The sequence below is a fragment of the Portunus trituberculatus genome, chromosome 46 (genome assembly GCF_017591435.1).
Source record: "Portunus trituberculatus isolate SZX2019 chromosome 46, ASM1759143v1, whole genome shotgun sequence".
Classification (NCBI taxonomy): Eukaryota; Metazoa; Arthropoda; class Malacostraca; order Decapoda; family Portunidae; genus Portunus; species Portunus trituberculatus.
Genome location: NC_059300.1, coordinates 29,297,735 through 29,357,734, shown reverse-complemented (window position 1 = coordinate 29,357,734; position 60,000 = coordinate 29,297,735). Strand labels below are relative to the sequence as shown.

The following is a 60,000-nucleotide window of genomic DNA, read 5'->3' as shown; positions in this document are numbered from 1 at the left end:
TATACACAGGTGTGAAAAATCATTACCCTAGCACATTCTGGAGCAGTTCTGAGCAACTTCAGTTCAAATCAGGCAGAAAATTCTGTGTAATTTAGTAAGAACACCTGCACAAGTTGCGGCGGAAAATAACCACCCGCTATGATGACAATACTCACAGCGCACATCGTACCACCAGAAAGCCAACTTCCCATCATTAATGCACCACTTTCCAGTGAGAGTAGATACCTAAATTTTTTACAGTAGATGCGTAACACTATTATGCATGAGATTATTTTTTTTCATTTTTGCAAACCTTGATTTTTCAGCCGTATTTGCGGCTCACAGATATGACCCAAAAACCTATTTGCGTCCTGAAAGGGTTAACGAACGTTCACACAACAAAATGTCACTACAACGAATGTTTCCTTTTACTACCATCTGCTCGTATAACGAACACCAAACTCGCTTTAACCCCTTCCTTACCGCAGCCACCCCCCGATATAAACAAAGCGTTCCCCTCCTATACCGCAGCCCCCTGCCCGTGTGCACACGTGCCTCACGGCCAGATCTACACATTATATTTCTTTCTAACTCAGTGTTATGTACTTTTTTTTAAACATATTTTTGTCATTTTATTAATAAAAAAAAAAAAAACGTAAACATAATCATAAATTGTGCACTAATCATAAATTCAGCACTACACACTCTGCACCTGGTGAGGGTGGCCCTGAGGCAGTCATAACTAGGCTGCTCCCCCTCACTTGCCGAGAGGGTTTCAACACTGCTGTCACTATCACTCCTATTTCTTTTTCAGGATCATAGTCTGAATCATATTCATCTGGAGAGTCTTCCAGTATATCCTCACTATCTGTCTCATAATTATGATAATCCTCATCGCTGCTACACGAAGCAGATGCCATTATCTCTAACTAGAGGCAATAGAACAGTTTCACCACCGCCGATAATAGAGAACTGATGTTCTTGGAGGGACTGTGGGAATAATATATGTCAAAGAATAGTGATTGGCTTTATAGTTTATGCATGAAAAATTAACTCCGATATTGATTGGCTAGTGGGGGGGGTGGTTTTGTTACACTGGGGTGGCTAAAAATAACGCCTCCAGTGTTTGTTTGTTTATAATGAACCACGTGGAGCATGAAAAAGGCAAAATCCGCACTCAGGCCACGGTTATACACGGAAATGTACTGGTGTGGTACGCACGTACCACGAGGTCGCTTTTGCGCGTGGTACGCACATACCACAAAACAGTCTTGCGATAAGGAAGGGTTAATGAAATTTTATCCAGGTAATTTTTTCCAAGTTTGAAAGCCGCCCCGTATCGCACAAGCCGACAGGCTTTTGAATACACCAGCGACTCTCATGGACAAAATGCACACCACTTACTCCCCTACCCTTCCCCACTCTTAGTTCTAAACAATAACAGAGTCCAGCAGGAGCTCGTCTTCCCTTGCACAACATGCCACCAAAATGCACTGTAACCAGCCCTGCAATGTCGCCTAGCGTTGCTAAGAAGACCAGGAAGTCTCTTACTCTCGAAGTGAAATTGGATATTATTCACAGACACGAGAGAGGCAAGAAAACTAATAGCATTGCTCACTACCATGACTTGACTCCATCTACTGTCTCTACTATTTTCAAGTCAGCAGACTCTATTAAGAAGGCTGGTGAGAATGTATCTTCCTTGCAAGCTAAAAGAACCACCTGAACTCGTGACTCTGCAATGAAGAAAATGGAAAGCCTTATGGAAATGTGGTACATAAGTTTTGTATGCGGTACAATGATGCGCCCTTTGTTTACATTCCACAGGTTACCAGCTAGCGCTTTTTCCACTGCACTCTCCCTCCTTTCATTAATTTAAGATCATCAACATTATAAAGTTACATATATACATTAGTGTACATTATAATGATGTAGTCTTGAATTAAACTGCTTAAATGTTTAACTTCGTAATTTTTACTTTCATTAAATCTTTTACTGTACTATGATGCACTCTTGCTTTGTTTACTCTCAATGGAAGTTCAAGTCAGGGATCAAACTTGTTATAATTGGTTTGCTTAACGAAAATTTACGCAACGAATGGTTGTTTAGGAACATAACACTTTTGTTAAGCTGGGGTTGCCTGTATATATATGTGTGTGTGTGTATGTACAGTGTTGATGGTTGACCAATGCCAATCCAGATATTCACAACATACCTGGAAAATATGATGGATAATGAATAGAAAATTTACTACATTTATTCCTTTATTAACATCTAATGCTTAGTATGATTACCATGGACTTCAATATGATAGCTTGAATGCACAATTTGGGCTGGGGAACACCATCTTCACTCAGGTGGCGCATTCCTATACTGGTAGCAATGACATGGAGAATAGTTGCCATATGGCAACCAATACAAGCAAAAATTTAGTTGATTTTCACTTCTGCTTGCTTAACGGGGATGATGCCGGTCCTCTTTGTCTTGCTTATGATGGTTCTGGCTATATTTGTCTTTCAGAACAAAATTCGGACAGCTATTGTCTTCACACTGCGACAAATGTGAGGGCGGGAAACTGGACATCTAGCAACTAGATGTGACCTTGAAGTGCTGAAGTGGTGTTGCTACCACATGATCACACATTTATCCCAGGGATGCAGGCATTCACAATTTTTAGATAGGCAAGAGCATCTTGAATATGTAGTGTTTAGAGTTTAGATGTGTTCACCGTGCTTTTTAACAGAAGGTCGCAATTTCAATCACCGACACTGTGTGTGTGTATTTACCTAGTTGTAGTTTTACAGGGCCTGGGCTTTATGCTCATGTGGCCCCGTCTCCATATCTACACTTATCCAATCTTACTTTAAAAGTATGCACACTCGTTGCAGACACTACTTCTTCATCCAAACTGTTCCACGTCTCAATATATCTCTGCGGGAAACTATATTTTTTAATATCTCTCAGACATCTTCCTTTTCTCAGCTTTTTACTATGCGATCTTGTGCTTCGGATGTCATATTCTTCTCTCAGGATCAGTTTCTCATTATCCACTTGGTCCATTCCGTTGATCAATTTATAAACTTGTATCAGGTCTCCTCTCTCCTTCTTTGTTCCAGGTTGGTAGATCCATAGCCTTTAGTCTCTCCTCATATGTCATCCCTTCAAATTCTGGAACCATTCTTGTAGCCATTTTTTGTAGTCTCCAATTTCCTTATGTGTTTCTTTTTATGAGGGGTCCACACTACTCCTGCATATTCCAATCTGGGTCTTATTATAGTACTTATCAATTTCTTCATCATTTCTTTGTCCATGTAGTGAAATGCTACTCCAATATTCCTTAGCAAATTATATGTTTCTCTAAAAATTCTATCAATATGGCTTACTGGTTGATTGTTTTCTTCCATCGTCACTCCTAAGTCCTTTTCCTTTTTACTTTCTCCAGTTCTACTCCATCTCCCATCTTATAGATTCCCACAGGTCGTCTTTCACTCTTTCCCATTTCCATGACATGGCTTTTGTTCACATTGAATTCCATTTCCCACTTCTTACTCCATTCCCAGATCTTATTTAGGTCTTCTTGCAGTATTTCACAATCCTCCTTTTGCTTTATAACTCTGCACAGTTTCGTATCATCCAAAACAGATTTATGTAGCTGTTCACTCCTTCTGGCATGTCGTTAATATAAATGAGGAAAAGTATTGGTGCCAATACTGACCCCTGTGGCACTCCACTTTCTACTGTCCTTATTTATCTCCCCCTCAAATAATTTTCTATCCATCTCAATGTGCTTCCTTTTAAGCCACCCTTCTCCTCTAACTTCCACAGGAATCTTGCATGTAGCACTTTGTCAAATGCCTTTTTTAAATCCAAATAAATACAGTCAACCCATCCCTCTCTCTCTTGTACTCTATCAACTATTCTAGAATAGAAACTCAATAAATTAGTTACACAAGACCATCTTTTTCTAAAACCAAATTGGCTATTTGATATTAATTTGTTGTCTTCAAGGAATTCGATCCATTGTTTCTTTATTATTCTTTCACACATCTTGCATATTACACTAGTTAGTGATACCGGTCTGTAATTTAAAGGTTCTTCCTTCCTTCCGCTCTTATATATGGGAACCACCTCAGCTCTTTTCCATTCTACTGGTACTGTTCCATTTTCTATTGAGCATTTTATGATGTTGTATATAGGACTTGCTAGTTCTTCCCTACATTCTTTCAGTATTCTGCCTGAGACTTCATCTGGTCCCATTGCCTTCTCTTCATCCAGTTCCTTCATTAACTCTTTTATTTCAAGCTTGGTTACTTTAATCTCTTTCATATAGATTGTCTCTCTATTACCCTGTGGCCTCTCAAATTTGGATTCCTTAGTAAAGACCTCCTGGAATTTTTTATTTAATAGTTCTGCCATACTTTTGGGTCTTCCACCATCCCGTTCTCTCCTTTTAACCTTTCTATTGTTTCTTTTGCCTAATTTTTCCATTTATGAATCTATAGAACAATTTTGGTTGCTCCTTACATTTTTCGACAATGTCTTTTCAAGTTCTTTTCCTCTTCCTTCCTCACCTTAACATATTCATTTCTCGCTGCCTTGAAGTTTTCCTTATTTGCTGGATTCTATTTCTCCTCCACCTTTTCCATGCTCCATCTCTTTTCTCCTTTGCCCTAGCACACCTTGCATTAAACCAATCTTTCTTTCCTTCTTCTTTAGGTCTATATTTTGGGACATATTCCTGACTCCTGTTTTGTATATTTCCAAAAATAAGTTATATTTGTCTTGCATTGTCTCTGAGTTTTCCATCTCCTCCCAGTCTACGTTTTAAAATAGTTCTTGAGATTCTCAATATCAGCCTTTCTGTAATTTAATCGGTCTCCTTTGTATGAATCGTCTCTATCTTCCTTTCCTCTTCTATATCTATTTCTAATATTGCATGGTCACTCTTTCCCAATGGGCACTTATATCTTATATCATCATTCATTTGTATACCCCTTGTAAAAACTAGGTCCAATCTCGGCTCGTCGTTTCCTCTGAATCTTGTGTGTGTGTGTGTGTGTGATATATATATATATATATATATATATATATATATATATATATATATATATATATATATATATATATATATATATATATATATATATATATATATATATATATATATATATATATATATATATATATATATATATATATATATATATATATATATATATATATATATATATATATATATATATATATATATATATATATAATATATATATACACACACAAAGTAAACCCCCAATTATCCGAAAGCGGATTATCTGAAAAATGGGATTATCCGAAATTGATTTGGATAATGCAATTAAAATTAGTATTTTTTTTCTATACTAAAACTTTCTAAAACATTAAAAACATTAAACTAATTGAAAATAACTACATATGTACTATTAACACGTTATTAAAACTATCCCTTTGTTTTGTTTCTTCATATTTGGCGTTTGTAATTTGGCGAATATGCATTATGACTGATTGGCATCCTTAGTTAACTTTTTTTTTTTGCCTATTCATGGTAAAATGATTATTCGGTTCGTGTAATTCTGTCGCTTCTGTTTGGCTTCTGTAATTTTGTTTTGCATATTTGGGTGTGGTTGGTAATTTGTATTTGGTTTTCATTTGATTTAAGGTGTATCAGTACTGGTGCTGGTCATAGAAGTGAAAATTAGACTGATAATTTACAGAATACTTACTGTTATGTCCTCTTGAGATACCCAGTCTAATGTAATGATTGGTGAAAAGAAATATAGATGAAACAGTATTTTATATCAGTTATTGCCCCAAGCGTACATATTTATTGAAGACCACCGGAGGAAGAGACTTTTTTTTTACTTGGTCTGTCTGAACAACACACAGTAAGATAGGCAAGCATCAGTGTATTGTTCCATTGTGGCAACCAGATGAGAAGTGAGTAGATTTGCATCTGTGTGGTGACCTGACTCCCCCTCTTCCCCCAGGGAAGATCCTGCCTCGGGTCGATTGGCAACGTCGCCTGACCTGATATGCCACATTGTTGTACATGTACATGAAATACCTTCATTTGATTTGGTATATGACACTTATTTGTATCACCTGATATTTAATGAAATAGTCAGAATATTCCTAGAATGCTGTTTGTTGATAATTCAATGATTAGAGAACTGTGAGTTGTATAGGGTGAATGCTTTTGTTGGGGATCTGGCAGGATGGTTAAACAACACCCTACGGGTCAGTACAATTTAGTTTTACTATATGTAGCCACTTTTCCTTGTCTGAGAAGAGGAAGGGGATTGACCTGTAGCCATTATTATAGTTCACAGAACACTGAGGCTCAGAAATGGACATCATTGTGAGGGAAGGATGTTATGCAGCCCAAAGAAATCTCGCAAAATTTTGGAATTTAAGCTCACAAATGCAGAACTATAGGTGCCACCTACCCTTTAGGACAGTGGTTCCCAACCTGTATTACATACCACTAGTGGTATGCAGAGGCTTTGTAGGTGGTACCTGAGCACGTATGGGATCTTATGTGATTTTTAGTTAAATTTAATTAATTTCTCAGAATAATTTTTATTGCTTTGCACTAGATAATCTGTCATCGATCAGCTGGTGGAGAAGAAACAGATGCATCCCTTGCATTATAGAGTTGTGTTCCTTGCTGTTTGTTCATTTGTATGTTCTATGTGCAAATAAATTAGTATTTGCTGGAATTAAGTTTATCTGGAACAAGGTGGTACACAGACTGTACGGGACCTCCAAGTGATACTCACTCAGGAAAAGTTTGGGAACCACTGCTTTAGGGTGAAGATGTTAGGATCACCTTTATGGGAGTCCATCAGCTTCAGCAAAAATTTATGGAAAATTTGATTCTGTATATGGGAATGGAGTATCCATAATCATTATTCATATTAATATTGATATAAACACAGTAATTGGATGGAATTGCATTAAGCAGCTCATTTCTTGTGACTACAGTAATTTGTGAACATTAGATCCACAAGTCCTCAGGGTTAACAGGCCTGAGGTGTGCTAGTCATGTGCCTCCATAAGCTTCTCCCCCTTGTGATGACTGTCCTTGTTAGCCTATCTTTGTCACCCTTTTATACAAAATTTTCCACAAGTGGAAAGTGTACTCAAGTTTCTTGATTTCAAAGTGCAGTCTAGTGCTGTCTCTTGTGTTTGAAAATGTCATACACATCTTTGGTGGGATATTATACAAATAAACTAAATGTGCTTTTTTTCTTTATTGCTTACTATCAGCTTTGTATTGAAATTTTTTTATTTATTTTCTCTTTTTGGTATAATTATTATCCTTACATCATTTCTTTTATAATTTTAGCTTTTCCAGTCAACTTTTTAGTACTCATCACTGATCACTGCATAAACAACCAATTAAGTTTGATTTACAAGTGTAGATGGTCCTTCACTGTACCACTTGTGGAGGAACATTAAAATTAGTACATATTTGTAAAGGTGGTGATATCGTAGGTGTAGTACAAAAGTATTCAATGGTAAGGGTTGGGTTTTCTTCAATGATGGTCCCGGTGTATGCAATAGAGGTGGAGGTGACGGTTATGACTGTCAGGAGCCTTGCATCTACACCTGTATGAAGAATACAAGAATAAAAGATAATAATAGACAGTACATTATGCATGCCAAGATAACATAGGATTTCAGTGTTAATACTTGCATTTAGGTAAAACCTTAAAGATCCAGATCTCTCTCTCTCTCTCTCTCTCTCTCTCTCTCTCTCTCTCTCTCTCTCTCTCTCTCTCTCTCACCAACACTTAGTGAAATAAAAAAAAAAAAAAAAAAAAAGACCCCTTAGACCAAATGTTTTCAACTTAGGGTACACATGTCCCTGGTTGTTCAGGATATTCAGTGTAGAAGAGGGGGACAGTTAAGTGTTATCAAAGAGGAGATAATTGTCTGGAAGGTTGTGTTTAGTTGATAGATAGAGGAATAGAGTTTTTAAGGTGTTGAATAATGCTAAGGTTACTGTGCCCATCAGAATTTTTAGAGATTAAAAGTCAGATGTTCTGTGGCTTCCCTTTGTGATCTGCATACTTCCTGAGAGGTTGCTCTTTTATGAATTTAAGACATTAAAAAGTGCAGGGTGTTATCATCAGCATCGGAGTGGATAGGATAATAAGTTTGGTTTAGATCATTGATGAAGAATAGAAAGAGAGTGGGTGACAGGACAGAATCCTGAGGAACACCACTATTAACACATTTAGGAAATAAATATTAATTGTCTATCACAACAGCAATAGAATGTCTGAAGCAAATTTGAGATAAAATTGTAGAGAGAAGGATAGAAGCTGTAGGGTGGTAGTTAGGAGGTACATGCAGAGAGAGAGAGAGAGAGAGAGAGAGAGAGAGAACAAAGATTACATGCATGGGCAGGTGTAATCAAGGAAGTTCACAGAAACATTTATCATCATTGAGTACACAAACAAATGGCACTATATTGATAGTGCACCTAAGTTAGAGAGGCAGTGGCATAGTGGATAAGGTGGTGAGTGTGGGCCACGTGTAGGTTTGAATCTCACCACATATTGCTTTGAAGCTATGTCATTTGTGGAGTGGTTTAAAGTTACCTACCATGTCACCATGATACCCAAGTTCTTGGTGGTTCACCGAAGATGCGCTTGGGTGATGATATGGGCCCTGATATGGGTACCACTATAAATAAAATTGCCTGCGCCACTAATGGGCTGAAGCAGAACAGCGCTTCCCATATATACTCTTCAAGTATACCTACAGATGCTATAGACCATAACATTATAAAAAGAAAAAAAGAATTAATGGTCCTTACCTTCAAAACAGCGACGGCGTACACGATGCTCTCCCTTCTCACTGTATATCAAGAAAACTTGTCAGTATTATAATGTACAATTCTTTATATTATCATAATAATAATAATGATAATAATAATAATAATAAAAATATTATTATTGTTATTATTATTATTATTATTAATATATTATTATCATTATCTGTTCATAATAATAAAAATAATAATAATTGTGATTATTATTATTATTATTATTATTATTGCTGTTGTTGTTATCATCATTATCATTATATTGTTTGTTGCAGCTGAAAACAGTTTTATGTTATATTACATGAACAGAAAAAAAAAAATTCTTTTCCTAAGAGTTTTGTTTCCCACATGCCAAACCAAAGTTTGATGACTCACAGGGTGACTGCTGATGCTGGAATGATAAGATCTCCGTCTCGTGGAGATTCCTGAGGCGACTCGATAGCAATAGTGTGGGTGGGAGTCTCTGCTGCAGGTGGAGTTTGTATGTTGACTGTAGCAATGGGTTCCACACCAAAGTTCTGAGTAGTGTGTATTGTTTCATCAATAGATGAGTCGAGAATTTTCACTAGGGAATCCGCAGGCTCATCATTTGTATTGGAGGAAATAAATGCTGCGTCACTGGTGATAGTGCCAGGAAGAGTTGCGATGAGAACGGGAATTGTAGGTTCGATGGTTGGTGTTCCTCCCCGGCCCAAGGAGGAGCGTGGAATGCAGTAATCTACCATAAGGGCGCAGTCAGTTGTCACAGTTGTCTGCGCCGACACTGTCTCGACAACCTATCGAAATAATGTACGACGCGTTATTTAATTGACCTTGAGAAGGTTTCAAGAGATTAAATGGCTAGGTTTGAAGTATGTCAGGAAAAAAAAGAAAAAAACGCAATATGCAGCGTCATTTGCAATGGTGATTGGTGAGCAAGATGATGTTAAGTATTTGGTACATTCACCGTGAGTGTATACACGTGCTAAATTTTTGACGATGTCTACACTGATCTAACTTTGGAGGGAGGAAGATAATATTTCAAGAAGGGTGACACTGGAAATATTTAGAGGCACATGAGCTTCTCTATTAAAACTCTGGAAGTGTATGATATACTGTTGTTATTTATATGGACTACTGAAGAGTAAAAAAAAAAAAATCAACACACACACACACACACGTGTGTTGTGTGTTGATGTGGTCTTAGTCCTACCCGAAGATCGGTCTATGAACTCTGAGCTCTCTCCGTAATGGGGAAGACTGGCTGGATGACTAGCAGGCGACCGAGGTGAATTACACACACTTATTAAGTATTATGTAATAAAATTAACTCACGGTCACGGTGAAGGCCTGGCTGGGGAAGGTCGGTAATCCCACCACACCTATGCCCAGCAATTTGGCGACGCCGTCATCATTGGCTGGCTCTTCGGGGCGCGACACTGACAGGGCAGACACGGCCACCGCGCACACCACCACAACTGCCAAGTGCTGGCACTGTGCAAGAGACATTTAATACTAGTCATTCTCATTTACGGTATGATAGTTCTTAACCTTAAAATATCGAACATCATGTAGCAATTGAGGTGAAGTCAACGATACATTATGAGAAAGAAAATAGAGTAGAAAGTAGCCTTACCTTCATATCTTCAGGTGCTTGATAGAGTACACTGATTCCAAGGTGGTCACCTCCTCTCCTTTATACTAACTTCGCCCCTCTCCTCCCCCAATCAGCACCCGCTTTGTTAAAAGGTGGAGGTCAGAGTGGTAAGATAGAGACAGGCAACAAAGAATATAGAATGCTTCTTTCAGATTTACTATTACAGTCTTTTACTCATCGTATTGGGTGTTGTATGGGCAGACTTCACTTAAATCATTCTTTTATGATTCGCGTATGGCTGCAATAACCATTATTGAATAGATATATAATTTATGTAATTAAATAATGCCATTGTTGCATGCGATTTTTCATTTTTCATGAACAGAAGGAGCCCCCTATTTTTTAAATAGAAATCTTCTGCAGTACAGGTTATTAATTGGGATTGTCAAGCAGTTTTCATTTTCTGTCAGTTTAATATTAAAAGAAAAAAATCCTTGGGCACGTAACTAATCACCTCAGCGTCATGAAGAGATAACAAAACGCTTCATAACGTGGTTAATTAATATCCAATCGCGAGTGGTACAGGTGTTACTTACCAATGACGACTGCTATAATCAAATAGGAAATACTTCGGCACAGTCGGATGTTAAATATTTCATAGGTTTCAATATCTTGAGATGCGTGAATGGAAGGAAGGGGAAAAAAAAAAGGTCATTACCTTGGTAGAGGGGAAGGGAAAAGGAAGGAAGGAAAAAAAGGGGGGAGAGACAGTTACTCGGTGAGTGAGGGAAGGAAGAGCAGTTGCTGGAGAGAGAGAATTTGTTAACGTGGGTATGCAGCGAATTCCGGTTGATATTTTTCGTTGCCCTGCTTTTTAAAACTTCATAGGAACGATTTTTTTTTTCGCAACATAAGCTATTACTGTGTGTGTGTGTGTGTGTGTGTGTGTGTGTGTGTGTGTGTGTGTGTGTATTTACCTAGTTGTAGTTTTACAGGGCCTGGGCTTTATGCTCGTGTGGCCCCGTCTCCATATCTACATTTATCCAATCTTACTTTAAAAGTATGCACACTCGTTGAAGACACTACTTCTTCATTTAAACTGTTCCACGTCTCAATACATATTTGCGGGAAACTATATTTTTTAACATCTCTCAGACCTGTTCTCAGCTTTTTACTATGCGATCTTGTGCTTCGTATGTCATTCTTCTCTCAGGATCAGTTTCTCATTATCCACTTGGTCCATTCCATTGATCAATTTATAAACCTGTGTGTGTGTGTGTGTCCAGCTCGATCGTAATACGGAGTTAAACAATCAAGTGAATCAATGCATACATCAAGTAAACCCAATGGACAAGACGCAATATAGTAATTATACCTACTCGTACCGTGCCGTGTCCCTCGTTCGTGCCTTTCCTTCCACGGCTTTCACTTTGCCCGAGGCTGCATGTAAGCCTCACCATAGCTGTCAAGGCTACATAACTGTCTTCTGATTACCTTCTGTGATGCCTTAATTGTTATTACCATCTTCGCCCTCTCTCTCTCTCTCTCTCTCTCTCTCTCTCTCTCTCTCTCTCGTGCAGTGGTTTCCTAACTTTTTTTCTGTCATTTCCCCTGCACCCAGTTCAACCATCCAGATTTCCCCCTTCATGTGTATGAGAGAAAGAGCAGTTAAAACACACTGAGACTATTTACTAATTTATTTTTCAAATGTACAAATATACTGATAAACTTATAGTTACAGAGTAAAGTGGATAGAGAGCAGTTAGTAACAACTAAGCATAGCCATAGAGAGAGGTTAGTAACAAATAAAAGGACTTTTGATTTGACAGATTTTTTTTTAGTTTGTAGATAGTGTAATTATTTCCCCTGGTAGCTTCAAATTTCCCCCCACGGGGAAATTTCCCCCAGTTTGGGAACCACTGCTCTAGTGGTTTTTGTGTGTAAAAACGTTATCACTTGTTCAAACATTATTTTAATACTATTGTCACTTTACATTATTATTATTATTATTATTATTATTACTGGTAGTAATATATTAGTAGTAAAAGTAGTAGTAGTAGTAGTACTTACAGTAATATAGTAGTAGTAGTAGTAGTAGTAGTAGTAGTGGTATAATAGTAAGTTTGGTAGTTGTAGTAGTAGTAGTAGTAGTAGTAGTAGTAGTAGTATGTAGTAGTAGTATATAGTGGATAGAGGTAATATAAGTAGTAGTAGTAGTAGTAGTTGTTGTTGTTGTTGTTGTTGTTGTTGTTGTTGTACCTACAGTAGTAGCAGTAGTACTGCCTAGTATATATATATATATATATATATATATATATATATATATATATATATATATATATATATATATATATATATATATATATATATATATATATATATATATATATATATATATATATATATATATATATATATATATATATATATATATATATATATATATATATATATATATATATATATATATATATATATATATATATATATATATATATATATATATATATATATATATATATATATATATATATATATATATATATATATATATATATATATATATATATATATATATATATATATATATATATATATATATATATATATATATATATATATATATATATATATATATATATATATATATATATATATATATATATATATATATATATATATATATATATATATATATATATATATATATATATATATATATATATATATATATATATATATATATATATATATATATATATATATATATATATATATATATATATATATATATATATATATTTATTTTTATAGTTTCAGAAAAGTTATCTACTGAATACATACAAGTTCTTCCTTTGGGTGGAGATGTAGCAGTTCAAATTTCTGGTATAACTGACTGAATGAACAAGCCAAGCCGTAAAAAAGGAAAGCAGCATTTTAAGTTGTTATTGTACGTCGGCATTGTTCCGTTGCCTCGCCGCTCAGCCTCGTCCATATGTAAACAACGTTCGCCTTGCCTTAGCTCAGGTAAGATATGCCTTGGTTTTCATCACCAGGAGGATAAAGTAGCAGTGTAGTAGTTAATATAGTTAAGATACGCCATTCTGACCACTGCAACAAAACCATCCCCCCAGATTTCTTCTTCAAGACATTTCCCACATGTTTAGAAATCTGCAGGTGTAGAAATCGTACACATGAAGGAATCACGCATTGACAGAAGCTTCAAGAAGAGATTTGAGTTTGAGATTTACTGTTAATCCTTGTCAGTATCTTATGACACGACATATCAATTTTTACCTAAGAAATACGTGCGGAATTTTTTTTTTTTTTTTTTTTTTTTTTACTCTTGCGCACCAGTCTCGCTATTCCAGACGAACCAATTAATTGTTTTATAGAAGATTGTGACCAGTTTTTTTTTTTAATCTACATGTTTTTCTCGCAAATTTACCTCATCCCACACCCTACGTAAAATTACTTTATGGTTAATTTAATAAGGAAGGCATCAGTCATTGTATTTAGATGCTTAGAATGCAAAGTCAGCATTGGACCATCGAAAGGCTTCACAAAAAATCAGTTTACGTAAATTTCTTAGTAATACAGGAATTCCCCTAAATATAGGGAGTTTGATAAATTTCCAGTGTTTCGCCACATTCTCTTTTCTGGACGAAACAAATTTTTTCTGGTAGATTTCGACTTGCTTTTAATTAATTTACCACTTGTTTTTGGTGCATATCACCCAGTTTTTTTTTATCACACTCCAAACCTAACCTAACCTAACCCAACCCAATCCAAACGTAACCCAACCCAACCCAAACCTAACCCAACCCAACCCAACCTAACTTAACTTAACGTATCTCATGAGGTGGATAAAAAACACTTACCTGTACGTACAGTCTTGGTGACAAGTAGGACACTGCACCACAGTAGGTAGAACGCCGTGATAACGTAAAAACTGTACGGATTTAACAGAGTCCTTGAAAAACTCAGCGATAACTTTGAAGTAATGCAGTTCACAACCTGCACAGTGGGACATCTTGCCTCAAACTGAATTCAAATTCATACTGCGAGCCTCAAGGCCACTGTGATTGGTTGAATAAATTATGATTTTTTTTACATTGGCTGCCGGTTCACTTTCAAACGGAAGTAACCAATCAGTGGAAACAATAGCTCAAACAAAACGAGTCACTAATGTTGGCCCGCACGCTAGCCGCTGCCAGTCTGCCTCTGTTCTATTGACTCGGGAGAGATCGCCAAAAATACAATTAAATCTTTTAAATTCGGTATCGCCATTATAAATAGGTTGCGCCTTATAAATATGTGATTCAAAATACTCGTAATGAGGAGCTCTATCTCATGAGGTGGGTAAAAAACACCTAGTGGAATGTGGTGAAACACTGGAATAATACCGTTTGTTTTGTTGTTTATTGCTGATTTAGTGTTCTAGGAATCAAAATACAATGTTTGATAGATTCTTGACAAAACCTAACATAAACTAGCCCATTTCCTCGTCTTTGGCGTTGCAGTGCCAGTCTAGCACTTGGCTGTAATACTAAAGGAGTAACTTGCAACAGATTCTATAGAAGAAATGTTTTTAGGAAACTATTTTGTAGTGGTGCAATACTTTTTTGTCAATCAGACTGTTGAAGATTTCATTTATCTAATATCTCAATGTTTGACATTAAGATTGAAGACAGATCATTATAAAACTTGGATATCATGGAGATAAAATTGCATTATCTTCTGAGGTTAATATTTACTTGTCAGATAAGATTAAGGTTGCAGAATATTATGCAGTATATATCAAGTTCTGAAAACTTGGTAAACATAATGAAGAGGTATGTACATGACCCTGTTGTTCTTGTGATGACTCATTCTTGATCTTGAATTTACTCCATCTCAAAATAGTGGGTCAATACAAAATGCTTTTATAGGGAAGATGCATGGGGGCACTGATTCAGAGAGCAGTAGGAGGAACTCCATCAGGTCCATCAATCTTTTGTGGGTTTAGATCTGCAAGGGCATGGAATACATCACTGCAAAGAATTTTAATGGGTAGCATGAAGTAGTCGGGTGGTGGAGGTTAATGGTTTACCAGCCAAATTTATATTTAATTCTGTTTAGTACTGTATCTTTAAATTCATATTTTATATTATGATTGAGCTTCCCTTTGTAGTAGGGATAATTATTCTAGCTACAAAGTTTGCAGTTAAGTTGGGAAATTAGTGCCTTTGTCATAAGAAGTAACAAAAAAAAACAAAAGGAAGAGAGTAGGAATCCCTTCTGTATTCTGCAATGAGGCAAGGAAATTCTTCTTATTGAAGTATTATTCTCCATGGTTTATTTTCTTAAAATCTGTAAACATGTTAAAAAGTGAAACTGTATTCTGGTTTGTCTATGGCACTCCATGTATAGTCTTCATTACAAATTGTGTATTTTGGTCTTTGTTATTTACAATGTTAAGAGGGATAAATGAAAGATATATCAAAACTTTTCTTCATATTGAGTTTACAGAAACATGATAAATTGTATAGTAGATAAGGTCACTTGATCTTAGAATTTTTTTAATTACTGATCAGGGTAATTTTACAGGAGGAGCCAGCCAGCAACATGGTGCGGCTCAAGGTGCGGTGCCGGTGCATCGTGGTGGTGGTGGTGGTGGCCCAGGTAGGTCTTGATAGGAAAACAACAGGTAGAGTATAAGTAATGGGAATGATTCTTTCAGGTTATTTTAGAAAATATACAAAACATTTATATGCTGATAGTATCATTGGTCATCTCAATATTATAAGGTGTAACAAAAAGTACATTGGTAGAGGATTTCAGTAAATAGCTTTTTTGGTAACAGATGTAGAATCTAACAGGCTTTGGGATAAACTGAGGTTTAGCTTTATTTCTGACCTAGAATGAATCTAGGTAATATCAACAGTTACTTATGTTGCTGACTTTCTTTATTCCTCCCAAACAACTGTTATAGCTGCTCCCCTTAAAATTGATAATTAAAAATAATAAAATTACATAGTCTTATATAATGACCACAGAGATATGATGGCTTTAACTTGGAATATTTAGAAGAAATAGTAAAGTTTAGTTTTTAGAGATTGACTTAAAAAAGTTAAGTGGCATAGGACTTTTGAGCAAAAAACTTAAGCGACATAGGACTTTTGAGCAAAAAAGTTAAGTGACAGGACTTTTGAGCAAAAAAGTTAAGTGGCATAGGATTTTAGAGGTTTACACTTGTGTAGGGAGGTTGTTAGAGTGAACAACACTGACATTAGCAGGCAGGCATGTATGAAAGGCATGCAATACGATGATAAGGATACCAAGGAAATCTCTGATCAACTTGTGGGAATCTAATCTATTTTTTGCTTGCTTTTTAGGTATATATTTCTTTAAGCTTTCCATATCTGATATATTTTGTGTTGCAGATTTTTGTAGTGCTGTGGTTCTTTTCACAACCTCTGGATCCCCCACAACAATTCCTACAGAGATTATCTAGTGAAGGTGGACAGAGCATTCTACATTTGAAGGACCAGCCATCATACTATTATTATGCCTCATTTGGAAAGGAATTGTGTGTCAGGGAGGGCACTGTGGTGGGTAAAAGCTCAGAAACTCAGTGTGTTTGTCACACTGGATGGTTAGGACGAAGGTGTGGCATCCCAGCTGTATTACAAAGTTCTGCATGGATACATGAACCTGAAATGGTTAAGAGCCTACAACTCAGGAGGAGAGTGAAGCGTGTTATACTGTTACTGCCACTGTCTCATGAGTTTGATATCTTTGAGGCAAATGTGAATGGACTTAGAGATTTGGTAGATGTTTTCATTATAGGGGAGAGAAAATTGAACAACAATGGTTCTCTTCCACTTCTAGACAAACTAAAAAATGGTTGGCTTGGAGATCATCAAGACAAATTTATTTATGTTCCTGCTAGGGAAAGCTACTTAAGGAATTCCTCTCATATCCAAGAGATTGTTCATGATGGTTTGCGCCTGCTTAGTGACATCCGCCCTGATGACCTCCTCATCTTAACAAGTGGTGAGGAGATAATAAGTCGTGATGTGTTGGTCTTCCTAAAGCTATTTCAAGGCTATCCACTTCCAATCAGATGCCAATTCAAACAATATATTTATGGATTCTTCTGGAGGGTAGAAAACAATAGAAATGGCACAAACATACCTCAGATATGTATCTTGTCTGTAAAGTTTTTTGCCAATGCTTTTCAGTACCAGGTGTCAGAGTTACAGGATGGGAATATATCTAAAGAAAGCAGGGATTTTCTTAACACTAAAGACCAACCAGTTCAAGAATGGACAATTCCTGAAGTGGGTTGGAAGTGCCATCTCTGTATATCTGCTCAGAGCATTTTTGAAAAATTTATAAACTTCCCTCAGGGTCTGAGGCCAAAATGGTTCTTAGACTCACCCTCTAGTATGTTGCCTTTCATTCAGAGACTTGTAAAGTTTGCTCAGGATGAAAATCTTAATCCAGTCGGAAGTGTGAATCTCCCTAGAAAGGACACCTTGCCATCTTTCATGTGGCAAAATCATGATCGTTTCAGTTACTTGATGGTGAACCCATATGAGACTATGTCCATCCATAATATTATTTAGTGCCTTCTCAATATTCTCGTTTATATTTAATGGAGAAATGAGGGCAACCAGCATCAAAGTAAAGATTGTTTATTAGCAACTTGAGATGCAAATCAAATATTGTTTATTTTAATTAAGAGTACTTTCAAATATTTCTATAGATAATTCCATGGCTAATAAATTCAAGCTGACTTATCAGAAAACCCTCTTTCTGCAGTCTATAAACAGAGAATATCATTGTTATACATGAGGAATTTTATTAATGTATATTCATGTTATAAGTGGTAATGAGTATATATATACATATATTTTTTTTATAACAACAAAAGCTTCCTGTAGGAGATACCAAATACAAGGAGATTGTGATCTGAAGGATATCAAGATGTTAGAATGTTAGAATTACAATTTCATGAACGTTGTGTTTGACAGTTTGGAATGGTATATGTATGTGCATTCAATTATCCTGAGATAAAACTTTCATCGTATGTGGTGAGAATCTCAAAGAAGCAATTTCTGTTCAAAGAGTATACATTGTATCAAGAATAAACCAAAAGGTGAAATTTTTCACTCATGTCAGGCATAAAAACTCACAAGCTAGGCTGCTGATAGATTACCATCAATGTAATGTGCTATTATGTAGGCAATTGGTTAGTCATCTGGTAGTTGAGTAAGTTATATTATTATGAAATGTCAACTCAGCTATGAAAAATAATGGTATTAAATTTCTTTGATAAATCATGTAATTCATGTGATTATGATGGGTAAGAGAAGGAATGCTTGGCTGGCATGAAACCCTCCTGACAAAATAACAGCCTTGACATTATTCATGTGATTACTTATATAGTTTCTTGCTGCTTTCAAATATGTAATTTGATCATTTTGATTTTGCTTGGTGCATCTAGGTATCATAGTTCCTGATACAGGTAAAGTTAACAAAACACAATTCAATGTCAAACATAAATAGTACTTAAATGAAGCTGTGATTTGACAGATTTAGCATGCCTTGCCCTGTTTTATTTGAAATTAGCAAAGCCCATTTCCCAGATGATGTAACTGAAAATTCACCTTTTATAGTTCTTCTTTTTAATAGTACATTTGGCAACTTATGAGACAAAGTTAAAAATAATTTACTCGGCAATGTTTTAATATTGGATCTTACTAGAAGTTTTAGTCTTAGATTTTGGATGTATGTGTATATTTTTATACCATATTGGTCTAGTTATATATCATTAAGTAACTCCAATGTCTTCCAATATGTGGTTTGAAGAAACAAGCTAGGTATACTAACAATTGCAGAATACTGTTGATGATTCTCAAATTCTATTGCAGATCTACCACAGTCATCACATATCATAATATTTCATGGCCTTGTTTTCTTCTTGTGCCATAAATAGTAGGCCTTTGTAGTTATATGAAATGTTAAAGAGATGAAAATTAGTCCTAGAGCTTAGAATCAAATAACATTACCATGATTCAGTACTAAAGTTAATGTGCATGTAATGAAAAGGATGAGACTGGTATATAGATGGTGTCGTTTTAAATTATTTATTTTCCCTTAAGTTTTGCCATTCTTCGTCTAACACATTAGACACATTAGAGCATAGGTACTTCCCCTTCCCTCACTGTCTTTTACCTGCATCATTTCTTAAAGTTATCTTTGCTTAGTTTTCTTCATTGTCAAATAAATTTCCAGCTATCAGTATTAATACTTGTGGGCATCATATAATTATTTTGAAGATATATGCCTAGGGTTTATTCAAAATCTAGGCTCTAGTTTTTTTTTTTTTTTTTTTTTTTTTTGTATTACATTGAAGGTCTTAAAGAGTAAATAATGAATAGGCTGTGAATGTATAACACCTTTATAAAGTCAATCAGATTGACATACAGATATGCCATTGATTTACTTGTAACTGATAGCCAGGCTGCTATACTTGCGTTAGGCAAATCTAATGTTCATTTATCAGTTGCCCAAGTTATGAATGAAAACCCCTAATCTACTCCACAACTCAGTGTATGCTTAAACAACTCAATGTCAGGATAATTATCAATGGTTTTGTGGCTTCAGTGTGTTTTCAAATATATTGCAAAACTGTTAAGAACTTATCCTGGCATCACATTAAGAGCATATGAAGCAGCTGTTTCCTCATGTATACACACACACACTGCATATACACCGTGGCGGCAAATCGTCTCTGAACAACTCGCAGGGAAAAGTTATAAAAGGAGTTGGAGCCTGACCTAGACGTATGTACAGAGGGGGAAGGGGCCATAGGTTCTCCTGTTTCCATATAAAATTTTTAAGTTTTGGATCATATAGACTGGAGAGAGAGAGAGAAAAAAAAAAATAAATAAATAAAATAAAAAAGATGGAACTGAGTAGTGCTGCCAGATGTATGACAGAATCAAAACATAAGCCTTCATGTGGAAACCAGCGGTACATTGAAACACCTGTTGGATTAAGGAGACTGACTGAGGATATTATGGACAAGGATTTTTCTGGTGCTAATAATGGTTCGTGATAATATATGTGTGGAGGATATGCAATATGGTGAAGACAAAGTGAAAGTAATTGGAGTAACAATCAAAACAGGAATTGAAGAAGAGAAAAATCTTAGTTACATATGTGCCATGTAAGACAGCTACATGGGGAACTGGAGAACATAATAGAACATAGATATGCAAAGAGGTGATTAAGTGCCTAGATAACATAATAATAAGAGATGGAAGAATACTTTTAGTTGGAGACTTTAACTGTAAAAAAGTAAACTGGAGAGAGATGGAAGTAATGGATAATGCTGGACAGTGGAGCAAGTGTTACAGCTTACTATGGTTAATACAATGGATCAGTGGGTGGAGGAGTCAACAAGGTACAGGGGAGAAGAACCATTGTTGCTTGACCTAGTTTTCACAAAGAAACCAGAGCCACCACCAATCATACAATACCTTAGTCCAATGGCAAGAAGTGATCATGTGATGTTAGAGATGCATATACAGGAGGAGGATGGGATAAGTTAGAGATGACTACAAAGGAGAGAGATTAAATTATGCAAGAGCAGATTTTGAAAAATTAAGGATCTTTTTTGCTGATATTGAGTGGAGAAACGTTATGTACAGAAAGACAATACAGGGAAATATGAAATATTCTTACTAAAATATAATGGAATAAAAAAATAGGTACCTTTTTGTAGAGTTAAGAAAAATACATGCTTGGTACAATGCTAGATGCATAGAAGGCAAAAGATAAAGCTTGGAAGAAACTCTACAACAGAAATGACAACAGATGGCAGTATAAGGATGTGAGAAATGAATATATTTGACTAAGGAGAGACGAAGAAAGAAATTTTGAGAAAGATGTGGTGAATAAAAAAGATGAACTCAAACTTTTCTACAAGTTTATAAATGGCAAAATGAAAAACAAGGAAACAAAAAAAATAGAGGGAAGACATACCAAACAGAGAAGGAAATGTTTGAAATAATGAATTAAAGCTTCAAAACGGTGTTCACTGCAAAAGATTTTGCAGAACCTAATAAGACACTGCATTACCAAGGATTACAAGAAATTACAGTGCACAAGGAGGATACTGGAAGATTATTGGATAAAATGGAAGTCAGAAAAGCAATAGGGCCAGATGGTGTATCAGGCTGGGTGTTAAAAGAATGTAAAGAGTAACAACTGGATCCAATTTGGGAAATAATTACAAGTTCAATAAATGAAGGGAAAGTTCCACTAGAATGGAAGAGAGGCAACACAAAACCGATATTTAAAGAAGGAAAGGCAACTGAACCACTAAACTACAGACCAGTGTCACTTAAGGCGTTTTCAGTAGCGTCACCGCAAGGCCAAACACGTTTGAGTTCACGCTGAACAGGATAGTGCTGAGGACACCGTCGGTGGTGCCAGACGACTGTGTCACTGTGATCTCAATCCCTGGGAGAAGTTATCGTACACATCAGTTGCCTGAGCCAGCACTGTGGTCAAGACGTAAACACAGCAGCATAGTGGAAGAGTTTGGAGATTTATTCCTTGATGGGGAGTATTATATGTCACCAGTGTTTCATCATTTGTATATGCTGAGGGCTAAGCAGCGCAATACTCATAAAAAACAACAGGTCTTCAGTCCTGGAAGTGGTTTGATCTACGCCGGCTTGTTTTGAAGGTGTTCCATTGTAGATGTATGGCTGCAGTTTTCTGATGCCTGTATAATTGAATTACGTCAATAATTAGCAGATAATCTATTTTTACCATCATTCATTACTTTATGATACAAGGATTTGCAAAAATATTATCATTTTTTCACCTAATAATAGAAAAGTAACTATTATTGTATCGAAGTCACGGCTAGAAATATGGAATCGAACAACACCCACAACAAGGACAGATAGATGCAACATGTCACCAGCTACCACCAGCTCCTTTATTTATTTCACGCCGTATTTTTTATATCGGTTCTCTCCAGTATGCCGCACAATATGTAAACGTAAATCTACATCTACAGTACCCACTTCTATGGCCTAACATATGTCTAACTATTCAGTTTTATTCAAAATGTAACTCCTTGATCTCATTCCATGAGGTTGATGGGGTTGCTCCACGCTGATTGGCTAAAAAACGTTTGCCAAACCTCTCAAATGCTTTGGAAAGGCATTTGCCAAAACTTGCCTCCGTTTGACTCCGTTTGCCCCCAGCCGCGCCGCTACTGAAAACGCCTTTACAAGTGTTTTGGGGAAATTGTGTGAAATAATTATCAAAGAAAAATGGGTTAAATATCTAGAAGAGGAACAAGTCATATCGAACAGACAATTTGGGTTCAAGCCAGGGAGTTCATGTGTATTAAACTTATTAAGCTTTTACTTGAGTTATTGCAGGACTGGAAAACAGAGACAGATGAATGGACATAGTATACATGAATAAAAAGACTTTTGATAAAGTTCCTAATGGAAGACTACTTTGGAAACTAGAATGAGGAAGACTACTTTGGAAACTAGAGAACATATGAGGACTGCAAGGAACATTGCTAGAATAGACAAGAGATTATTTGAAGGATAGGGAGATGAGTACTGTGATTAGAGATACATACTCACATTGCGTTAAAGTAACAAGCAGAGTGCCATAAGGGTCAGTGTTAGCCCCATTATGTTTCAGATTTATATAAACAACACTCACATTGGGGTAAATGGTTATATTAATTTATTTGCTGATGATGTAAAACTGCTAAGAGTTATTAAAACCAGAGAGGACTGTCTGCTGTAACAGAAGACATAAACAAGATCTATGAATGGTGTAGGAAGTGGAAATTAGAGTTTAATGCCAAGAAATGTCATAAAATGGAACTAGAAAAGAGCCAAAAAAAGACTGATATGGAACTATTTAATGGGAGAGGAACAAATAATGAAGACTAAGAGGAAAAAGATCTGGGAGTGATTATACAGGAAAATCTGAACTCCAAAACACACACAAGCAAGATATTTGGTATATCATATAAAATGTTGACTAACATAAGAGTGGCATTTCAATACATGGACAGAGATATGATGAAAGAAATCATCACAAGCATGATACGTCCAAGGCTGGAATATGCAGCAGTGATGTGGTTGCCGAGCTCTAAAAAAGATAAGAAGATTAGAACAGATACAGAAGATTGCTACAAAGATGGTGCCAGAACTGAAGGACCTAAGATAAGAAGATGGCTGAAGAAAATGGGACTACCAACCTTACAAGATAGAAGAGAGTGAGGGGACCTAATAACAATGTACAAGATTGTCAATGGCTTTAAAATGATAGACAAAGAAGACCTGGTGCTGGTGACAAAAAAAGATGGAAGGACAAGAGGACATGCAAAGAGGATCAGGATGAGGCAGTGTGTGAATGATAATGGAAAATACAGTTTTCCACGCAGGACGGTGGAGAAGCGGAATGCATTGAATAATAAAGTTGTTAAAGCACTTAATGTGCATAACATTAAGGAAAAAATAGATAAAACGAGACATGGAAACAGGACACTATGAGCCTCGCTCAAATCGTGTACAATACAACTAGGTAAACACACACACACACACACACAAATGTCTTCTGTTACAGCAGACAGTCCTCTCTGGTTTTAATAACTCTTAGCAGTTTTACATCATCAGCAAATAAATTAATATAACCATTTACCCCAATGTGAGTGTTGTTTATATAAATCTTGTGGAGATATTTGGGTGTGTCTCCTTTCACGTGTAGCCCCTGTTCACCTAGCAGTGAGTAGGTACGGGATGTAAATCGAGGAGTTGTGACCTTGTTGTCCCGGTGTGTGGTGTGTGCCTGGTCTCAGGCCTATCCAAAGATCGGAAACAATGAGCTCTGAGCTCGTTCCGTAGGATAACGTCTGGCTGTCTCGTCAGAGACTGCAGCAGATCAAACAGTGAACAGTGAATTACACAGTGTAGTGGTTAGCACACTCGGTTCACAACTGAAATGGCCTGGGTTCGAGTCCTGGGAGCAGCGAGGCAAATGGGTAGCCCCTGTTCAGCTAACAGCAAGTAGGTACGGGATGTAACTCGAGGGGTTGTGGCCTCGCTTTCCCAGTGTGTGGAATGCGTTGTGGTCTCAGTTCTACCCAAAAACTGGTCTATGAACTTGCTTGCTTCATAGTGGGGAAGGCTGGCTGGGTGACCAGCGGGTGAACATGGTGAATTACACACACACACACACACTTCCCAGACTAGACTCCATTGCTGATGTGGGAGGGCTTTGTAGATGGGGCATGCAGCTTAATGTCTTGGAACTATCTATGTCCCCATGGCCTCAGGCTGCAGCCCTAAATTAAAAACATTTTCCTGCCTCTTTTTCTCCTTTCCTTTTCCTCCCTTTTTCCAAGGCATGAGAGCTGTACCAATGGAATGCGAGGCTGAGTTCGTCCCAGTTATGAACAGCCTCAGTAGACCACAGGCACAGTACCCCTGCTTTTCTTTTGCCCTTACCCATCCAAAGGAGTCTAAGGGATGGACCACCTCATTTCCCTTCTCTAAATGTGGCTCACCATGGCCAGTAATGAAAATAACTTCTTTAGGGGCTCTGGGGTCTGTACAGGTAATTCGATTTATGCGTGTTTGATTTACACGTTTTTGTTATAACGCAACTGAAAAAATATTATAGTTAATTTAATTTGCGCGATCGGTTTTCTCATGCCATTTGGCCCAACCACATTTTCAAACTGAGCGCTAGACACAATTTCAAACCGCGCCAGAAAGTTCTGCTGCTGGCTGATAGGTGGGAGCTCCGCTCTTCTCGTGCCTCATTTGCAGTCTGCCAGCACTGAATACAGACGGAATCTCTTCAGTCTGCCTATAATTCACCCAGATGGCCCCAAAACGTCCTTCATCTTCTGCATGTGAGGTTATTTTTGTTAAGTGGATTTTTGATAAAAGGAAGGAAGATGGTGACTGACTGGTGAGTGGTGAAGGCAGTGATGCGGGGAGTGTTGTGTTTACATATTCTTTGTTTTGTTGTTTTCTCTTATTATTTTTTGCTTTCTCTTATTATTTCTTACTTTTTCCCTTTACTTTAAATACACTTCTAGTATTTAGAATGGTAAATAATAAAAACATGTTAATTTTGCCAAATAAATAGGGTATTTTGTACAAATTTTTTGGGACCACATCCCACATCCCCCCTATTATCTATTGTTTCTTATGAGAATTACATATTTGTTTTACACGAATTTTGATATACGCGATGCCTCTTGGAACACATCTATCGCATAAATCGAATTACCTGTACCTCATTAACCTGATATCCTGCCTTTCCTGTCACTGGCCTCAACTACGCTGCCTGTTCAACAGGCCACTGGGAACAATTTTTTCCCCCAATACATACTAATGCTCAACAGCCACACACAACCCTGATATCTATGCTATCTCTCTCTTTCTCCACCATGATATGCCCCACCTCATGGGGGTGTAGCTGCCAATAACTTCAGCCACCATCTTCTACTTCTCCTATGCTCCCCTTTACCTCTGCTTCCTTCCTAGCTTCTGCCTCATCCTCTGTCCCTACTCTTGCCTCATCTCCCATGCCTTCTTTTCCTTGTGTTGCTCCCCCCTCTTCCCCCTGTCTTGCCCAGGGTTTGGCCCTTGTTATTCCTCGTCCTCCTTTACTTCTGTACGGACTCTAACCGCACTCCTGTTGTCTCCTCATCTCTTTTGCTGCCTATGTTTCTAATGCCCATCTTGCTGTTCCTCTTTCCTCCCGTGTCTACCTCTGCCCTATCTCTCTGTTTCTTTTCCTATTGCTTTCCAAACCTCTCTTTCCTCCTCCTCTGCTCTGAGTTGTTACCTTGGGTCCTTATGCTCCTCCTCCCTCTGGGAAGGTGCTGCTGCTGTCCCGGACAAGCTCCTCTCATAACGCGTTTCATCTCTCTCTCCCTAACATCTCTTTTTCCCCAAACTGCTGGGAGAGTTTCTCTCTCTCTCTCTCTCTCTCTCTCTCTCTCTCTCTCTCTCTCTCTCTCTCTCTCTCTCTCTGAAAATACCCTTCTCTTTCAGCACTACCTCCAAGTACAGGCAAGGTCCATTTCTGGACCCAGCCTGACTGTTCTTGCTTTGTCCAAATACTAATCTGTAGTTGAGTCTCAGGCCATGTTTAACTTGCTGGCCCTGTCCAGTGCTCCCTTCTGCCGGTCTCAGTATATGTACTGGCACTATCTCTGTCCCTCCCCAGGATTGTCCGATTGATGACAAGGCTTGGTCAGGCTGTGATGCTGATCTTCTTGACCTACTTAACTATTACGACGCTGTCAGTGTTCATTGCTACACCTCGTTAACCCCCAGATTGTCGGAAAGCCCAAAACAATGTTGCTTGGATCTCTTTCTGGCGTCACAAACTCTCCCATCATGTCTTGCGCCCCATCTGCCTGTGCCAGAACTGTTAGTGCTTTGGCCATCCTAAGCATCACTGCTCTTCTCTGCTCGTTGTATGGCCACGGTTACGCCCGCAAAGATTACCGTGCTTCCCTGTGTTGTTGCAATTGTGGTGGCCCTCACAATGTTCTCTACTGTGGCTGCCCATATAAATTTGAGGCTGAGGTTGCTTCATGATGTCTGGCTGCACATGGCATTGTTAGAGCCTCTATTTATAATTTAAGATATTCCTAAAACAGCTTATGTTTGTATAGGGCAAGGAAGTTGTCATTTTCTACTAACCTCAATGGGTGTATACCAATACATACTTTTTATTAAAATGTACCAAACAAGAGGGCAAATGCATGTAAAAAGTGGAAGAAAATGAAGCTAGACTAAGAGGAGAGAACACGGAACTGAGTAAAAGAAGTAGCCAAATATAAGAAACAGATGGACTTTCTCTACTTGATAAAGTAGAGAAAGAAAAAGAGGACCTGAAAGATCTAGTTAACAAAAAAGAGGAAAGAGTACAGGACGTGATTAAGAAAGAAGTACAGGCATGGAGAGTCCAAGATGATAAAGACAAGGATAACTTTCAGGAGGTGATCCAGGAACATCTAAAAGAAAGAGATGAGAATATGGCAAACAAAATTATAGGAGTCCTTAAGAAAAAAGAAAACCTAGTAAGGGAAATTGCAGAAAAGAAAAAGTAATCATTTTTGGAATGAAAGAAAAAAATGTAAAATATAAACCAAGAAGGGAAAAAGAGGAAATGAAATCAGTCAAAGATCTAAACGATGAAGATAGGCAGAACCTAGAGAAAGTAGAGGAAATACTACTAAAGTCACAAGCAACAACAACAAAACAACAAAACTCAGAGAAACAGCAGTACGGGAAAAAAATAATGAAAGGTCAGAGGAGAAAAAGGCATTTTTTTTGGAGAATTCTAGGAGACAGGATAAGGAAATGGTACATAAAAGAGAAGGAAGAGGAAACAGTGGAGGAAGTTTAACTAAAAGTGATAAGGGCAAGAAACTAAAAATGATGTATACGAACATACATGGGGTTCTATAAAGTAAATTAGAATTAAAAGATTGCATAAAGAAAGAAAAACTGGATATTGTATGCCTGGCTGAAACAAAACTAAATGAGGCAATCAAAATAGACATAGATAATAGATATAATGTATGGAGGAAAGACAGAGGGGGTAAAGGAGGAGGAGTCATGATAATGTTAGGCAAGAGATGGTTGTAAACCAAGTGGAATATGGGGAAGGAAAAGCAGAAGTACTGTATATTAAGATGCATATTAATGAAAAAAGAGTTAACAATTATTGGAACATGTGTGCCACCAAAAACAAATTCATGGACCAATCAAGAATATAAAGACATGATATACGACACAATAAGGAGTCTAACGAGAGTCATTAAAGAAAGGAGAAAAGTGATATTAGTAGGATACTTCAACTGTAAAGAAGTGGACTGGGAAAATTATGAAAGTGGTATGGAAGGAAGAAGCCTGGGGAGAAAGATTCCTGAACTTAATGATAGATATTATGATGGACCAAAGAGTAAAGGAAAACACAAGATTCAGAGAAAACGATGAGCCGGCGAGATTGGACCTGGTTTTTACAAAGATTATACAAATTAACGATGATATAAGATATAAGTGCCCATTGGGAAAGAGTGACCATGTAATATTTGAAATGGATATAGAAGAGGGAAAAGATGAGAGACGAATCATACAATAGAGACAGATTAAATTAAAGAAAGGCTGATATTGAGAATCTCAAGAACTATTTCACATACGTTAACTCGGAGGTGATGGAAAACTCAGAGAGGGTGCAAGAGAAATATAACTTATTTTTGGAAATGTACAAAACATGAGTCAGGGAATATGTCTCGAAATATAGACCTAAAGAAGGAAAGAAAGATTGGTTTAATGCAAGGTGTACCAGGGCAAAGGAGAAAAGAGATGGAGCATGGAAAAGGTGGAGAAATAGAAATCCAATAAAAAAGAAAACTTCAAGACGGCAACAAATGAATATGTTAAAGTGAGGAAGGAAGAGGAGAGGAACTATGAAAAGGACATTGTCGAAAAATGTAAGGAGCAACCAAAATTGTTCTACAGATTCATAAATGGAAAAATAAGGCAAAAAGAAACAATAGAAAGGTTAAAAGGAGAGAATGGGATGGTGGAAGACCCAAAAAGTATGGCAGAACTGTTAAATAGTAAATTTCAGGAGGTCTTTACTAAGGAATCCAAATTTGAAAGGCCACAGGGTAATAGAGAGACTGTCTATATGAAAGAGATTAAAGTAACCAAGCTTGAAATAAAAGAGTTAATGAAGGAATTGGATGAAGAGAAGGCAATGGGACCGGATGAAGTCTCAGGCAGAATACTGAAAGAATGTAGGGAAGAACTAGCAAGTCCTATATACATAAATGCTCAATAGAAAATGGAACAGTACCAGTAGAATGGAAAAGAGCTGAGGTGGTTCCCATATATAAGAGTGGAAGGAAGGAAGAACCTTTAAATTACAGACCGGTATCACTAACTAGTGTAATATGTAAGATGTGTGAAAGAGTAATAAAGAAACAATGGATCAAGTTCCTCCAAGACAACAAATTATTATGAAAAAGCCAATTTGGTTTTAGAAAAGGGCGGTCGTGTGTAACAAATTTACTGAGTTTCTACTCTAGAATAGTTGATAGAGTACAAGAGAGAGAGGGATGGATTGACTATTTATTTGGATTTAAAAAAAAGGCATTTGATAAAGTGCCACATGCAAGGTTACTATGGAAGTTAGAGAAGGGTGGCTTAAAAGGAAACACATTGAGATGGATGGAAAATTATTTGAGGGGAAGAGAAATAAGGACGGTAGTTAAAGATATGAAGTCCAAGTGGAGAGCAGTAGAAAGTGGAGTATTGGTGTCAATACTTTTTCTCATATATATATATAAACGACATGCCACAAAGAATTAACAGCTACATAAATCTGTTTGCAGATGATGCGAAGCTGTGCAGAGTTATAAAGCAAAAAGAGGATTGTGAAATACTGCAGGAAGACCAAAATAAGATCTGGGAATGGAGTAAAAAATGGGAGATGGAATTCAATGTGGACAAAAGCCATGTCATGGAAATGGGAAAGAGTGAAAGACGACCAGTGGGAATCTATAAGATGGGAGATGGAGTAGAACTGAAGAAAGTAAAAAAGGAAAAGGATTTGGGAGTGACGATGGAAGAAAATAATCAACTGGTAAGCCATATTGATAGAATTTTCAGAGAGACATATAATTTGCTAAGGAATATTGGAATAGCATTTCACTACATGGACAAAGAAATGATGAAGAAATTGATAAGTATTATGATAAAACCCAGATTGCAATATGCAGGAGTTGTGGACCCCCCATAAAAAGAAACACATAAGGAAGTTGGAGAGACTACAAAAAATGGCTACAAGAATGGTTCCAGAATTTGAAGGAATGACATATGAGGAGAGACTAAAGGCTATAGATCTACCAACCTTGGAACAGAGAAGGGAGAGAGGGGGGTCTGATACAAGTTTAAAAATTGATTAACAGAATGGATCAAGTGGGTAATGAGAAACTGATCCTGAGGGAAAAATATGACATCCGAAGCACAAGATCGCATAGTAAAAAACTGAGGAAGGGAAGATGTCTGAGAGTTGTTAAAAAATATAGTTTCCCGCAAAGATGTGTTGAGACTTGGAACAGTTTGAGTGAAGAAGTGGTGTCAGCAAAGAGTGTGCATAGCTTTAACCCCTTCCCCAACAATTTTTTCAGACAAATTTTTTTTTATTTTGGTTCTATTTGTATTTTTCATGCTAATTATGAAAACAGCTTATAATTACTGTTTTTCCCCATTATTGTGGTTAACTTTTTATTTTGAAAATACCTTTGTAGACATATACGAGTTAACTCGTCTTCCTATAAGCTCCAAGCTCTCCCCTCACCTCCCTCCTCCTCCTCCTCCTCACTTGTCGAGAAATATTCATTGTCTGATGAACTGGCAGTGTCATCAGAAGTATTCAAGCTTCTGAAGTTAAGTTCATATTTGCTATCTTCCTCAGAACTAGATATTTGGGGTGTAAATTATTTGAAAAGGGTACAAAAAATGAGTGGTTATGTGGATGAAAACAACACCCATGCGACGACAGTGATTGCAAGTCAAGAAAGAGCGTCCTTGAAATCCCACTGCTCCACCCTGTCGCCTCTGCCAGGCGTACGATTTGACGAGAATACTCGTTTCACATGTAGAATGGCTTAGAAAGGCTCAGAATCGACGAGTATATATATACGTCTGTTGCTGGTTTTTGAAGGTCAAGTTTTAGATGAGTATACTCGTCAAGACTGAAAACAGAACATTTAGTGAAAACGAATATATACGTCTGTAGCTGGTTTTTGAAGGTCAAATTTTAGACGAGTATACTCGTTGATGACTGAAAACGGAACATTCAGTGAAAACGAGTATACTCATTTCTGCCGAGGAAGGGGTTAAAGAAAAATTGGATAAGTGTAGATATGGAGACGGGACCACACGAGCGTAAAGCCCAGGCCCTGTAAAACTACAACTAGGTAAATACACATCTGCCCAAGCTTGTTGCTGCATTCTTCTTATCATTAATATTACATGATGACTGACACAACAAGACATTCAATCTGGCATGGTCCTAGAATCAAGATAAATTAGTTGTGTTAACTGTATCTCTTCTAATAAACACAGACCTATTACTCTAAAACTATTAATACATGTATATGATTATCAATTTGCCACTAATATATACTGGTCTTAGATAAAGTTAACAAATGTGAAAAGGTATACAGTGTTATTGTAGGTAGTATCAGACATTTCTGCTGGTTGCTGGTTAACATGTTAATTTTGAGGTAGATCCTTCAATTATCCATCATACTGAGGAACCCTGCTTATCTGCACCCCATGAAGAAATGCAAGTTGTTTGAAAACCTTGTTTGGTACTCTTGTTTATATTGTATCACAGTATGGATGGTTTGCTCTATTTTGTGATATATATGTTGTTACAGAAAATAGTATATTCCGATTCTAGAAAAAAAAAATGATTGTTACTATCAGCTCAATAATTATTAGTAACAAAGTGAGTTATATTGATCCATTCTCCTTTGATAACTTCTATTACTACATTTCCTTCATAAATGCCATTAACAGTCTTTACGGTGGGACCTTCTTCCAATAATGAAAACCTTCTATTTTTCATAATACTTCCATAATGCCATTTACATTAACAAGATGAGCTTAAGGATTCACCACTTACTGCTGTTTATATTAGCCATTTGATCAATTACATACAGTACTTAAGATGTGAGTCTCCCTTAATTAGGCTTGGGAAATACAAGGCAAAATTAAGTTATTGAGCAAGTAACGCCTGATTCTAGATGGTTTCTCTTCAATATGGTGTAAAACGTGGTACAGTGGAACCATGCATGCTTTGGGGTCCGAGGGGTCTCCAAGCACACGGGTTCGAATCCTGTCCACGGTCTGAGTGTAGGTTGGGCTTCCTCACTCGGGGCAACGGTTTCCTAGCTGGTGGGCTTTGACACAGGAGTTATCCCAAATAGTACCCCCTTTAGCTCATAAATTCCTGTGAAAAGCCCAAATGGTATAAAAAAAAAATTAAAAAAAATTGTCTAGTAGCCAGAGAGAGAGAGAGAGAGAGAGAGAGAGAGAGAGAGAGAGAGAGAGAGAGAGAGAGAGAGAGAGAGAGAGAGAGAGAGAATTAAATCTCACTTCTCACCCATAATGAAGAGCAAAAAGTTTCCAAAAAGTCAACACAAAGAAGAGTTAATATAACATAAGCAAATGTGGCACACAATAGGCAAAATACAAACAAGGCTGTCTTCTTCACATACTGCAGTGTGGTGACGTAACTATGAAATACTAAGTCAATGACATCATAAACCAAGACCACCCTGTATTTTGGGATTTAGTCTTGTATTACTGAATCATCATCTATCTTTCCATCACTTCCTAAGACCTAGTGTTCTCTACAAAGTTTAGTACCTGTGTAGATGACGAAAAAGGTCATTATCTTCTGTTCCGCTGGCTGCCTTGTTGCATGTTGCTGTGATGTTGTCTAGGTGTCCACCAGGCATACACAAACATTTACATGACTCACAGGTATGAGTGCATAACTTGGATAGTTGGCCTCTCAATATTCCAACCAGTATCCACTTCCTTCTTCACTCAAAACCTTGAATCTGTTGCTATTAGAATGGGAAGGAATTCTTTTAATATGGGTGACACAACTCCTGACAACAGTTAATAGGGGTTTCTATATGACTAATAAGGCATGGTGTGGTGGGGCTAGCTGGAGTGGCAGGAGCAGTGTACAACCTTTTTTTGGATACAACTTGTGTGCTATAACATCAAAATGAATCACCACACTGCAGACTACCCTTGTTTACCTCTTGAGACAAAGTTAGATGTTGATGTCAGGTTTTCTTGCATCTTCAGAAGAGTTGGAGCAATGCCACTTATCAATGACTGATCTTAGTGAGGCAGATGATATTTTTCCAATAAAGCTACTCGTTGTTAATCAATATATACTTTCTATTTCTGTACTGCAGCATATGAGTTGGTATAAGGTTGATTTTTATTTATTTTGATGGTTTATAATTTTTGTCTCCATTTAAATTTAATGATCATTCATTGATTATTGATGAATTTGTTCAATGAATAATAATTATAATCAATGCATCATTACAGAATTCAATTACAAAGAACATTTACATCCTCTTTACCTGTGGCAGCCACTACATGATGATAAGGAATTTTTGTTTGCAATTACTGGTAATACATCCTTGATTCTCTTTTTAAAAAAAAAAAAAGGGTCAGTATACCTTGCACTATTTTAGGGAAATCACAGAAAGTGGATGTGCCTATTGCATAGTACACGTCACTAAGAATGACAGATTTGGCAATATTGCCCCTTAACTCCGGACACCTCATATAATACACTGATAAACAAAAGTAAACCATTACTTGTTAGGATGCAGCTTCAGATCAACTCCAATTTATTGAAAGTTTAGTAGTATATGAGCCAGGTTACAATGCAGTAAGGTGCCTTGAACCTGTACAATTAAGCAGTCTATGTGCCCCTGCTTTTAAATGAGGCATTTGAGATATTGCCTCCTTATAAATTAATCAGATAATGAAGTGATTGTTGATTACCTGTAAGTTTGGTGCTACACATGCCTATAATGATCAGTCACTACAGCTTGTGTACATGTACAAAATGAAGATTGCATGACATCCTGTAGCATACATAATAATTTGCAATTATCTATGTGACAGATGAACTTTGTAGCAACTTTTTAAGCTTTATTCAACACACTGCTGAGCTACCTTACTTAAAATTAAAAAAATAAACAATAATTCAAAGAAAACCCTTCTAATTATAATTAAATATTATATTGGATCAGATACATACTACTCATGGAAGCATCAGTGTAGTATGAATGTACCAGTATAAACCCATGTACCAGAGGGCCTCTGACATGGCAATAGTACCATTGAGCTCAAAGGGCAGAGTATCTGCCAGTAACAGTATCACATCCACAGCATTCATCTGTAATATATATTCATTCAATATCTTATAAAATTACATACATGATTGTGTACAAAATATTACAATGGTCATGAAAACGAAAATAAACTTTGTAAGGTCTTAACATGTTTCACTTAGACTAAATTTGTTAGAGAACAAAGATTCAATAAACAAGTGTGCCTCATAAGGTGTCACAGGTTCATTGTGCTCAAAATTTGGTGACTTTTTTTTCATGAATACATGTCTTATTATCCATTAGATTCATTTCACAGAACAACCTTTCTGCTCATATACAATTTCAGAATGCAAATATTTATATGGTATCATTATTGTATAGTTAGTATATTCAGAATTAAGAGCATAAAGTTGTGTCACCTTGAATAGTGCACTCATATATTTTATACAAATAAAAATGTTAAATAACTGCCTTGTTTTCTTTGTCATTTGAATGCAAAACCATCTTCATTAAATCAGAATGTTTTCACACCAATGATGATGTATTTTCAACCCCATATTCCTCCTACCCTCAGAGCGACATATCCATCCCATTTCACATTAAATTGTCAATTATCAATTAGGCTGAGTTAGGTATAATTTTCAATTACTTTAGGATGGAAGCAGTAAGATCAAGATCAAGATGTCACTAGAGGAGAAGCAGTGATGTGGCTTCCTATTTATCTATGCTAACATTTAGTATATAATATAACTGACCATGCAGCTCTATTTAGTGCTACTATTACTTTTGCCTTTTACCTAGTCCAATCTTGAGGACCTAGGGGAAAAATGGGGTTTTCAGGTGGGGAAAGCTAAAATAAAGCTAAATATCACCTCTTACCACCAAATAGATAAGGGGAGCAACTGCTACTGATGTTATATAGATGGGTGTCATCTTTTTAGAGAGAGAGAGAGAGAGAGAGAGAGAGAGAGAGAGAGAGAGAGAGAGAGAGAGAGAGAGAGAGAGAGAGAGAGAGAGAGAGAGAGAGAGAATATAGTATCCGTAGTCTACAGTATACCTTCTCAGGGTCACTAATATATAACTTACTTAACCCAACATTATCTAACCTAAGGGGAAATTTGGTTCTTGTGATGCAATATTGGCTTTTTGGCTCTCCTATCCTTATTTTTTCACCTAATTCTAGAATATTTATACACAATGTGTATTAATATGTATTGCTTTTATATCATAAATATGATATAGATACCTCTGGTAGATTTTGTGCAAAAATAATTTTTTGGTGATGAAAAAGAAATTTCAAAATCACGCTATAAAATCATAACTAATAGTAGTATGCTGATATTGTTTTGATCAGAGGTAAAAGACATAACCAACAAATGTAACTATCAGCATACATGCAATCTAAGTTATAACAATTTCATCACACCACAAAATAATATATTTTTTATTTGATATTTTGAGTTTTAAAATCTATCTTGAATTTAATAGAACGGATTTGATCACGACCATGGTCACATTTGTAACGATGAGGCTGATGATAATTTTGCTGCTAGAATTTTTAAAATCAGTCAATTAATGAAAAAGTTATTCAACAATATATGCACAAAAAGAGAAAGTTTGGAAAAATGCATTTTCCTGTGAACATCTTCAATATGCCCATATAATTCACTCTAACATGCACAAAATACAAATATTTACTCACATAATCCTTTGACATCTTCTTGGAGTGTGGTAGTGGTTATTTAGATAGTATGAGGTCATGGATAGCATATAAAAAGTGCCTACACAAGGTGAGTTTTCCCTTGTCTGGTAGGCTTCTAGCTCCTGGTCCCATTTTTATGATATTAATATGACTTTATAACATATTAATTTGACTTTATCACATATAATGGATATATCTACTATATCCATTATGAAAATAACATTATCGGAGCCAACCCACCTCACTATAGCCAGGTAGAATCTATTTTGAAGTTACTACTCATTACTTCTGAGGTAACTGTTTCCACACTCACACTTCATACGACTGACCAATTTTTTGTAACCTTTCCGATGATATCACTACCAGAGAACCATCATCACTCATTTGGTAGGCCAGCCTCTCCTGTTTCTATAGCATACTTCAGACATGTTTTTTTTATGTGGAGATTGGAGGAAGACGAAGTGGCTGATTTACATGTCTCCTCAGTCCTCCACCTTTTCAAGGCTCTCTGGCAACTTATTTCACTCTTTACCTTTCTTTTAGCATTTACACGTGACATTGTCAATTTTAGGATACAAAAAGTGTGCGACAAGTTGATGGAGATCGCACTGTGGGGTGGTGGTCTGGGGGGTGAACATGGTAACGCTACTGGGTTTCCCTCCAAGTTACAGGCTCTTTCAAAACTATTGTACTGCTTCATCAGAAAACAAATTAAAAAAACAGTAAAAAAACAAGCAAAAGGAATGTAAGAAAATCAAAGCCTAAGTGATAAAGGGGGCATGGCACAAGCTCAGGCATTTAAAGGTCCAGCCCTTTAAACTGAGAAATGCATCTCGCACCTGGCAAACACTTCCCACAGAGTGACAATGTTAAATGCCAAATATCATATTTTCAAGAATTTTCAACCGAATTTCCCCCCTAAGCTAAGCTAGATTTGGTTAGGTAATGCTAGATTAGATTAATGTCCTTAAGGAGGCATAGGCAATATATTTCTGGAGATTTTCCATATTGTGTGTGTGTGTGTGTGTATATATATATATATATATATATATATATATATATATATATATATATATATATATATATATATTTTTTTTTTTTTTTTTTTTTCCCCATAGCCTATAGTGCCTGTAGGTACATGTATATTTGAAGAGTATGGGGAGAAACATCTAGCTTCCACCCATTAGTGACACAGGCAATTTTATTTATAGTGGAATCCATATTAGGGTCTATATCACCACCCAAGCACATCTTTGGTATAAGGCAATTACACCTCCACCTAGAACCTGGCTATCATGGTGACATGTAGGTAACTCTAAACCACTCAAGAAATTTATCTATCTGTCTAGCTATCTATCTATCTATCTATCTATCTATATATCTATCTATCTATCAACCTATATATATATACATATATATGTATATATATATATATATATATATATATATATATATATATATATATATATATATATATATATATATATAGTGGTACCTTGAGATACGAAACTTTCTGTATACAAAAATTTCATTTTATGAAATGATATGCGAAGATTTTTTTGCTTCATATTACGAAAAATTACTCAGCATACGAAAGATACAAAACAAAACTCGAAATTCCTGTGTGCAGAAAATTTTAAAATCCTCGCCATTTAGAAACTGAAAAAAAAAAAAAAAAATAAATAAATAAATAAAAAATAAATAAAATAAAATTAATAAAAAAAAAATAAATAAAAAAAAAAAAATAAATAAAAAAATAAGATAAATAAATACTGAATTTTATGGCTTGCAAGACGCTGCATCTTGGAAGACGCACCCTAATAGTTGAAAGAAATTTCCAAGAAAGAAAAAGTCATTCATACAAGAACGCATTCACCATACACCCGACCACTGAACACAAAAACATCAGAAGCAAGGAGTCTGCAAGACACTATTGTTTCACCACTCATTACAAATTTGCTGGAGCACTCACCACAAATATAAAACTTTGTAAATAAAAACACCATTGGTAAATACGTATACACAGTGAAGCAATCCATCTCTTGTTTCAGTGGCGAGCGACGGCATGTATTGGACGTATTGTTTACATTACAGAATCACTTGTCCGATTGCTGAAACTGAACGCGTCAGTGCTGCAGCTCGTATTTATTTGATTTTTGCAATCGTGCTTCACAGGCTTTATCTTTGTGAATATAATTCACAAGTGGAGTTTTGACTCTTGCTTGAATGAGTAAGCCATTTGGATGTTTTGTTAATAAAAGTATAAAGGCACCTGGCATGTGTGTGCGTTCGTGTGCATGTACGTACGTGTGTGTGTTGCTATGAGACGAGGGAGTGGGCCATTTTCTCACACACCGAGTAGGCTACAGGAAGGATTATGGTATTGGAAATACTTGTAACAGCTAAGTACTGAGTTTACATAATATAAAAGGCTGAATCAAATAGTACTTAAGCTAACATCATAATTTAATGACTCAACACAAATCCAGGTCACTATCAGTCAAGTGTCCAAGCTCACTTGTGGTTGGGTGTTGCCTTACAATACAACATTCATCTTAGAAAGTTGCACTAGTATTTTTCAGGGTATTTTTTTGGCAAAAAAGTGTGTCTTGTAAGCCATAAAATACGGTAATAATTTTAAGTGTTTCGTAAAGTTAAGTGTTAATGTTTCCTGCCATTTTCTATATTTTCTGCCATTTACCTTCCTCCTCTGCTGCCACTTTCGCTTTCGGATATCGCCTCATGCGAAAGGCAAGATTCCACATTTTCGTATAATTTTCGTATTATTATTTTTTTATTTATTAATGTATAATGTTCTATTATCTACTTCATTTACAGGTATTAATGGTTAGGTTAGGATTCAAATGTGTTTGGCTCTTTGGCTCTTATTTCATTCTGGTTTTACCCTTATTATAAAATTTAATGTGGTGTTTTCCTAGAGCTTGGAACAAATTAGGCAATTTACATGTAAAACGTGACTCTATACGAAAAAAATCATGATACGAAAGCCACTCCGGAACGAACTAATTTCGTATCTCGAGATACCACTGTATATATATATATATATATATATATATATATATATATATATATATATATATATATATATATATATATATATATACATACATACATACATACATATATATATATATATATATATATATATATATATATATATATATATATATATATATATATACAGTGGAGACTCAATAATTGAATTTAAATAATTTGAAATGGCTGTTCGAGTACCAAAAAGTTTGATTATAGACACTTATAAATCAAGTACTTTGTTCTAGTCTTAGCAAAACCTGAAGTTTATAGAAATTTCAATGTAATCTTTTTTTATAATTTGGTTTGTACATATCGTAAGTGAAGGCTGGTGATGGATAACATAGAAGAGGACAGGAGAAGCATGGGGAGGAAGAGTGAGGTCATCAGAGGACAAGTCACCATCCATGAAAATGTCTTTGTAACTTTTCTCCTGGTGTGATTCCTATACACCCACTATTGCTCGCTAACACTTGCAGTCTCACTAGGTTCCTTATTTTTACTACTAATAAGCCTCTTTGGTGGTATTACAAGTTTGCAAATGAAAACTACCAACAGAACACAGAAGCATGTTGTTTTTTTCAAGGCTGCAACAGTCCCTCTTTTGACCCCTAAAATACCATCTTTCAAGCTGAAATAAAAGCTTTTGCCTTCACATAATAGAACACATGTACAAAACAGACCAATAAACAGTAAACAAAGCTAATAAGACATGATATAAAGGCTGTAACTCCCGTTTTTCCCACCCGTTTCCCTCGCCCAATTTCGTCCTTGCCACCACCACCATTGTCCTTAACCCCACCGATACCACCTGTTGTGCTGGTAGAGGCCATGTTGGTGGTAAATCGCCAGAATTTGTTCCCATGCTAGCAGAACACAGACTAGCACAAACAAAATGGCTGAAGGGGACTCTCACACTGCATTCTGATAGGTTTAGAGAGAGGTCTGACGTCACCGGGGAGCTGTGTGGTTCACTGTGCAGCCGTCAGGGGACCGCCAAGTTTGAATTAAAATCGCCAAGCATGCACTCAGTGGTCTGTGGCCACCTTACCGCCAAAAGTGAATTTCGCAAAGCTGAGATTCGCCAACTGTGGGAGCTTACTGTATATATATACACTGCTGGTCTGAGCGGAAGGCGCAAAAGGGACAACAACTTCCACGCTGACCAAATTTCATTCATCCCTTCTTAACTCCTAAACATATGTATGTTGCTATCTGACAACTCTACAGCTCTAGTTGTCAAAGTAGATGATATGTTTCCTTAGTCAACATTCGTCTGTGGTTCATGTGATTGCATTTGAATTTTCTTTCACCCTCCCTCACGGGCCCTTCTTGTGGATGCGTGAGCTTACCATTGTGCCATTACTACCTATTATGGGACCTAGGAAACTAATTAGTAAGGCCCAAATCTCCGTCATTTGTGCCTCTGTGAGGGAGAATAAGTCAAATCAAGAAACTGCCGCGAACACTGGCAAAGGTCTCAGAATTGTTCAACGTTGGACCAAAATTTATCATGAGGGAGGAAGAGACGTTTCGCCACCACCTTACAAGCCTGAAGGGCGTAAGTGCAGTGTAAGCCAGAGAAATCTGAACATAATTCGAAGACAGCTTTAGGCCAACCCTCTCATACACAGCAAGGAACTTTAGGCTAGGAACCCTCTGTGCTGGGTGGGGTGAGTGAAAGGAGTGTGCAGAGATATGTGAAAGGCGACATGGGATAACGGAGTTGCCGCGCAGTTTCAAAACCTTGCTTCAGTCATGTTTACCTTAACAGTAGGCTTGCAGTTTGTGTCTCAGCACAAAGATGCGAACCTAGGTAAGTGTCGTAGGGTACGTTCGTTGGTCAGATGAGGCAATCTTTCAGATTACAGACAACCACAGAAACTGTGTGTATCGCAGACCCGGTAGTAACCATCACGATCCACGCTACACAACACACACATATCCAGATTCTTTGATGGTGTGGGGTTGTTTTTCTTACTATGGTCTTGAAAAATTAGTGTTTTTGCCTAAGAATGTTCGTATGAACCAAAATAACTACTTTGAAATCATTCTAGATGAGTTAGATGAGTGTACGGAAAAGTGCAATGCTGATACCTTCATGCAAGATGATGCACCGTGCCATATTGCTAAGTTAATTGTTGACTGGTTTGATTTCTGCAATGTCAGCCTTTTAAAACCTTGCCCTGCAAGTTCCCCAGACCTTAACCTTACAAAAAATCCCTGGGCATACATAAAACTGAAGCTAAAGGAGAGATATACCTCCTCCCTCACACGCCTCAAAGCCACTATTCAGGACATATGGGACAATATTGACGCTCAGTATCTCCCCGACGTGGGTGATTCACTTCCCAGGAGACTCAAAACGTCAAGAAGGCACGAGGGTACCCTATCAATCACTAGTTTAGGTAAATACTCTCATTAAAACATATTTTCTGTGTCATTAATCTCCTTCTTAAAGTGTCACAGGTACCGCACCTTCCGCTCTGACCAGCAGTGTATATGTATACAGTAAGGTCTCGGTTTACGTTAGAGTTACATTCCTGAAACATGACGCAAGTTGATTTTGTACATAACTCGAGTTTCCTACATTTCAAAGCATATTATCGAGTTTTCAACCAATCATTGTTTATGGTCATTCAGGTAAGTTAAAGATTATATTGTTATATTATTTACAACTATGTAGGAATATGAAACACAAGCTTGTTTTTGTTGTTGATTAGGGCCACGAACGCGAAGGACTGCAGGTTGCTGAGAGGGGTGGATGCTTGAGGCTGCCAGGAAGGTGGGCAGATCGAATGTTGTGACGCCCAGGGCGAACAGCTGGGAGCGTAGTGCAGTGCGGTGGGAGTAGAAGCGTGGGCAGCGGGGCAGGAAATGCAATAGGAAAGGGCAATAGGGATCAGCATACAGGCGCAGACGGTGCAAGTGAGCTGCGAGTGTCGTGTGGCCCAGGCGAAGGCTCCAGAGTTGTTATTGTTGTGATGGGTGTGCGAGCTCTCAAGGTTGTCAACCTCCCCGTTGTCATGGTAACGGGCTTCCCATTTTCTTCTTCACTCCCTCACACACAGCTGCTGCCTCCCTTCACATGTCTTTTAATCATGTCCTCTTTTTCTTGTAGCGTAATGGTTTTCCTTTTCTTAGCATCACTGCTGTCACTAAGAAGTTTTCTCTTTGGTGCCATTGAGCAAGATACTAAGAACTTGAGTCAATAAACGTAGAAGTAGGATAACACTCTTGCCAGGGGCAACGGTGTGGCGGGTAACCACCAACAATAACAATAATTCTCGCGCTTTACGATTTATAAATTTTCAATTTTTTTAATTGCCTTATAGTGGACTGACGTAACTACGAGTTTGACGTAACTCAAGACCAACGTAACCCGAGACTTTAGTGTATATATATATATATATATATATATATATATATATATATATATATATATATATATATATATATATATATATATATATATATATATATACACACACACACACACAGTAATACTCCGCTTAACCCGCTAAGACCGATGGCCGCAAAATTCGCACCCTCCCATTACCGCAATTATCATAAAAAAATCAACTCTTATAAATTACTCTGGAAAAAAATCTGCTGTTAGTAGACATGACAATGCATCATCCTACAAGTTTTTATTGCTCTACTCACTATGGTTGTCTCAGAATAATAACCGATAATTGGAGAAGATTGTGGTAGCGGCAACTCGGGGGAGCTGCTTTTATGTGTATTCTTACATAATGTAAGGCACTGCTCATGTTTTTATGTGTTTTCACATGTTTTTCGTGTTTTCACTCATATTGGCTGATTATAGTTACGTATGTTTTTATCAAGCGTGGGTGACGATGTTGTCACAATAGCGGGGTCGGGATCTACCTCCAACCTGTGCACTTTCCGTCTTGTCCCGCCTTGTTGATCACTTTTATCACTAAACTTTAGCTTCCTCTTAGCACCAGTAGCCATAGTTGTAAATAATAGTTCCTTAAATAAGTAAATACGTAAATAATTATCACCGCGACACGACGCTCACGCACCTCACAGAAATTTGCGGGAGACTAGCTGGCTAGAGCCTAAAATTAGCAAGGTGGTCAAGCCCACCATCTATCTCTCTCTTACTTTCCTTCACCCCTTCTCTTCCCACCCACTTTCTCTTCAGCTAGCTACCTCCTCTCTTCACCCCCCTTTAAAAAAAAAAAAAAAAAAAAAAAAAAAAAACTGGCTAGAGCGGTGTGCTTCCTGGGAGCCGACAGTACTACCATAGGCCTACGTCATGACCAAATATAGCAGCGCTACCAATGCTAGCGCGGTTTTTTTTAGCGCTCAAAGTAGCTGCCCCATTTAAGGACTGTCGGAAGTGTGCAATGCAGCCCTATTTAAGGCCTGTCGGACTTTACGGGTTAACAAACGTTCGTCTAACGAATCTCTGGTTTAACGTACTATATAAAGTTAGACCAAAAAGTCCGCATAACGTACAACCACATCCATTTGGCAAATTTTCTGGGTTTGAATTTGCCAGTTGAAGGACCAAACGCAGCAGCTTCGCTGTGATTGGCTGGCTCCCCGCCTCTGTCTCTAGTGCTCCTGGAGCTGGATCCAAGATTCTTTAACAACGTCAGTGCAACCTCCTGCTGCGAAATGGCTTCTATGAACGCTTGGAGGGACAGTGACAAGCTTGCTATCAGGTTGCTCTGAGGTTGCTGGGAACATCACCTCTGGAGGTGGTGTTACTGTCTTATATATGCATTTATGTTCACAAAACAACATTTCTATTAGCATTTTACAAACCTTGCCCCCAAGAAAGGATTGTTTTGTAATGCATAAAGTGAAATCTTACATGGAATACCAAAAAATAAAACAGAGATAAGATTGGCCATAGACGAAGCGGAGACTTATGGCGACTCGGCTGCTTCTTCTTCTTCTTGTGACTCTTTTAGCCTGCGTGTTGTCTTTCACAACGATATTAAATTTATTTTTCCACTACTCTATTGCCTGCTATAATGCTATAATTTCATTAGTAATTCACTATCACTCAGTGCCACACAGTCGAGGTTATCCTCATGTCATGAGCGTATATAAATACTAAGATATGATATCCATTATAGCAGGCAATAGAGGAGTGGAAAAATAAATTTAATATCTTGGTGAGAGACAACATGCAGGCTAAAAGAGTTACAAGAAGAAGAAGAAGCGGCCGAGTCGCCATGAGTCTCTGCTTCGTCTGTGGCTGATCTTATCTCTGCTTTATTTTCTTGTATTCCGTGTGAGATTTCACTTTATGCATTACAAAACAATCCTTTCTTGGGGGCAAGGTTTGTAAAAAGCTAAAAGAAAAATGTAATTTTTATCTTAATCCATGTGGTATGTTGGGGACCAGCCCAGAACGCATCCCCCTATTTCAATTATTTCCTATGGGAAAATTACATCTGCTTAACGAATTTCTGCTCTATGAACAGCTTTGATATCACCTATCCTGTTCGTTAAGCACAGTATTCCTGTATACAGGCAACCCCCGCTTAATGAAGGTTCACACAACAAAATTTTGCTACAACGAAGGTTTAATTTTACTACCATCTGGTCATTTAACAAACACCAAACTCGCTTTAACAAAGTTTTATCCAAGTAATTTTTTCCAAGTTTGAAAGCCCCGCCATATCACGCAAGCTGACAGGCTTTTGAATACACCAGCGCCTCTCGTGGACAACACGCACACCACTCACTCCCCCCTGTTCAAAACAATAACTGCATCAGCAGCAGCTCATCTTCCCTCGCTCAACTTACCACCAAAACACCCTGCAATGTCGCCTAGCATTGCTAAGAAGACCAGGAAGTCTCTTACTCTTGAAGTGAAGCTGGATATTTTTCACAGACACGAGGCGAGAAAACTAATAGCAGTGCTTGCCACCATCTTGACTCCATCTACTGTCTCTACTATTTTCAAGTCAGCAGACTCTATTAAGAAGGCTGGTGAGACCGTATCTTCCTTGCAAGCTAAAAGAACCACCTGAACTCGTGACTCTACAATGGATAATGGAAATGTGGTACATAAGTTTTGTATGTGATACAATGATGCGCCCTTTGTTTACATTCCACAGGTTGCCAGTTAGTGTCTTTCCCATTTCACTCTACCTCCCTTCATAAATTTAAGATCATAAACATTATAAAGTTATGTACATACATACATTAGTGTACATTATAATGACTTAAATTGAAGTGCCTACATGTTTAACTTCATAATTTTTACTTTCATTAAACCTTTCACTGTACTATGATGCACTCTCACTTTGTTTACTCTCAATGGAAGTTCAAGTCAGGGGTTAAACTTGTTATAATCGGTCCACTTAACGAAATTTCGCTTAACGAAGGTTTTTTTTAGGAACGTAACCCGTTCGTTAAGCGGGGGTTGCCTATATATCTATATCTATCTATCTATCTATCTATCTATCTATCTATCTATCTATCTATATATATATATATATATATATATATATATATATATATATATATATATATATATATATATATATATATATATATATATATATATATATATATATATATATATATATATATATATATATATATATATATATATATATATATATATATATATATATATATACACAAACTCCCCTACTTACGAACATTCCATACATATGAACAAATTTTTGAAATACTTAAGTCCAAAAAATTGTTTGAAAGATGCTAGCAAACTTCAAATTTCCCGGGCGCGAATATAGTTCACGAGTCTGCCACGCTGTGGTGCTGCCCCGCTCACTCACCTGCCCTCCCGCCATAAACACGAAAGCATCTGTTCACTGTGTCCTCATGTACCGCCAATTTTTGTGCCATAATTCGCTTTACCTGTGCATCATTCCATAAAAAATGTCGAGTGTGAAGCGAAAAATAAACGGTGAAACCAGTGAAAGTGCCAAAAAACGTCAGGCTATAACTTTAGAGGTGAAAATGGACATCATAAAATGGCTTGAGAAAGGTGAGAAAATGTCTGATGTGGCATGAAAATTTAATATGAATTGGTCAACTGTAGGCACAATTATTAAGAACAAAGAAAAAATAGTGGAACACGTGAAATCTGTAGTGCCCATGCAATCAACCATCATATCGAAAAAGAGAGGGAAAGTGATTGAGGAGATGGAAAAACATCTCGGCGTCTGGTTCGAGGACTGCATCCAAAAATGGAAACATCTATGCCTTATGATGATTCAAGAGAAGGCCCTGAGTCTATTCAATGAACTGAAGGCTGAGTATGGTGAGGATGTATCATTCACTGCAAGTCATGGGTGGTTTAACTGCTTCAAGGCGCGCAATAACTTGCATGACGTGAAGGTGTCTGGTGAGGCGGCGAGTGCAGATGTTAAGGCAGCTGAGGAATTCCCAGGAAAACTAACAGAAATTATCTGCCAGGAGGCTACACACCACAACAGATTTTCAACGTGGATGAAACTGGCCTCTACTGGAAAAAAATGCCTGACTGAACCTACATCAGTAAGGAGGAAAAGACGATGCCTGGCTTCAAAGCTGCAAAGGACAGACTGACGCTACTGCTTGGTGGTAATGCCAGTGGTGATTTAAAATTAAAGCCCCTACTGGTGTACACCTTGGAAAACCCACGTGCCCTAAAAAATATTGCCAAGGCGTCTCTTCCAGTTGTGTGGAAGAGTAACCCTAAAGCTTGGGTCACACAGGCGATTTTTCAGGAGTGGTTTTATAATCAATTTATCCCTGAGGTGAAGAAGTATTGTCGGAGCAACTCCATTCCATTCAACGTCCTCCTGGTGCTGGATAACGCCCTTGGCCACCCATCTTACCTAGATGACTTTCACCCTAATGTCAAGGTTGTCTACCTGCCACCCAACACAACCTCCATTATACAACCTATGGACCAGGGAGTCATCGTAACATTCAAGAAATACTATCTAAGGTGCACTTTCCGCCAGGCACTGAAGGCAACAGACAAGACTGATATGACTCTGAGCGAATTTTGGAAGTCATATAACATCTACAATGCCATAAAAAACATTAATACCACCTGGCGGGAAGTTACAACCACCTGTATGAATGCTGTATGGAAAAAGCTCTGCCCTCAGGTTGTTCATGATTTCACTGGGTTTGAAAATATTCAGCAGGAGCAGGAGGAGGTTGTTGACAATTTAATCTCCATGAGTGAGAAACTGGAGCTAGAGCTGGAGGAGCAGGACTTCACAGAGTTCTTTGATGACCATGACAAGGAGCTGTCTAATGATGAACTACGAGAATTGGAGAAGCAGAGGAAGGAGGCAGAAGAGGCAGAGGAGGAAGAAGTGGAAATGCCACCAAAACATTTCCAAACTAAAAAGATGGCAGAAGCTTTTGCATTGATAGAGGCAGCCTTGGCAAATTTTGAAGAAGAGGACCCAAATGAAGAACGACATGCCAAGGTGTCAGCAGCTGTTCATGATGAATTTAAATGCTACCGCATCATATACGAGGAAAAAAAGAAGGCTGTGAGCAAGTCATCACTTCATTGGTTCTTCAAACGGGTAGATAAACGTGAGGCAACAGTACCATCCACTCCTCAGTCAGTGCCATCTACCCCTGAGCCAGTGTCATCTTCATCCTCTACCCACACGCCTGACGCTGACAGCGATGCTGACGACCCCTCCCCCATCTCGTAATCCCCTTCCTCGCCTGCCACTTCCTCCAACAAATCCAAGTGAACAAGGTAAATCTTACGAGTTTCCTCATTTTCATTTCAAGTATGCAATGTTTTCTGTTTTATATTTCATGTGAAATGCTTTCATGTATGTAACTGACATAGCCCTAACGTTAAAATGTGTAACGTGAGTCTGTAACCTAGCGGTAACCATGTCAGCTGTTTGACCCCGATATACAGACGCTTAGTCATCCCAGATTTATAGACACCTGTTCAACCCCCATTGATTGACGCCATGTTAATCTATCCATGTTTATCGATTTTTCTCAGTATAGTATGGTGTCATCCCCGGTCTAACGGGTAGGCTTCGTGTTGTGTGACGGCCCTGGTTGTGTTCTCCCTGCCCAGCTGACCACACACCATCTTATCTATCGGTTCGCCAGCCAATCACCACTACAATATATTTTCTTTTTAAATAAAGTATGTTTCTACATTAGTTGTATGAATCACCATCAAATAATATTAAAAGCATTACATATTACAGGTACTGTATAAGGTATGTCGTACTTATTGGGATTTATGTACAGGTATTCTTAATGTAAACAAAACTTTAAAACAATGGGAAAAAAGGCAATGGAGACCCGACTTTGGATATATGAACAAATGGAGTTACGAAAAGCCTCTCGGTCCCCATTATGTTCGTAAGTTGGGGAGTTTCTGTATATACAAACATACATATATATACACGTTATATAGGTATACACACACACACACACACACACACACACACACACACACACACACACACACACACACACATATATATATATATATATATATATATATATATATATATATATATATATATATATATAGCCGAAAACGCGATAGCCGAATTGAACAACTAATGGTGAAAATTGTTATTGGTACCGCAACCACAAATTTTATTCTTAATATCCCTCATTTTTACTTCTTTTTAAATTACTGTATAATCCATTGGTACCAATTAAAACATGTCAAGGTTATAACATAAAAAAAAAATTACATCAGCTCATTGTATTTACTAGAGATGTACCGATGCATCGGTATCGGTATCGGAATCGGCGGTATCGGCCCATTGTTTGGGTATCGGTATCGGCTTATTTTATGCCGATACTTACGATACCTAAAAGGAATTTACTACTTAGTGATATATTCGATCTAAGATAATGAATGATTACTGAGTAATTTACCTTTGCAAATGGCTTCAAAAAGCTTCTAGAATTGCTCCTATTTCACAAACGTTCTCAGAAGGACTTACAGCATCCCCCAAAACAAAGCCTCCCATCTGATAACGATCGCCGTCCACCAACTCATCCTGGTGTCCAGTGCAGTAATCACTATAAGTAGTAGTATCGGTATCGGTGGTATCGGTATCTGCCCAATTAGGTGGTATCGGTATTGGTATCGGAATCGGCCAAAATTCTGGTATCGGTTTTGGCCAATGAGCGCTCAGATACCTCATGACGTCATGGCTGGGCGCGCGATAGCAGGCATCTGAGGTCGCGATAATGAAATTTTAGCAGCTCTTCATGGGTGTATGATAGCAATACAACGCGATAGCTGAAGTCGCAATAGCCGGGTTGACTGTATATATATATATATATATATATATATATATATATATATATATATATATATATATATATATATATATATATATATATATATATATATATATATATATATATATATATATATATATATATATATATATATATATATATATATATATATATATATATATATATATATATATATATATATATATATATATATATATATATATATATATATATATATATATATATATATATATATATATATATATATATATATATATATATATATATATATATATATATATATATATATATATATATATATATATATATATATATACAGTCAGCCACAGGTATTGGCGTAGTACGTTTTTCTCTTGTAACACTTAGAAAAATAATCAACAAAAATATTTAAGGGGAACCTAACCTTGACAGCATCCTAATGTGTTTAATAAAAAAAAAAAAAGTTAGATATAAATGAAGTACTGATTTAGTTTAGGTTATTGTTTTTTAAAGGTTTTAGTGATGTTTTGGGAGGTCTAGGCTGGAGGTTGGTCCCTATCCCCCCTAATTCTTAAGTATCCTATGGGAAAAACTGCTTCACGATTTGAATTAATGCTGATTCGACTGATGAAAGACCGCCCTAACCCCGTCGAATTGCGACGATCCCTGTATATATATACAGTAAGGTCTCAGTTTACGTTAGAGTTACGTTCCTGAAACATGACATAAGTTGATTTTGTACGTAATTCGAGTTTCCATACATTTCAAAGTATATTATCGAGTTTTCAATCAATCATTGTTTATGGTCATTCAGGTAAGTTAAAGGTTATATTGTTATATTATTTACAACTATGTAGGAATATGAAACACAAGCTTGTTTTTGTTGTTGATTAGGGCCGCGAACGCGAAGGACTGCAGGTTGCCGAGAGGGGTGGACGCCTGATGCCGCCAGGAGGGTGGGCAGGTCGAATGTTGTGACGCCCAGGGCGGACAGCTGGGAGCGTAGTGCAGTGCGGCGGGAGTAGAAGCATGGGCAGCGGGGCAGGAAATGCAATAGGAAAGGGCAATAGGGATCAGCAGACAGACGCAGACGGTGCAAGTGAGCTGTGAGTGTCGTGTGACCCAGGCGAAGGCTCCGGAGTTGTTATTGTTGTGATGGATGCGCAAGCCCTCAAGGTCGTCAACCTCCCCGTTGTCATGGTAACGGGCTTCCCATTTTCTTCTTCACTCCCTCACACACAGCTGCTGCCTCCCTTTTCATGTCTTTTAATCATGTCCTCTTTTTCTTGTAGCATAATGGTTTTCCTTTTCTTAGCATCACTGCTGTCACTAAGGAGTTTTCTCTTTGGTGCCATTGAGCAAGATACTAAGAACTTGAGTCAGTAAACGCAGAAGTAGGATAACACTCTTGCCAGGGGCAACGGTGTGGTGGAACTGAGGCAGGGTGTTTTTATATTCAAGGCTCAACCGTGACGCGGGCGGTGTGGCGGGTAACCACTAGTGATGCCTGGCGGCCAACAATAACAATAAATCCCGCACTTTACGATTTATAAATTTTCAATTTTTTTAATCTTAAATTGCTTTATAGTGGACTGACGTAACTATAAGTTTGACGTAACTATGTTTGACATAACTCGAGACCGATGTAACCCGGGACTTTACTATATATATATATATATATATATATATATATATATATATATATATATATATATATATATATATATATATATATACACAGTAAGTCCTCATTATAAGGTAGTTCTTTATCCAGTAAATTCACAATTACCGTATTTGGAAATTACTACCCTCGATTCGATATACGGTAAGAAAAATTCACAGATATGGTATCCGCTCATGTCATCCGAGAGGGCCCAGCGTGGGGGAGCAGGGTTGATGACGTCATCCACACTACACCTCCCCGCCACTCACAGTACTAACTTTAACTTGACCACCCTTGGAACATTTTCCATTGCAGGAGATTTGCCATTCCCGGTCAAGCCTTCCCCCCGTTTTAGTCCGGCAAATCGAGGGTTGAGTGTATATACTAAAATACGGATAAATATCACCTTATCACCAAAATTAAAAAGATCATCTCTGGGACAACGGCCATCTGTGCGTGTCGGGTCGGTCTGGGGACAAGTTGCATCAGCCGAAACAGAGGCAACATGGCCACTGTGAAGGCTAGTATGAGTAGGACAGTGGGTTTGTTGTGCTGTAGGGGGGTCATCAGACACTGGGCCCCTGTCGGCTGAAAGGACAGAGGAGGTAGCCCATGGGTAAGGCGTGAGCATACCATCCTGTGGGCGGGAAGACAAGGCAAGGGGGCAAGTGTCTCTCCCGGCCGGGCCTTCATCCAAGGCCATGGGGGGAGGGCGCCAGGCTTACTGTGCCAGCCCACCTTCCCCCAGTCCCCCGCACCGACTGGTTCCGAGAAGGGGGGTAGCCGGACACTACTGAGGTGGGGTGGAACTTCTTATCCACCTAACATCATCCTTAGGTGGACAGGAACTCTTAAGAGGCACCTCTAGTCCTCAGACAGCCCCCCCCTGGCCCCCTGACTTGGTGTGACTGGTGACTGCTCACCTTTTTGTGTCAGGACTCTGGGAGGGCGGGACACTGAACTGCATCAGGTCCGGGTCCGAAGACGAGGGGACAGCTGGAGGAAAGGGGTCAGTAGCAGGGGAGGCACAGAACCATGCAAATCTCCTATCTGAGAAGCAACAAGAGTGTTGACAGAAGCAAGCACCTCCTCTTGCCAAGACTTCAAAAACAAAGAGAGGTCAATAGTAACAGGGGGCTTAGAGCCTTGTTGGGAAGCTGAATCCCCAGCAGTGAGCTCGTCCTGGGACAAAACACTACCGTCCTAAAACAAAATCTCTGAACCATAATGAATGTTGGACAAAACAGAGGCAGCTGGTGAATCTCTTGTCCCCTGAACAGGAGATGCCTTACCAGACTACAATGTGCTTACATCACAGGAGACATAACAACAGGGGCAACAGAACTATGGGAATGTCTTGCCTTGGCGAACCTCCTGCGCCTAAAACCACACTGGTACTTATAAGCGGTAAGGACTTTATCATTGCTCCAAGTAGAACACTCACCACACCTCTTACCTGGGTTGCAGATATCCCTGCAATTAACACAAACAGAATGAGAATCCTAGAGGAAAATGCCCAAGACCTTGGTGCAGTCTTGTCCCGAGCAAACCCGTCTAGAAGACTTAGAAGATGCCTGAGAGCCAGAAGAACCAGGCATGGAAGCAGCCACATCCGTCAGCAAACCACTCTCCCGAGCAGCAGCAGGCTGCTCTGTATGAGCATGCTGCCCATTAAGGTCCTCCTCCATGAAAACAGGAAGAAATTGGCAAAGAAAGCACTTAAAATGTTCAAGAAGAGAAACAGGGACGGAACCGCAGCGCGTAAGAACACGATGCACGCCGAGAATTAACTGAGGGACAGCGCAGCCGATCCCATCGGCAGCGCTGGGCACCACACTGGCAGGCGGAATTTTTTGAAATCTTGGCGGACGTATGTAAGTGAAACTGGAACTGCTAGTTTTTTGTAAGAAAAACAGGTGTCTGTGATAGAAATTCTTCGTAATGTTGTTTTCAATGCCCTCTTTGGCTTAAACCCTCGGAAGGCTTATGGACCTGATGGGATCCCTCCCTGCCTGGTCAAACTCTTTCAACTATGCCTATTGACTTCTACCTTTCCTTCTTGCTGGAAGTTTGCCTACATTCAGCCTGTTCCTAAAAAGAGCGACCGTTCAAACTACCATCCAATAGCTTTAATCTCTTGCTTGTCTAAAGTTTTTTAATCTATCCTCAATAGGAAGATTCTTAAACATCTGTCACTTCACAATCTTTTATCTGATCGCCAGTATGGTTTCTGTAAGGTCACTCAACTGGTGATCTTCTGGCGTTCCTTACTGAGTCTTGGTCATCCTCTTTTAGAGATTTTGGTGAAACTTTTGCTGTCGCATTAGACATATTAAAAGCTTTTCATAGAGTCTGGCACAAAGCTTTGATTTAAAAACTTCCCTCCTTAGGTTTTTATCCTTCTCTCTACAACTTTATCTCAAGTTTCTTTTCTGACCATTCTAATGCATCCGTGATAGACGGCCACTGTTAGAACTTCTAAATCTATTAACAATGGTGTTCCTCAGGGGTCTGTCCTATCACCCACTCTCTTTTTATTATTCATTAATGACCTTCTGAACCAAACTTCTTGCCCTATCCACTCCTTGTTTCACTGAGCTGTGAACTTTGACTTCTTCCACTACTTGACTGGTTACTGGTTTATTTATTGGTCTCACGATCTGATTCCACTGGTTACCTGTTTATTTCTTTTTCTTAATCTTCTGTTACCAGACAAATATAATTTCCTTCATTTATCATCTCTTCTCTTTCTTTCCCTTGTTGACCAATAGCATGGCTTCATATATGTGACGTCAAATCAGCTTCGTGAAATAGCTGCGAAGTGGGGTTGGGAAACAAGCAGAGCTAGAGGGACCTGTATATTAGGACAGTGCCCATTATATTTGCAATAAAATATGTACTAGTGAATAACCAACAAGTATATTATACTTATATTTCAATAATTATATTTGTAATAAAATATAGGTAACAACTAACAAGTATTATTAAATATATATATTATTATCATATAAATTTGATAACCATAAAAAAAAATGAAGAGGTTTTAACACAAAAATGAGAAGGAATAGACAGGGGATTTTTTTTTTTTTCTTTGAAAAAAGTGTAAATCTTATCAATAGCACCTCCTAACAAAGCAGTAAAATACTGACATTTAGTGATGAAGTAATTTATGCCCAACACATTTTTTATGGTTTTATCTAGCACCCGGCCTTAGTGTGTCCTACACAGGTTCTCAAATTTTGGTAGGTGCTTCCGAAAAACTAAGTCCACAATGACGAAGCTTGTCGCCCCGCTCACGAACAAGGAGAGTTGTGCATGTGTTTGAGTATTGCTGAGCATGTGGCTACTGTGACGTAGTACAACGTGATGTTGGAGTTCCTTGGAGGAGTCTGGCGGGGTGCAGCACCCACTGCTAGAAGACGTTTAGGTTAGGTTTGGTTAGGGTAAAGACCTTAGGGGGGGTCTAGGGGGTGCAACCCCCACAGCTAGTCTAGTGGGGTCGGGTGGATGCAGCTCCCATGCTAGATGTTTAGGTTAGGGTAAAGATCCTAAGGGAAGGTCTGGTGGGGGCACAGCCCCCCAGCTAGTGGGTTTGGGGGGGATGCAGCCCACCTTGCTAGAAGACATTTAGGTTAAGTTTGGTAAGGTTAGGGTATAGACCCTAGGGGGCACAGTCCCCATACCTAGTTTAGGCTAAGGGGATCAACAAACTGTTTTTTCTTGGAGTGGGGCAAATTTTGCTAAATTGGTCTCCCGCTCTCTCAAAACCCTAGATTCCCTACGTGACCCCAAGCTTGCTGAGGAGGAATGGGGATATTTAAAAATACTGCAGGAGGTGCTATTGGTAACATTTACTGAAAAAAGTGGTTGGTGACACCCGGGTTGGTGAGCCGCTCGAGTATCCCGCTCATGTTTGTTCCGCTATCCAATTGCACAGTGGTCCCAGACTTTTCAGTGCTCTCCCTGAAAATGTCAGCCAGTACAGGCTGCTCAGTGTCCAGATCTAAGAAGGAACTGAATAACAGTGCCAGATGACCCCCCTGTCCCGGGCTAGACTTACTGTAGGGCAGCCTCTTTGTGCCAGACCGCATGGATCTCCTAAAGATTGACTCCCGGACTGGCAGCAGCGGGGAACCATCACAGCTGTGAGGAAGACCCTCTGGATTCAACGAGTAAGTAGCAATCACCAAACGTCATTAATGAACATTTCGGTAAACAGCCACACATACATCCTTTGCCTTCCACAATAATCCTTACCTTTCCTTCCCAGGAATTTAGGGACCGGTTGCACTATTAGCTCCTACCTCAACTTCACAAGTGCATCAAGAAGCCTTGAAAAGAGTTACGCCTTAAGAAATATTTATCAGTGTACTAGTATCAGCGCATCCCTCGTCACAGTCAGTGACCACCCCTCTCTACCGCGCAACGCCGCAGTCGCATGCGCTGCAGCAATATGGCGCAAGGGCGGCAAGGCTGTGCGTATCGCACGAGGTCAGAAATGCCCCACTATAATTTTTTTCTTTTCTCTTTAACCCTCTCAGGAGTTACTTTATAGACAGCACAAACAAAAATGAGCGTGATCAAGGAATTACATTAAATTAAAGTGATTTTGCTCCTGATGTTACAAGTGACTATGTAACTGGGAGTCTTAAACTTTCTGCATATATCTTCTATGTACCCTTTTTACTTGTTTATTCATTTATTGTTTATTTCATATATATATATATATATATATATATATATATATATATATATATATATATATATATATATATATATATATATATATATATATATATATATACTACCTTCCACTGAACTGGCACATCAAGCAATATGTTAGCCAGTAACCAAGCAGACCATTGGTAGTAATATCGTCTCCATCATCATTATATTACATTATCATTAATATGTCATTATATTACATTTTCATGAATTATATTACCATACTTCCTGAATACAGATATACAGTGGGAAGTTAGATTAAAATGGACATTTTATTTGCATAGTTAATGCAGTGCTGTATATAGGCACAGATTAACTTATCAAATAAAGGTGGTTTGAACCTACAATAGAGTAAATGGTACAGCACACTGGATAATACAAAAGCACCAGTGAGGCAAGCAGGGTAGCATAGCAATACCAGTGAAATCAGCTATACTGTATGATTAATTATCAAAGGCCTTATAATATGCAAACTTCAATAAAAACACTGGCGATGAGACAAAAGATTATTAGAGATTGCTGATATTGGAGAGAGAGAGAGAGAGAGAGAGAGAGAGAGAGAGAGAGAGAGAGAGAGAGAGAGTTGATATTAAAATGCTACTTTTATGTACAATTATTTATTATAACTTCTGTACAAACAGGTTTCAGTAAACAAATTAAAATTTGTGATGATCCACATTCTCATCAACTCTCAACAGACAGAGACACAGTGGACAACAAAAGAAAATATAAGAAATAAGAGAATCAGAGATGAGAAAAACATAAAAAAATATACATTTAAATTAAATCAATAAACAAAGATAAGAAATAAAGACCCAAAGTTAAAGCTTGCATTCATTATGTGTGACTGCTTTTTAGAATGCATGAAATAAACCCTTAAAATCTGCATCTGTAATAATTTGAGAGAGAGAGAGAGAGAGAGAGAGAGAGAGAGAGAGAGAGAGAGAGAGAGAGAGAAAGATGTAATCACTTTAATGAAATAAAAAGAAGTTGCTGATCATATAATAGGAAAATTTAGTGAAGACTCATAACTAATATTTTGATTGTCTGATGTTTTCATAATATAGTATGTATCTTATGCATGACCAAAGAATCATTATCCAATAAAGAAAATTGTGGGTGACCTGAATTGACAGAAATATTAAGGATTAAAATGCATAATTTTATTCAAATCTGTGACTAAGTGCTATGCTAAGAAAATCTACTGAAGGGTAACAGAGACCATAGTTTACAGTGTGGGGAGGTGGAAGGACAGGCTTGCTGGGGCTCCAAGTTGATCAACACAAATTAAGAAACATATTTACCTGAGTTTTGTATGAGTTCATTCAAATAACAGTTAGGTTAATGAAAGTATGTGTCTGTCAATGATAATTGTGTAAGGAATGAAAAATGTTTGTATGATTCATATTATGCATATCTAAGCAACACGGAATGCATGTGGCTTATGCTTTATAATGATCAAACATATAACAAAAATCCCACTTACATAGTAACTTTTCTTTATTTTAGTAATGCATTGTGATTGCCTGATTGGTCACTTTGTCTGGTGAATGTTAATATGTATATTTAGATTCATTTAATGCTCAGAATAATACACTGATATTTACTTCAAATTACAAATTAAATCATTCCAAATAAATATTCTGGTATGATACAATACATAATGTATATGTAGCAAAAACTCCATATATTTAACTAATTACTCATGGTAGTGTTTACTGTCTATGCTAAATAACAACTGTGAAATGTATCTTTGTTACAAGGCCAAGCCCAAACTCCCACTTGTAGTGCTACAGGGCACAATGCTTTCTACATACAAATTTAATCTCAGGTTCACAGTCACACGTTCATACCACAGAAGAGGAAGATTTGAACTCATATGGTATGCCTTTGGTTGGCATCCCACTTGAGGTCAAGTACTATTTCTTGATATAAATGGACATGTACACAGGGAAAGGATAGTTTATGTGCTCCAATTGCAAAATGAAAACTATAAAACAAGCATGTCCTACAAAGTCCTTTTGAAACCAGCTAAGGATTGCACTGCTATATAAGGGAAAAAAGCTTAACTTCAATCATAATCCTGAAACATTCACATAAAATGTAGCAGTCATACATGTTTGTTGTTGTTATCTACAAGAATTCCATGACAATAACCTTTAACAAAAATGGCCATGCTCCTTTCTATTAATAAGTTCTCTTTATAACATAAATAAAGATTATGCATGGTAATTTTTCTTATAGTATGTCTCTTAGAAGTTTTCTGATTGATGCATGAGGATAACATACTATGTAATTCATTTTGTAGTTTACAGCAAATGTGTCTTCAGCTGCTCTAACTATAAATTGTATTATTTAGTCAAAACAAACCAATTTTCATTTTCACTTGAAATATGAAATTTTCCATATAGGGATGATCACAACCAAAGTGGGAATATATATGAAAGAAGTCAACTTTTAACTGTATATATATATATATATATATATATATATATATATATATATATATATATATATATATATATCACACCTTGTAGCTTCTTCTAAAGATTTTTTTGTAATCAACATTATTCCTAAGTGGGCTAGTGTCACTGTCAAATTACTTGTGATTTTTGTATATATGCTGACATTGTAAAGCATTTAGTTTGCACTCTGATACCAAAGAAATTCATTCAATAGGTGAAGTTACTTGTATTTGATATACATGCACTTAAAACACACAAATTAACACATCCTTAAGAATGACTGGAATGAAAAATCAGTGGCAGAATTGCAAACCTAAAACTGGAACAATCATTATACCAACCTCAGAATCTACATTTCCAACACACACTAACACCCTCACTGCAGGGCTTAGAGTATAAAACAACAGTATTACCACTATGCAAACATTTCCTACTTCTGTGAAATATTTCTTAACATAACTACATTTTTTGAGCTTTCTCTTCATCTGTATAAATTGCTGAGTCTTTGTGGAATCACACATAAGCTGCGACTTTTGTAAACAATAATGCTGCAAATGTCCAAATGACATTAATTCAGTAGACTCAGTAGGTTAGTTAATATTTTCACATAAGGTTCTGGTTTACATCATTGGATACAAGAACAAATAGCACATCAAGCATTGTTTTTATTACCAAACATGAAAGACATTAGATTTAACATGAGTAAATAATTAGTATCCGAGTAGGTAAAATGGCACAAAACAATACAAAAGCACACATAAAACCAACTGTGTCTTTCGCATAATGTACAGTCTTAAATAGCATTAGTTGTAATAGTAAGAACCACAAAACAAAATTTCTGACACTAATAGAAAAGTTAACATTGCTAGAAAATCTGTGAGCTGTAATCTTGAACTAATTGTGAGCAGAAACAATGCAAGTATACTGATTCTTTTCTAAAATTAATTACTTTACTAATATTATGCATTCTATCTGAGAGTGAGTGATTCCTTCAGATGTGTATTCACATAGAAAAGAAATGTTCAAATATTCTTTAATGTAGCCCACACTATGCTGAACACAGAACCTAAGGAAATATAGAGCCTTTCTTTTCTGGTGTATAAATATGGTAGGCCTTTCCTATGTATTTTACATGTTTGTTTCTTATGACAATAAGAAACTACTTATAAAAAGTATAGCATAAATCTAAAAATTCAAAAGTATTCTGATAATTCCTTTAGAGTGGATAAAACTTCTCTGTACACAACAGTTTTCAAATAGAATACCCGTCAAAACCTCTCCTGTATGCCAAACATTGGTTGGCAAGGCAGCACATACAGCAATAGGAATGCTGCTACACTAAAACTGTTACTACTTCTCTTATTACAACACCATCTTTAAATAACTTACTATGCATCTGTAAAACATCAGCATCATTATAATCTTTCCTTTCTTCTTTTTCTTGAATAATGTGTGGAACTGAAATCAGAGAACATAGTCTCAGAATTTAGTTTTTTCAATGAAACCTCATTCTCATTCTTACTCTATCAGCAATAACCATCTCTGATTTTGTCTCTTTAGTTACAATAATCTTGCACCACCTGATTCATTAATCAAGTGGTGTAAGAGTATATATATATATATATATATATATATATATATATATATATATATATATATATATATATATATATATATATATATATATA

At 37.3% G+C, this 60,000-nt stretch overlaps 4 protein-coding genes and 1 long non-coding RNA gene across 6 annotated transcripts in view; 3 read left to right on the top strand and 2 right to left on the bottom strand.

The window, feature by feature from the left end:
* LOC123520143 (meiotic nuclear division protein 1 homolog) overlaps positions 1-2,844 on the top strand; it is a 24,170-nt gene extending 21,326 nt beyond the window's left edge. Inside the window, exon 6 of one of the 2 annotated variants that reach the window (XM_045282087.1) lies at positions 2,500-2,844. In XM_045282087.1, coding sequence (XP_045138022.1) covers positions 2,500-2,544 — 45 coding nt within the window. In that variant the 3' untranslated portion in view covers positions 2,545-2,844. The remainder of the gene's footprint in view (positions 1-2,499) is intronic. The other variant, XM_045282085.1, reaches the window with a different exon arrangement.
* Positions 2,845-6,646: 3,802 nt separating this feature from the next.
* On the bottom strand, positions 6,647-11,329 carry LOC123520141. Its single transcript, XM_045282082.1, has 5 exons — positions 10,446-11,329; positions 10,145-10,303; positions 9,206-9,606; positions 8,822-8,862; positions 6,647-7,605 (listed from the first exon to the last, which is right to left on the bottom strand). Exons 1-5 carry the CDS (start codon positions 10,449-10,451, stop codon positions 7,427-7,429), a joined length of 786 nt encoding a protein of 261 aa, XP_045138017.1. The 5' UTR covers positions 10,452-11,329; the 3' UTR covers positions 6,647-7,426.
* Positions 11,330-13,218: 1,889 nt separating this feature from the next.
* Positions 13,219-19,535, top strand: LOC123520140 (beta-1,4-mannosyl-glycoprotein 4-beta-N-acetylglucosaminyltransferase-like). Its single transcript, XM_045282081.1, has 3 exons — positions 13,219-13,433; positions 15,996-16,070; positions 16,832-19,535. Exons 2-3 carry the CDS (start codon positions 16,014-16,016, stop codon positions 18,017-18,019), a joined length of 1,245 nt encoding a protein of 414 aa, XP_045138016.1. The 5' UTR covers positions 13,219-13,433; positions 15,996-16,013; the 3' UTR covers positions 18,020-19,535.
* Positions 15,888-35,431, bottom strand: LOC123520144. The gene is made up of 2 exons (XR_006679178.1): positions 32,933-35,431; positions 15,888-16,076 (listed from the first exon to the last, which is right to left on the bottom strand). It is a non-coding gene; the product is annotated as an uncharacterized LOC123520144 (long non-coding RNA).
* Positions 35,432-46,420: 10,989 nt separating this feature from the next.
* On the top strand, positions 46,421-47,877 carry LOC123519794 (tigger transposable element-derived protein 1-like). The gene is made up of 3 exons (XM_045281312.1): positions 46,421-46,708; positions 46,909-47,499; positions 47,587-47,877. The coding sequence occupies exons 1-3, from the start codon at positions 46,421-46,423 to the stop codon at positions 47,875-47,877; spliced, it is 1,170 nt and encodes a 389-aa protein (XP_045137247.1).
* The last annotated feature ends 12,123 nt before the right edge of the window (positions 47,878-60,000 follow it).

What these genes read in the sequence shown, in the direction of transcription:
- LOC123520141 (XM_045282082.1), bottom strand. An exon ending in CCAGCATCAGCAGTCACCCT is followed by an intron (nt 8,863 to 9,205) that starts GTGAGTCATCAA and finishes CTTGATATACAG; the next exon opens with TGAGAAGGGAGAGCATCGTG. An exon ending in ACGCCGTCGCTGTTTTGAAG is followed by an intron (nt 7,606 to 8,821) that starts GTAAGGACCATT and finishes TTCTTCATACAG; the next exon opens with GTGTAGATGCAAGGCTCCTG.
- LOC123520140 (XM_045282081.1), top strand. Translation starts at nt 16,014, where the DNA reads ATGGTGCGGCTCAAGGTGCGGTGCCGGTGCATCGTGGTGGTGGTGGTG. An exon ending in TGGTGGTGGTGGTGGCCCAG is followed by an intron (nt 16,071 to 16,831) that starts GTAGGTCTTGAT and finishes TTTGTGTTGCAG; the next exon opens with ATTTTTGTAGTGCTGTGGTT.
- LOC123519794 (XM_045281312.1), top strand. Translation starts at nt 46,421, where the DNA reads ATGATTCAAGAGAAGGCCCTGAGTCTATTCAATGAACTGAAGGCTGAG. An exon ending in GCCTGACTGAACCTACATCA is followed by an intron (nt 46,709 to 46,908) that starts GTAAGGAGGAAA and finishes TGGGTCACACAG; the next exon opens with GCGATTTTTCAGGAGTGGTT. An exon ending in TGGAGAAGCAGAGGAAGGAG is followed by an intron (nt 47,500 to 47,586) that starts GCAGAAGAGGCA and finishes GCATTGATAGAG; the next exon opens with GCAGCCTTGGCAAATTTTGA.